General features: G+C 40.6%; 1 protein-coding gene across 1 annotated transcript; it reads left to right on the forward strand.

Moving 5' to 3' along the window:
• Nucleotides 1-16935: 16935 nt before the first annotated feature.
• On the forward strand, nt 16936-37413 carry RGMB (repulsive guidance molecule BMP co-receptor b). The gene is made up of 3 exons (XM_061188016.1): nt 16936-17489; nt 22572-23080; nt 36567-37413. The coding sequence occupies exons 1-3, from the start codon at nt 17342-17344 to the stop codon at nt 37233-37235; spliced, it is 1326 nt and encodes a 441-aa protein (XP_061043999.1). The 5' UTR covers nt 16936-17341; the 3' UTR covers nt 37236-37413.
• Nucleotides 37414-72089: the final 34676 nt, after the last annotated feature.

Here is a 72089-nt window from a genome sequence, read left to right on the forward strand (position 1 = left end):
ATCTTTGCTATTGTTTTCTTTGTTTCTATTTCATTTATTTCTGCTCTGATCTTTATGATTTCTTTCCTTCTGCTAACTTTGGGTTTTGTTTGTTCTTCTTTCTCTAGTTACTTTAGGTGTAAGTTTAGATTGTTCATTTGAGATTTTTCTTGTTTCTTGAGGTAGGCTTGTATAGCTATAAACTTCCCTCTTAGAACTGCTTTTGCTGCATCCCATAGGTTTTGGATCATCATGTTTTCATTGTCATTTGTCTCTAGGTATTTTTGGATTTCCTCTTTGATTTCTTCAGTGATCTCTTGGTTATTTAGTAACGTAGTGTTTAGCCTCCATGTGTTTGTGTTTTTTACGTTTTTTACCCTGTAATTCATTTCTAATCTCATAGTGTTGTGGTCAGGAAAGATGCTTGATATGATTTCAATTTTCTTAAATTTACTGAGGCTTGATTTGTGACCCAAGATGTGATCTATCCTGGAGAATATTCTGTGCGCACTTGAGAAGAAAGTGTAATCTGCTGTTTTTGGATGGAATGTCCTATAAATATCAATTAAATTATCTGGTCTATTGTGTCATTTAAAGCTTCTGTTTCCTTATTTATTTTCATTTTGGATGATCTGTCCATTGGTGCAAGTGAGGTGTTAAAGTCCCCCACTATTACTGTGTTACTGTCGATTTCCTCTTTTATAGCTGTTAGCAGTTGCCTTATGTATTGAGGTGCTCCTATGTTGAGTGCATATATATTTATAATTGTTATATCTTCTTCTTGGATTGATCCCTTGATCATTATGTAGTGTCCTTCCTTGTCTCTTGTAACATTCTTTATTTTAAAGTCTATTTTATCTGATATGAGTATAGCTACTCCAGCTTTCTTTTGATTTCCATTTGCATGGAATATCTTTTTCCATCCCCTCACTTTCAGTCTGAATGTGTCCCTAGGTCTGAAGTGAGTCTCTTGTAGACAGCATATATATGGGTCTTGTTTTTGTATCCATTCAGCAAGCCTGTGTCTTTTGGTTGGAGCATTTAATCCATTCACGTTTAAGGTAATTATCAATATGTATGTTCCTATGACCATTTTCTTAATTGTTTTGGGTTTGTTTTTGTAGGTCCTTTTCTTCTCTTGTGTTTCCGACTTAGAGAAGTTCCTTTAGCATTTGTTGTAGAGCTGGTTTGGTGGTGCTGAGTTCTCTTAGCTTTTGCTTGTCTGTTAAGATTTTGATTTCTCCATCGAATCTGAATGAGATCCTTGCCGGGTAGAGTAATCTTGGTTGTAGCGTCTTCCCTTTCATCACTTTAAGTATATCATGCCACTCCTTTCTGGCTTGTAAAGTTTCTGCTGAGAAATCAGCTGTTAACCTTATGGGAGTTCCCTTGTATGTTATTTGTCATTTTTCCCTTGCTGCTTCCAATAATTTTTCTTTGTCTTTAATTTTTGCCAATTTGATTACTATGTTTCTCGGCGTGTTTCTCCTTGGGTTTATCCTGTAGGGGACTTGCTGCTCTTCCTGGACTTGGGTGGCTATTCACTTTCCCATGTTAGGGAAGTTTTCGACTATAATCTCCTCAAATATTTTCTCTGGTCCTTTCCCTCTCTCTTCTCCTTCTGGGACCCCTATAATGCAAATGTTATTGCATTTAATGTTGTCCCAGAGGTCTCTTAGGCTGTCTTCATATCTTTTCATTCTTTTTTCTTTATTCTGTTCCACAGCAGTGAATTCCACCATTCTGTCTTCCAGGTCACTTATCCATTCTTCTGCCTCAGTTATTCTGCTATTGATTCCTTCTAGTGTAGTTTTCATTTCAGTTATTGTATTATTCATCTCTGTTTGTTCTTTAATTCTTCTAGGTCTTTGTTAAACATTTCTTGCATCTTCTCAATCTTTACGTCCATTCTTTTTCTGAGGTCCTGGATTATCTTCACTATCATTATTCTGAATTCCTTTTCTGGAAGGTTGCCTATCTCCACTTCATTTAGTTGTTTTTCTGGGGTTTTATCTTGTTCCTTCATCTGGTACATAGCCCTCTGCCTTTTCATCTTGTCTATCTTTCTGTGAATGTGGTTTTTGTTCCACAGGCTGCAGGATTGTAGTTCTTCTTGCTTCTGCTGTCTGCCCTCTCTTGAGTTATTTTTAAGAAAATAAAAGAGAAAGATTGAGTTGTAATGTCCGAGACTTTTTTTTTTTAATTGAGATATAGTTGATTTACAATGTTGTGTTAGTTTCTACCGTACAGCAAAGTGATTCAGCTTTACCTATGTATACATTCTCTTTTACATTTTTTAAAATTATTTATTTATTTATTTATTTATGGCTGTGTTGGGTCTTCGTTTCTGTGCGAGGGCTTTCTCTGGTTGCAGCAAGTGGGGGCCACTCTTCATTGTGGTGTGCGGGCCTCTCACTATCACAGCCTCTCTTGTTGTGGAGCACAGGCTCCAGACGCGCAGGCTTATTAATTGTGGCTCATGGGCCTAGTTGCTCCGCGGCATGTGGGATCTTCCCCGACCAGGGCTCGAACCTGTGTCCCCTGCATTGGCAGGCAGATTCTCAACCACTGCGCCACCAGGGAAGCCCCTCTTTTTTCTTTGCCATTATGGTTTATCACAGGATGTTGAATATAGTTCCCTGTGCTATACAGTAGGACCTTGTTGTTTATCCATTCTATATATAACAGTTTGCATCTGCTAATCCCAAACTCCCAATCCATCCCTCTCCCACCCCACCTGCCCCTTTGCAACCAGAAGTCTGTTCTCTTTGTCTGTGAATCTGTTTCTGTTTTGAAGATAGGTTCATTTGTGTCATATTTTAGATTCCACATATAAGTGATATCATGGTATTTGTCTTTCTCTTTCTGACTTACTTCACTTAGTATGATAATCTCTAAATCAATCCATGTTGCTGCAAATAGCATTATTTCATTCTTTTTTATTGCTGAGTAGTATTCCATTGTATATATATACCACATCTTCTTTATCCATTCCTCTGTCGATGGACATTTAGGTTGCTTCCATGTCTTGGCTATTGTAAATAGTGCTGTTATGAACATAGGGGTGCATGTACCTTTTTGACTTATAGTTTTGTCCAGATTGGGATTGCTGGATCATATGGCAGCTCTATAAGAGACTTTAGAGTCATAGACGTGGGTTTGAATCCTACCTCTTCAACTTCCTCCTTTTTCCTGGGGCGGGGGGTGGGGGGAGGGGAGGGTTGGTAGCATGACTTAGTAAGTTACCTCACCTTCTAAATTTCCTATCTGTACCATGCAGAAAATAATGGTATCAGATTGTAGGATTGTTATGAGAATTCAGTGAGATAATAGTGAAGTTTATATTGGTTTCTGAGCTAACTTCCTATGTTAATTAATAGAATTTAGTTACAATTATTGCCTTTCTAAAGCCAAAAACAGGTAATACAAAAGAGATCCCAACTATGGATTGCTTTAAAATCAAGTCATTCTTTCCCCAAAATAAAGGGGATAGTCTAAATCAGATTCCCAAACCTGCAAACAAAGCTTGTTTATAATATTTTATTACATTTCACAAGTGCCTTTTGTCCTTGGACCAAACTATAGTTTGTTCTCACTCTTTTTATCTTTTGTTCCTTAAATTTAACTTCTAAGATTTCTAGACTCAACATGTTCTTTCCTACCTAAAACTTCTCTATCCTCACTCTTTTCTCATTCCATATACATATAATTTACAATCTACTTTTTTCTAGTCTTTTCCCCAAAAGGCCTACATTTCCTACCACTTCTCTGACTGCTTTGATCAAACTGGCTGTCCTGAATTTCATATGAAACATGAGGCACTCTAGGTGTTGGCAGGACATGTGAGAAAAATCCAGACCATTAACCTCTAACACTATAATCAAATGAACCATTTTATGTATTTTATTGTATATAGATATCAAAAAGGTTTTCATGTATCTTTAGGCAAATTTACTAAAGAGAGGTATGTTTTTTCTAATTTACTGGACCTACAGGGGAAAGAACATATGATACACATAGATAGGTGTGAATATGAAATCAGTCATGGCAAGTACCCTACAGTCTTTCGTGATCCATGGATCCCATCACTGAGATGTGGAATATCTGAAGTGTCAGATAAAGGAAAATTTGGTTCCAATTTCATTAAAATAATTTTAGTAATATGAAGGCTGTTGAAAACAAAAATACTTATACAAGAAAAAAATAATTCAGAGACTTCATCTGTTTACTGAAATGAAATAAAATTGATTATTCAAATTACATGTTTTTACATGCAGTGTGAGAATTCAGGGCTGGATACAGCAAACATCTTGATGTCAGGCAAGGAAATATTGAAGAGATTTTCACCAGGAAATCTAACAGAAATCTTAAACCTAATAAGTCCAAAACTAAACTCTTGCTTTTCCTCACAGACAATATTTAACTTTACCTGAGCCCTCTGCTCCCACTCTTTTGTGTTCGAAGAAATGGCTAACCATGAAGCACCACCCTGCCCTCAAATATGTCAAGATAACTCACCTCCACTCTTCCTCAAATGAATCAGATGAGAAAGAGCCCTCTCCATCCTTCCTCATGACTCCCATAAGACGACCTGATGACTCCATTTTGTACCTGCCTCTCCCTCAAGGCCCCTTCCTTTTTTTTGAGATGGTCCTCGTTAATGAACTTCCTCCTTATTGCAACAGAGTGAATAAAATCATCTCCTTAACTGGTGCATTTTGTCTTTCCAACCTGTTCCAACTCAGCTCAGTTGATGGCAATCCATCTTGACGGTGCCTCAGGCCAAAAGCCTTAGAGGGATCCTTGACTACTCTCTAATATCTCCATCTGATCTATCAAGAAAGCCTTTTGATTCAAACATCCAAATATATCCAGAATCAAACCACTTCTAAGCAATTCCTTTGCTACCACTATTGGTCTGACCTGCTATCGTCTCTTACACAGATTATTGAAATAACCATCCCAATGGACTCCCAGATTCCGCCTTTGCCTGGTCATAGTAAATTCTCAGCAAAACTACAGGAGTGAACTCCTAAAATTCAAATCAAGTCGTTCCTCTGCTCAGAATTCTCCTAGGGTTCCCAAATTCAGTTAGACTCCTTACAACGGCCTTGAAGTTCTCTGTGATCTGGGGCCCCATAATGTATATAAACTCATAACTCTCCCTTGCTCACTCCATTCTGACAAAACTGGCCTCTCTTCTCGTTCTCAAAAATGCCAGGCATGCTCCTGCCTTAGATTCTTTGCACTGGCTGTTGCCTCTGCCTTGAACTCCCTTCAGATAGCTGCGTGGGTCACTCAATCAACTCCTCCAAGTCTTTGCTCAAATGTCACTTTCTCAGCCAAGCCCACCTTAACCACCCTTTTAAAAATTGTACATACAAACCAGCATCCACATCTCACTATCATGTTCTATTTTTCCCAGAGCATGTTACTCCTTTTAATATACTCTACAACGTCCTCATGTTTATGTTTATTTTCTGTCTCTCCTTCTAGGTGGGAGGATTTTTATGATTCATTCATTGATATATTTCTCAGTTCTTAACTCTTTTTTCTTTCACTGATATATCTCTAGTGCCTAGAAGAGTACGGGCTCATAGTAGGTAGTTCAATAAACGTTTATGGAAACATTGATTGGCTCAATAACTAACTGACTGAATGAATGAACAGTGGATAAAACAGTACTAGCTCTCTGTTAAAAGTAATAATGGGTGCAGTAATGAAGTTACAAATGCATTGATAACTCGGATTATTTTCCATTGTGATTATATCAGACTTTTTCCACATGATAACCTCTAGTGTTCCTTCCAGGCTCTGGATGTGGTAGGAGACCACTAATATTATTGTGTACCTGGCACCATGGACACCACTCATGCATTTCCATAGTCGCACAGCCCTTACTAAGGAAATGGCACAAGCTACACTGTGAAACAGGCACGATTATGTCCATAAGATAATTCTGCTTGTGAATTCCCTAGAAACGTATAGGCATCCCATTGAAAGAGTGTGCATCAAAACCTGTACTCCCGTGATCAAGCCATAGGCTACTGGACATTTAATCAAGTGAAGAATGTTCATTCAAGTCTTGACAAGAGCTATATAGAGTGGCAGAATATGAGTTGAGAAAATCTTTGGCTCTCTGCACTACTGAGGAGAGATTCTTGATTGGGCTAGAAGAGGACCACATGTTTAATTTTAAATTTCTAAAAGTAATTCTTAATGTTTTTTTCCCAATTAGTTCACCTTTTAATTCTCCTATTAATTACACTCATTTTATTTGTCAGTGGTGCAAAAACTTTATGATGAATCTCTGTGCATTCTAACGCCAGGACTGTCCATAAATAACATAGAACAATGAAGTCTAATGGAAAAAAACTGTACTTTAGAATCAGAAAAACTTGGTTCAAATCCTGTACCAACCACTTATTATGTATCTTTGGGCAGGTTTTTCAATCTTTCAATCTAAATTTCCTCATCTACAAAATGAGAACAACAATCTGTGTTTCAGAGAGAGGTTATGAGGGTGCACTTAGAGCCCACCAACTCCCACCTACGTCGGAGTTAGACACAAGGTGTCACTCCTAATAGTAATTAAATAAGTGCTTCTTCTGTTTCTTACCTTCCTGAGGTTTGGGAACAACCAGGAAGTCTCCCTCATTCAAGCGCCAAAGAACTCTGCCTTAGATTGCTAAAAATTCTCCCGGGTAAAATACTTTTTGGCATAGTTTTCTCCATTCCTTGAACACTGCAAGATTGTTCCTACCTTGAGACCCTGACCTCTGCCTAGAACCCTTTCCCCCATATTATTACAGGCCTTTCCATGATATCTCAGGAAGCCCTTTCCATTAATGGTGACTCCTTCTCACCCTTGTTGCTAACATGCACCCTATTCCTTAAACTCTACAGCATTATTAAAGTTATTTTGTTTATTGACTTGTTTACCTGTTTATTTTCCCACCATCTGAATGTACACTCTTCAGAGCCTTGTCTGAATTATTTTCATCAGTATCCCCAGGATTTAGAGGATTGCCAGGCTCACTGGTGGGTGCTCAAAAATCATTTGCTTAATCGAATGATTAAAAGAAAGGAATTATATTTGTGCATGATCCTTTCTGTAACAAGGAGTAAGTATCCTGGATGCTGATTGTTTACCGGGGGGTTTGGGGGGTGTGTATCCCCCATCTCCCTTGTGGCACCCCTACCAGGGGGCAGGGGAAAGGGAAACTTCATCTATTTCACATAGATCCCTGCAGCAGTCATGCATTCCTCACATTCTTAGTTGATGGACAGTCCCAGCTGGGACAGCTGAAGAGCACATTAACAACTCAACAGCAAGAGTCTGACCTCTGAGAATCCTTTCCTACTCTTCTTGTGAAATAAGCCCCACTCCTGAATTCAGCCAGATTTATTTCACTCAAACTTCTGATGAACATGCACTGTTTTCATCCCTGGGTTCATTCTCAGGCTCCAATCTAACCTTACTTCTGGCACAAACACTGCCTGAGTCTCTTTGTGTGGCTTAGACAACTTGAAAGGATGGCATGATGAAATATGAGAAAAAAAGAAGAAAAAGGAAAATACTTATTATTTTTGTATTTGTGATTATTTGAACACTGATTTCTTTGGTCCCATTATTTTTTCAATTTATTAAGTTGAATTAAAATATATCTCCTTGAAATTTTCTCTGATATCAGTAGGTATAAACATAACATTCATATATTAGAACACACTTAGTTTTTTTATTATTTAAACTCTTAATTGGTAATATTGGCTATTAGAATTGAGGTTATCCAATTTCCCAAATGTCATAGATTTCATGACATTTTAAGGATTTTGGCATATTCCATTCTGTCACATTTTTATAATGTTCTTGCCACTCTGTATACAGGTGAGTGTGGGAATAGAGACTTCATCTCTAAAAGAAGTTATGAATTACCATGGTAGGTCTAAATTGGTTCACAGAAGAGTAACTTCACTATTTTTTACCTCTCTAAAAGGGTTCTTTTCCCGCTTCTTGCAGTTTATCTTTTATAGAGCAAATGTAATGTAAAAGAAAGTGAATATTTGGGGGATATATATTTTGCCTCTTAAGATTTATATTACAATAAACAAATGGGACCTAATTAAACCTAAAAACTTTTGCACAGCAAAGGAAACCATCAACAAAACGAAAAGACAACCTATTGAATGGGAGAAAATATTTGCAAATGATATGGCTGATAAGCGGTTAATATGCAACATATATAAACAGCTCATACAACTCAACATCAAAAAACAAAACAAAACAAAACAAACAACCTGATTAAAAATGGGCAGAACCGAATAGACATTTTTCCAAAGAGGAAACGCAGATGGTCAATGGGCACATGAAAAGATACTCAACGTCGCTAATCATCAGAGAAATGCAAATCAAAACCACAAAGAGATATCACTTCACACCTGACAGAATGGCTATCATCAAAAAGAACACAAATAACAAATGTTGGCAAGGGTGTGGAGAAAAGGGAATCCTCGTACACTGTTGGTGGGAATGTAAGTTAGTGCAGCCACTGTGGAAAACAGTATGGCGGTTTCTCAAAAAACTAAAAATAGAACTACCATATGACCCAACAATTCCACTGCTGGGTACAGATCCAAAACAAAAACAAAAACACTACTTCAAAAAGATACATGCACCCCAATGTTCATAGTGGCATTATTTACAATAGCCAAGATATGGAAGCAACGTAAGTGTCCATCAATAAACGAATGGATAAAGAAGAGGTGGTATATACATACAGTGGAATACTACTCAGCCATAAACAAGAACACAATTTTGCTATTTGCAGCAACATAGATGGACTTGGAGGGCATTATGCTAAGTGAAATAAGTCAAAGAAAGACAAATGTTATATAGAACAAAAAAGAAGCAGACTCACAGATATAGAGAACAAACTGGTGGTTACCAGTGGGGACGGGAGGAGTGGCAATATGGGGTCGGGGAGTGGGATGTACAAATTATTGGGTATAAGATAGGCTCAAGGATATATTGCACATTACAAAAAATATAGCCAAGATTTTGTAATAACTGTAAGTGGAAAATAACCTTTAAAATTGTATAAAAATTTTTTTAAATGTTAAAGACATATTACAAGATCTAGAAAATTTGTGTGTGTGTGTGTGTGTGTGTCTATAATGACTACAATTGAAAAAAATCTACAAATACAGTTGGAAAAAGGTCAGTCCCTGCTGTTCCATGTTCTACTATCTTACACTGTGCTGGATGGCTAAACAATTCATGACAAGAGCTTTTCTAATAGCAAGCCCACAAAAAATTGTAGCTTTTTTCCTAGAACTTCAAGGAGATTATTGTCTACTTTCTTTTTATCACATATGTTTTCATGAATATTAACTTTATTAATTTAATACACATTCATTTATCTACTTTATTGTATATGTATGTAGGAATACTTTAGAATTGCAGGGTTTCTCTAAAAAATCAGGCTTGCATTGCTGATAGAATGTAATAGTTTTCATCTTCTGAAGGATTTTTAAAAAAATTTTCTTTGTTCATTAGCTATGTGTCCAGGGGTTTCATTTTAAAATTTACAATTTACCAGAATTCTTTACTTCAACTATCACGTGAGCTGATGGTTCAAGACAGCTCTCTTACGTCTTTGTATAGAGGGAAAAAAGCAAAGCAAATTCTCACCCTTTTACAGATAGAAGTAGGTCTTAGATCCTTTATGTTTTCACTCAATTTAAACACTGATCCTGTAAAATAAAAAAGATCTTGATGAACTTCAATACCATTTAACAAAATTAATCACATGTAGAAAGTATAACAGCATTTTCTCCCAGCATTATTTTATATATGTTCTATTCCTTACCAATCTTATTATTGGTGCTACTAACATTTAAAATAGTGTAATTTATTAGCAATAATAATAATTCTCAAACATTATGAGTAAATAAAGGATATTAAATTGAGCATTAATCTGAAACTAGGGAAGAATTACAACACATGCAAGAAAAAGGAAAACAAGAAATACTGAAAAATTGATTCATTTGGTTCTTGATCATTGAGATGACTCTTCCAGTTTGCAAAAGGAAAAACTTAGAAATATCAAAAGTAAGCAAACTATGACCTTGACAACTGGAGAGTTGAATGTATACATTAACTGAACATTTTAAAAGCTGAAGTTCTATCACATAGAGGTGGAAATTCAGAGGATGGTGCAAATACACATTGAATCATTAGAAGGTTTCTTTACAGTCAGTAGAGAAATGCTAAGTCAAACACTGAAGGTGACTTTTTTGTCCCTTTTCTATTCCCGTCTTTGGTTTATTTTGGTTGGTATGAGAAAAAAAAGAAAGATTAAAATGAAATAAGAGAAAAAAGTTATGGAGCATTGAGCAAGATAAAGAATTTTGGGAGGAAAAAATAAGCCATGTTCTTTTACTAGTGGAACATACAGTGTCTAATAAGAAATATAACTGTTTTTAGCATATATGAATGGGACAGTTATGTGGGTGGGTGTGATTGATACAAATGAAAGCAACAGAATTAAACAAGCTGAAAATGTTTCTCCACCACTATTGTTTAAACAATAACTTATATTCCCCAATAAAAGTGTACTTAAGAATTCTCTTTAATATATAACTTTTTAAAGTGTGCATTGCTATGAAAGCTAAGCAATTCTAAAATTCTTTTGCTAAAACTGAAGAAGCAAGAGATTTGTAATTTGAAAATTAGTACTTCATTATGAAATTTCACCTTTTTTTTGGTCTTGGTTTCAGAAAAGATTCCACACAAAACAGTCAAGGTTGTCCAGAGGGAGAACTAAGGCTAAAGATTCCAAACTGAATAGTGAATTGAAAATTCTGGAAAGTATCATAAGGCTAAGGAAAAATTTAGTGTATTGATTTGATGAATGCATTTACATGAAGACTGACAATATTTGATGAATGCATATACATGATGACTGACAATACAGATTCCACTGACCAATATTTATGGGAAGGGGTGGGGGGGGAAAGGGGATTCTGGCAGCTTCTGCCTACTATTTATGTGCTGTCCAAAGCCAGCTTTAGCAGGGGAGTGGTGAAGGACTGGGGCTGCATTAAAAAACGTCCTCTGGGCTGGCTCTCTGGTCTTGCTTTGAACTCTTGTTCATCATTATTTTATGTGGCAGCTTGTATTTGTGTTGGTGGAAGGAAAAAGAAAAACACAGGAGACTTGCCTTTACGTTCTAAATCAAAGCTCTGCTCTGCTGATTGCTGGAGTGGCTTTTCAAAGGCAAGCAAGTGAGGACATTAAAATTCCTTGTTTCTGTGAACCAGGAGCTGAGGGTTATTATTTTTTTAATTCTCAATAGCAAAAAGAGCATTTTTCAGTGTATCTTACGTTTACCATGACACATCCCCAGTATTTTTTTTTTTCAATTTGATTGGCATTTGGAGAAGATAAAGCAAGGTGGATAAACGCTTCTAAGGGGAAAAGGGAACCTACAGAGAGGGTGCGAGGAGACGTCTCTCGTCATAGGATTTCAGAACCAGAAGGAACCCGGCCATTGCCCCTAACACACCCATTTTGATAGTGACCCAAGGTCCAAAGACATCAGTTGCCTAAGACTCCTATTCAGAAAGTTATTCCTGGACCCTCCTCACTGGATTCCCACTCCTCCCTCTTTACCCTGCCCTATGCTGCCTCTAGCGTTAGACCGAGAAACTATAAAGAGTGGGGACAGCAGAAGGTGAAGAAAAGCTAGAGAGGGTCGGAGAAACTCCTAAGGAGGCAAAAAGTGAAATACCTAGGTCAAGACGCTTGAATATTTATTTGCCTGGACAAAGAGAAGCAGCCCGCTCGCCCCAGGCCTTGCTGGCACAGAACAGTAGCTACTGCTGAATACCTGTGATGCTCATTTTCAACTTTGGAAGATCAGCTAGTCCCTTCCCTCTCGCCCTGAATACCTTCTACTCTTACCCAAGTGATTCTTTCCTTAAACATTGCGTGGGCTTGTTCTTAATAACACACTTCCTCACCTGTCTTAGATGTCTCTCTCAACCCTCTCTCCCCTCGTAATTCCCAAATCGTTATCCTGGGCTTTCTTAAGCTGCAAACTCAAGCCACATTTAGATGGACAGGAAAGGTCGCTGGATTCCTTATTTCGGCGAAAATCCAGAGGACCACTACTGCCTCCCTCCCCCAGTTTAGACATACTAGGAAGACACTCAAAGATCATTTATGCAAAGGAAGGAATGCATTTTGTGGCCGCTGGTGGACAGCTAGAGAAAGCGGTAGAAGGGGGCACAAGGGACCGCATCTCTGCCTGTGCCGAAGCGCAGGAGCAGGAACAACCTGCACACGTTCACTGCCGCCCTGCCCCGGCGAAGGCTGGCACACTCACCAAGCGGGAATGGGCTGGTGCCGCGGGTGGGCAAAAGCAATGCGGCCGGTCTGGAGGGCGGCGCGGAGGGTGGCGCTGGCAGCGTGAAAGGCTCTTTGTGCAGGCCTTAGGGGTGGAGGTGTACGTGCGAGAGGCGCCAGCGGAGCGGGAGCCGGGGGCTGGGGTTCTGGGACACCGCTACCTGCCACTCCGCAGCCACGCTGGAGAGATCCGGGGTGTGCCGGCAGGGGGAGATGTGGAGGGGTGGGGTGGAGGCCCCTAGGTTTGGTCTTTGATTCCGGAGGGAAGAGAGAGCAGCTTGGAGAAAGCAAGACGGAATCGAGGGATTTGCCTCCCGCCCCCTCGCCGAGGTAGCGGAGACATCGCGGCAGCCGGAAGGGCGCAGCCGCTCGCCGGGCGCTCACGCAGCAGTCGGGGAACAGGGAGAGCAGCCCCCGAGGCGGAGCCTCCCTCCTGCCTCGGGTTACCGCCGCCCCGACCTGGGGAAGAGAAGCGGACGCCGCGCTGGCCCCCTCAGCGCCCCGGCCGCGTGGCTTGCGGCTTATTTTCCCAGCTGGCAAGCGTCGCGCTGCAGACAAGGGAATGCCTGTGGTGAGTTGTTTATTTTGTTGAAGTTTGCGGTGGGCCAGAGGGACGTGGGGGGCGAGCGGCAGGCAGCGGCCGGGACTATTTTGTTTAGGTCTCCGTCCACCTGTGTGGTATAAATCTGCCAGCCTCGGGGCGGCGGGAACCAGGGTGAGAAAACCCCAGCCCTCCAAAAGGCCCCTTCTTGCCCCTTGTAGACCTAGAACCACCTTTGATTCTCCACTCTTGGAATCGGCTGGATCCTAGCTAACACTACCCCCACGCCCCTGATCAGTGCTTCCCGCCCCCGCTGCGAACAGGGCTGGCGTTCCAAAGGGGAGTCAGCGCCCACTCCCCGGGGACAGCTTGCTATTGAAGTTCCTGCCCGGTACCCTCCCCCGTTCCTTGAGGATAGGGGAGCTGAGGACTTGATACGAGGGGCTCTTGTGAAATTAGTGGGAACTTGTTTGGGCTGCTTCTGGCATGAAGTCGGTTCAGGGGTGTCGGGTCAGCCCATTAGTACAAACTGGGATTTGGGTTGGCCAGAGTTTCCCAGCCTGGAGGCTGGGGGGAAGTAAGCGGTTGGCTCCCGGCGGAGCTCAGAGGAACCCCCGGGGCTGATGGCAGTCGCGGCAGCGGCTGCGTTTGCCTGGAAGAAAAGCCTAAATACATTAGCGAGCTGGTAAAGCTTTTAAGGCCTTCTCGGGAATGAGTGGCTAGGTAATGAGAGGTTAATTTTGTTTGGAAGGGAAGGCTGCGCTGGTTTCCTGAGATAAATGGACAGGAAGCGCATTACCTCCGCGCGCTGGCAAGCGACTCCCAAATGCTTTTTGCACCTGCCGCTTTGAGCGGTGCGAGCCGCGGCTGAGCCCGAAGGGATCGCGGGGGCCGGTTGTGTACGCTCGGGTGATGAGCCCCACGCACGCCCCGGGCCCTCTCCTTCCGGGGGCGCAGCGCTTACCCCTGGCTCTGGGACTCTTCTCTCACACCCAGGTCCTGCGTGTTCCGGAGCTCAGGGATCCCCTGATCCCGCCAAGCCCCCTCCAGGAGCGGAAGGGTTAAGAATGATGTAAGTACAATACACAAGCTACTTGCCGCTGGGCTGTCTGACTCCGGGCTCCTTCACCCCTGCCTTGCGTAGGGTGGACTGGGGAGCAGCAGGGGAGCCTTTACTCTAAAATGGGTTGCACAAATCGCAACCCCGGGTCTGATTCCTGGCTCCTCTGCCTACGGTGATCTGTTAGAGACCTCGTGTTAGATTTCTGGAAATGGAGATTCTGTATATTAACAGGGGAACAGTTAAGACATCATGTAAAGGTTCAGGAAAAGAAACCACATCTTGTTTAGAATCCATTAATGTTGCTGGCATGTGTTTTAATTCTACCCATTTTGCACGGATGCTTTGCTGTGTCCCCTAATTATACTGTTCCAGTCTCATCTTTTTTTCCTGAAAACAAAGAAGCAGGAGGAAAGAGTACAAGTGGCAAGAAACAGGGTGGATTTGTGAGTTGTGCAAGCTGTCACTTCACGATTTTTTTCCTGATTAAAATATAAAAACTTTTATAAGTCATCGATTTTATGTTTGTGTTCTAGCTCCCTCCCCAGATTTTTCTTTGTAGAGTCTTAAAATCCTCCTTAACTTGCAGCATACTAGCTGCGGGAGTGGATGCGCTGTAAGTGACCATTCACTACGCTCTTGCTTCCCAAGCTGATTCGGGATTTTGCTCACAGTCCGAATTTACCCCGCCAATGTGTCAACTAGACTAATGTCTTGAAAATAGGAACCACTTTGCGGTTTAATTGTGAAAATCAACATTTTCCTCTAGCAGGCTGAACACTTATGCAGCAATAAAAAGTGAATTGTTAGGCGTATAAATATTAAGCTTGTCAAATTTTACAACATAGGAGCAGTAAAGTGCCTTAGAAGAAATGAAGTTTTTCCTCTAAAGAACAACAGCTCCATTTCAGGACACCAGGATTTGCAGTGACTCGAGGGTGCCCTCTGTTGATAAAATCTAGAGCATCCGTGTACTTAAGGAGCAAGATGTAGGAGGGAGAAGAGGAAAGGGGGGGAAATCATAGAAAATCAGGAGTGAAAAGACTCAAACTAAACTGAATTTGATCCTTAACTCTTGGTTATATGTTTTAAAGTATGGTCAATAAAGTAGGATGCTTCTTTCATAGGGGTCGAATTAAATCTTGGGTTAAGGAAGAAGAAACATCTTACTGTTAGTCTTTGCTAGCAAAATACTTTGAAAGATAGTGTTCACATCTGATTACTATTTAAAAGACACTTACCAGTATTTCATTAACTTGATTTCATTTGTAATATGTAGTAATTGTAAGAGAGTAAATTTTTGATTTAACAGTATTTACAACACAGTATCATCTAAAAATCATATCAGATAACTCCCCCCAAAAAGTCATTTCTCCAGGCAACTCTGAAGCTACTATTAAGCATATTATAGATACACACAAGGTTTGGATTATATCTTGGGCAGTGAAAGGTGTGTTTACCACTTGAGTCATCATGGTACGTAATAAGTAAGTAATGAAAAGTTGCAGTAAAAATAGATAGGCATCCTTCATTAGGGACCTAGTGGTTTGTATAATTCAGAATGCGTCTAATGAGTAAGCTGGAGCGTTGGAAGGTTTGCCCTCAATTATCCTGGTCCATTGATTAGCACTTTTTAACATGTGGAATATTAACGTGTCCGTGGTTGATACGAAATTCCTAATTAGAGATTCTAAGTAATGTAGCAGGTAAGGTTGCAGACTGCGACTTGGATATCAGTGAATTTAAAATGGCAGCCCTTTGCCGTTTGGGGAAGGGCAAAGACAAGGGCAGTACGAAGTGGCTCCCGGCCTTTGAGGCCATTCTTGAGATTAGATACCACTTCACACCTACTCATAACAAATTAGAACCTATCATCAACCTCACAACATGCTTTCCTGTATCTCCACTGGCAACCTCTTTTCTGGCAGACAATTGGTTTTCCCTCATTTTTGGATCCATTCAATCGCAAAAGTAGAAACCGACCTGCCATTGAGTTAATTTGCCAATAATAGACGATGGAAATTTGTGGAAATGCCACTGAGCAACAAGAAATCATGGCATAATTACTCTACACTGCATTAAAAACTCACTATCCTCATTAATCTAATTACACCGTAGCCGAACACGTTGAAGTTCGCCCGCTCTCAGACCCCTCCCCGCAGCTTTCAGGAAGGGAAATGTCAAAGGAACAAGAACACCGGAGCCTCGCACGGCTGCCAGCGAACTCCGCCGGGAGCTGGCGGGTACCCTCCCAGCCCATCCGATTTGTTCCGGACCGTGGGTCACATTCGGATTTCCAACGCGACTGGGTGCTAGCTTTACCAGAAGTCCGCAACAGGCTCGGAACGCGGTTCCGCAGATGTGATTGGCTGCGAAGGGACCTGCCGCAAGGCTCAGGGTAAAAGCGCCCGCTTCCTCCAAGGAGCCGGAACCGTAGCTGGAGCTGGAAGGACAGAGTGGGGGTGATGAAAAAAATTTTTTTAATAAAAGTCATGGAGGGAGGTTGAACCTGATCACATTAATTCAAGGAGAGGTCAAAGGCCGGTGCCTTTGTAACGACGCCAGGACAAAGTTGCTGTCGCCTGTTTCTGTTGGGCGCGAGGAAACAGTAAATCGCAGAAGGGGGTGAAGGGGAGAGCAGAGGAGGGAGCCGGAGGGAGGCTGGGCCCGGGCGCGAAGGATAGGACTCGCAGCGGGCGGACGCGGAACTCGAATTACACTGGGCAGGCAGAAAGAGGGAGGAGGCACGGAGGGGCGGGCGCTTTGGGCCCTACGAGTGGCGGGCTGGGCCCAGAGCGCCCGCCTCTCAGCCAATGGAGCTAGAGGGAGGGGGCGAGGCCGGGGTGGGGACGACTCGGATTGGCGGGTGTAGGGCGGGCGGGGCGGCAGTGAGGGGCTGAGATTGATTGAGCGCTGGGCTGACGCGCAAAGATATCTTGGCCGGCGGCGGGCGCTGGCAGGAGCTGGGTGCTCCTCCTGTTCGTCCGCACCCGCGCTCCACGCCCGGTGAGCCCACGCTGGCCGCGGCCAGGGCGCCCGCGCGCTGCAGGCCGGGCCTCGCACTCGCTCACGGTCTTTGTGTCTTCTCTCCCGCCCCTTCTCCCTCCGCCCGCCGCCGTCTCCGGCCGCCACGATGCCACTGCGCCCTGTTGCCGCCGCCGCCAACTCGCTCCGCCCGCGGCGCACTGCTCGCTGCGGCGGTGGCGGCGGCTCGTGTCCGACGCGGGCCTGAAGGAGGAAGAAGAGGAAGCGAGGCGCGTCCTCCAGCCCATGCCGCAGCCACGGCCCGGGACCCGCCACGGCGCCCGCGCCGCCGCCCTCGCCGGAGCCCACGAGACCTGCATGGACGGGCATGGGCTTGAGAGCAGCATCTTCCTGCGCCGCCGCCGCCGCCCTCGCCGCTGCCGCCGGGGCTGAGCAGCGCCCCCGCCCCCGGCTCTGCCCGCCGCCCCTGGGGCTGCTGCTTCTGTTGCTGCTCAGCCTCGGGCTGCTTCACGCAGGTATGAGGCGCGCGCGCGAGGGGAGCCAGCTCTAGGGCCGGGTGCTTTGTTCCCCGACACCCCCGGTCCCGTAGGCGCTTGCCGGGGCGGAAGGCGGCGTGGCGCGACGGGAAAGGCCTCAGCAGCCCCTGCCATGCACCTTAGCTGGGCTCGCGGGGCGGCGGCAGGAACACACCCGCCGACCGAGCGGAGCGCCCGGGGCGCAGAGGAGGGGCCTCTTCCCCTCCCTCCCGCCTTCCCCGCCTTCTGCTCGGACCGTTGATAAATCTCCCCTCCAACAGCCACTTATCAAAGATGTAGCGGGCGGGGGCTGCGCACCCGAGACAAATGTTCCGGATGCTTTATTGCTCTCTGCATTGGTGTTTACTGAAAGTCAGGCTGGGATCAGGTTTCCGCCGCCGCCGCCGCCTCCTCGGTGGGGTGACTAGGAGCCTTGTGCTGCTTCTCTGGAGTTGGGGGTGGCGACGAGGCGAAGAAATCGCACCAGATGGAAAGATTTTCACCAGAGCTGGAAAACCTGGGGGTTAACCTCGAAGTAACTTAAACTTTTTTAAACTGGGACTTCTTTCATATTTGCGAAAGCTGCTTTTAATTCAGCTTTCAGCCTCTTTGGAAAAACTCGTGCTTTGTGGCTAGCCGCGTGTTTTCGGGTTCCAGGAGAGGTTGACAGATGTCTTGCCTTCTGGAGGTTTGGCGCGTCCCCTGTGGAAGCAGCGGTGAGAAATCTGTTCTCAGCGAAGGAAGCCTTCTTCGTTCTGCTTAGCGAAGATGAGCCTATTAGCATGTTTTAACCTACTTTTCTTTTTAAAATCGTTTCATTAACACGATGTTATATGTGAGTTACATTTCAATAAAGCTGGGGAAAAAATCTAGGACCTTCTTTACAAATAAGTACCACTTCTAGGAGCAGGTCTAGACAAAGAATTTTTTTAATACCAAATTGAAAGGTAATTTATCTTTTAGTTTGAGAACACCTAGAGCATTAGGTAGGTTTTCCTTCGAGATCTTTTTTTCCTGTATTTGTAGGACAGCAGTCACAACGCTCTGATCTGGAGAATACTGAACTTTAATGCCACCCATACGGAGTAATTTTTATTTATTTACTAAGTCATAGCAGCGGTGTTAAAAATCCAGGAGGTCTTTTAAGTAATGGGGAAAAAATGTGGCATTTGAGGAGGTGACTTAATTTACTTTGCGTAACTTTGCATTGTGATATAACAGCTGCATTTTAACACTGTCACTTGTGGAAACAGACCGAGGTCTTAATAGAGAGTGTAAATAGCAAGTTTTACAATGATTAAGGTTTTAAATTAGTGACTTTAGAACCTTAGAAAATAAAGTCAGTTTGCTTATGGTTACGTGGAAAATTTTTTATGACGTGTCAAAAAATCTACTCAGGAGGGTTTTGTGTGAAAAAAATAAGTGTCCACAATGTCAAAGTGTAGGTTTCTTGAAATGGAAATTGAAGTGGTAGGCAGGACTGGGTCCCTCTTGACTACTTGGATATCGTTTCCTTTAGTTGCCATTGGGTCCTATAACAGGATTGGAATGTGGTCCTTGAAGATTTCTTCGCTGGCCCATGAAAGGCCTAAGAAGTTGGTTTAAAGGTTTAGAAAATTAAGGTGCCTTAGTTCAAGAGCTTGGAATGTGAAACTCCTCTCAGTATCCTAATGTGCTCACGCTGAAGTCACCATTAGATTCTACCCAGAGTTGCTGTGGTGAGTGATATCTGTGGACAGCTTGTTGGAATGGAGCAGTTAACCTGGTTATAGAAAAGAGGGCTCCTTTTTGAGAGATTTCTTTGAAGAGCAGTGCTATTGAAATGCAGGGGTTGTTTCTCCTCAGAGCAGGGATCCTAGCCGAGTGCTCTTTGCAGATGGGCTACCATATGTTTTGTGCCTGGATCCATATAATTTGCCTCTGCACCCCATATGGCTCTGCATTTCACTTAATTCACTTCAGCATATCTGATTTCTTTTATTATAAACTGGTGATTGGGCTGCAGATTCACACGTGCAGTCCGGACGTTGAGGAAACTGTCTTGAATGGTGAGGTCTTTATGTCTGGATCATTAATGAAAGCTATAGACCCACAAATCCCTTAGTAAGTTTCATTTACCGGAATGAAAATACTGTCACATCATAGATGATCTGATTTGAAAAATAGATCTGTAGCTGCAGATTTTGAATTCTGCCCTTGGGAAATGAAAAGAATACTTTTATTCACTTTTTTTTTCCTTAAGCAAACCTCTGCGCTTCCTGAATGGAGATCCAATATGGGAGTTCCTTGCTTACTCATACACTTCATGGCCTTCTTGGCTGCATCCTTGAAATTGTTTCTGCTATGCATTGTCTTGGTATTTTGACAGGAGGCTTACTTTACCGCCTATAACAGGCAAAGTGTGCATTGTCATTATAAATTCATGAAGCCTGGATGTTTCTGGGTGTATGCTGCAAATTAGTCATTATACAGGAGCCTGTGATGGGGCTGAAACTGCTGACCCAAATGCACTTTCTCTCTAGTTAGCCCTCCTCCCTCCCATCATCTCTATTCAAAAAGTCTGTTAGAAACCTCATCCAAAACAAAGGAACCCAAGGAGTGCTGTTTTATGTGAGATTTCTCAAAGGAATCAGCACCCACCTGCTATGAAAAAGGGAGGGGGGAGGAAGGAAAGGAACAAAAAAGGAGCTGGGAATCTAAATTCTGCTTTTCTCTTCCTTTCTGAACAATTGCATCTGCATTTCCATGCTGGTCTTACTTCTGATATTTTATGACTATTTGAAATAATTATTAGTAAGTGTATGCTTGGCTAGATTTTATAGGCCATAAAAAAGAATAGGCACTGCAAGTTTAGCAGAAAGTTCTTGTGCTGTCATTTATATGTTGTCCAAGAACTGTTCATTACTGAGTGATCTTGGCCCATATTTTATTTTCTTGCTTACTGCTTACTGTGAAGCTGATTTTAAAAGAAATGATACTGTAGTTATGTCTTTTTTTAAGCTATCAAGTACTGTCTTGAGAATCAGGCATTTAGTAGAGATGTGACATGTGGAGGAATGAAAACAGGATTTGAGGAAAGGCACCATGCTCTGGGCTTCATACTAGCTGTTTACAGTCCAACCAGGACAAGGCCTTTAGTGTCCCTTTGTCTTGATTTTCCCATCTGTAAAATGGCTTTAATGCCATTTTGGGGGTTGTTGGTTGGTTGTATTTTTTGTTCACATTTTTGCTTTTTTGAGTAGAAATAGTTGAAAAATGATTTGATCTACTTTATAGAGAAGAATTCTATAAATATCAACTTTGGAATATCAATGAGCAAACATAAAAGGGACCAAACACATAAATATGTATTTGATTTTTTTAAGTGCGATTTAGTGATAGCTGTAAATTCATAGCTCCAAAATATTAAAATATTTTAATCTTCTCTTTTACTCGTGTTAAGTCAAATATCCAGTCTTGACTATATTTTTCCCTTTTTGGTTTTTGAAATTTAAGAATGGTTGGGGAAGTGCCTTAAGAGGTTGTCATTTCCTACCCTTTGTTTCCCCAGCTGATGCCATGAGCAGACATTACAGGCTATTTTATTCAGATTTAAAAGCAGTTTACTACTGAAAAGATTAAAATATCTTTCTAAGATGATTATTAGGGTTATCAGATAAAGTACTAAATCTTGATATTATCCTGAAGTTTTGTTATGCCTAAATCTTGCATAATTATACATTTAATAATACTCTACTGACTGATTTCCCCCCCACAATAGATACTTTATGCCTAGAAAAGATCACAGAGTTTACTGTAGAACAACCTACTCATTTCTCATATGAGGAACCTAAGACTTGACATTGAGGTTCCTCCATGGTTGAGAGACCTATAAAGAATGTGCAAGTAATACAAGTACACGTTACAGTTCATTTGTATAAAATTTGAGGTGGATGATAAAGAAAATTATTTTTCTTTTCAGTAATTCTGGTGTTCCCATTTTAAGGAATATAGTGTTAAACTGATTGGTGCACACCACTGACCTAGTATTGGCAGTTCATTGTGTTTTTTGTGCTTTGAGAGATTTTACAAATTTTTATATGAGAAGCTAGGGGCAGACCATAATTTGAAAACTGACTTTTAAATAGTAGGGCAGTAATCACATGATTTTTCATTACTTCATTTTAGCTTGACTTAAATCATTAAGTTTATGTGAATTGTTGATTTAGGGAAAAAGTAGTTTATATATACTCTAAGAATTCTGTCTCTGGTTCTGTTTCTGGGAAAAAACATAGTTGGTGGGATCACCTGTCAGTGTTATGTACTTTTTGATGCAGTGTACTTTTACTGGTGAACTGTTTAGGAGCTGGAATCCTAGTGTGATTGATGTTATGGGATAAGTGAATACCTAGCTTGGTCAAATCAATCACTTCATTTTTTTAAGGGAACATTTACACTTTGTATTGATAGAAACCAGGAGATTAAGTGTTAATGTATATGCAATTTGTTGATAAACATTCCTCAAGAAATGCAGAATAACTTAGTACCTGGATTTTTTCCTGATATTCTTTTCCTATAGCCATAGTAGAATTGCGTAAAGGTATTTTAACTAATCATGCTGTAATTTAGGAGTTTCCCCTCCCTGAGGTGTGCAGGCTTTACTCGTGGTTTTGTGCATAGACAGTGATTTCCAAAGCAAATTACTTATGCAGTTTTCAAAATCAAAACGAAGTTCATATCTTTGACTTGGTCTTAAAGCAAAGACGTCTTTCTCAAAATCTATAAACAATAGCAAAGTTGATAAAATATTTCATTTATCATTCCCTTGTAATTTTACCCTAAGAACACTGGGCTAGACTCCTGTTTACTCACAATGGCCCATGCTTTAGTTTCAAGTTAACTAGCTGCATGCAGTGTTTCTCCCAGTGGCTTACTTTGTGAGAGGCCAAGAAGCACAATACAACCCTATTTCTGAAGGCCTGCTTAAAATAGGAGTATATGAAATAGAACAAACAGTTCCCAGAGGAGAATGTTATTTTCTCATGTAGCTCAGGAAGTTGTGAAGCATTTAAAAAATGTTTGTTCTTATCTTCTTTCTCATAGGTGACTGCCAACAGCCAGCCCAATGTCGAATCCAGAAATGTACCACGGACTTTGTGTCCCTGACTTCACACCTGAACTCTGCCATTGATGGCTTTGACTCTGAGTTTTGCAAGGCTCTGCGTGCCTATGCCGGCTGTACCCAGCGAACTTCAAAAGCCTGCCGTGGTAACCTAGTATACCATTCTGCTGTGTTGGGTATCAGTGACCTCATGAGCCAGAGGAACTGTTCTAAGGACGGACCCACATCCTCCACAAACCCTGAAGTGACCCATGACCCTTGTAACTATCATAGCCACACGGGAGCCAGAGAACACAGGGGAGGGGACCAGAACCCTCCCAATTACCTTTTTTGTGGCTTGTTCGGAGATCCTCACCTTAGAACTTTCAAGGATCACTTCCAGACATGCAAAGTGGAAGGGGCCTGGCCACTCATAGATAATAATTATCTTTCAGTTCAAGTGACGAATGTGCCCGTGGTCCCTGGATCCAGTGCTACTGCTACAGATAAGGCAAGTGTACTTTTTTCTTCTTTCCTATAACTTTCAGATGTTTGATTCTTAAGACAACTTTTGAAGTGTGATACAAAAGACCTAGTTTAAAAGGAGCTTCTCTTGGTCATCTTGGCACGCAGGGTGGATGAAGGATTAAATGAAAATTACTTGGTAAAAGAATCTCTCAGTGGAATTCTAGGGCTTATGTAAAATGTGGGTCTAAATTTAAATAGGCAGTGATATGAAAAATAAAAAGTAAACATTGAAGTTGGGTTCTCTAGGGAAAAGGCAGGCCTGTTTAATGAAAAAAAAAGTTCTTTTTTTTTCAGTGGTGTCATTTTTAAGTGCAGATGTGTGTGGCTCTTGAAGAAATCCATGTTCAGATTTATCAGATGACTGAAATGGGTGTTCTGAATAAAGAACACTGTGAAGCCAGAGGCAGTAACCCATCAGGAAATTTTATTGGGAACTTGGAAGCTATAGTAAAATGTAATGGCTATAAGCCAGCTTCTCAGTGGCAAGCCCACAGTGGTGTTTTAGTTCCTAACCTAGTGGTGACCAAGGAAGTTAAGAATTGGATATTGCAGAGCAGTGATATATAACCCCATGTAATCTCAGGATAAAAATGTAAGTCAGCCTGAGGGGAAAACTGACATAGTTAAGTTAAGCTTACCCTGTCTAGCTGCCAGTGTCTGTAGTTGTTGTTTGTTTGTTTGTTTGTTTTAAAGAAACTAATACTGAATAGAGATGCTCTAAGCCAATTTTAAGGCACCAGTGTCTTAGTGCAAGTAGGTGGAGAGGAGCTATGAATGGCTTTCCAGTTGCCAGTCTGAGCTAATTCAGGTGTTAATAAATAAAGCCGTCAAAAAGGGTTGTCCATGAAAATAGTGTCCCAAGTAAGCAGCTCCTTCACTGTCTGCTCCAACCACAAAATCACACATACAGGTTTTCTCATCTTGCTTGATTTCCTTTGTTTATCTTTTCATCAATTGGTTTAGACTAAAATATAATTGACAGGGAACAAGCTTTTATAATACTTACGACTGTTCTTTTGATTCCAGGACACCTCCCTTGCCTCCAAACATATGTGGCATAGTTATTAAGTGAATTTAAATTATTTTACTTGACATTTTGTGGAGGGAATTTTACAGCACCTCCAGAGGTGTATGGAGACACCCCGGGGGTGTCACAAATCTAAGATTAGAAGTCATTGCTCTGAACAAAGAAGACTATTACATTAGTCTAGACATCTTAGGGGAACTTAAAACTATTTACACTTCAACTCCCAATAAAGCCCAAGCTTGCCTTTCCAAACCTTATATCTCGAACTTTTCTTCCTCTGTGTTTTACAAGTATGCAAATAATTTTTCCTATCTGTATATTAAAATATGTATTTGCTGTATGTTATTATATGAAGTTAATGTAATTATGAAGTCATAAGACAAGCCATGGGCAAAAAATCCATCATTATTGCAGTCATAGGATATAAAACATGGGAATAGTCTTTGGAAAGACATAACACTGAAAATTCAAGAAGACAGTTCCATTAAGAATGTAGAAAATCATCAAAATCATTGTGTAAATAATTGAGGGCTTGGAGTGGTATCCTTCAAACAATACTTTTGAGATTAATAAGTGCTGTGTGCATGGGAAAATACAGTTGACCCTTGAACAACATAGGTTTGAACTGCACCAGTCAACTTACGTGGATTTTTTTCCAGTAGTAAATACTACAGTACTACACGATCCATGGTTGGTTGAATCCTTGGGTGCAGAACTCTCGATACGGAGGGCCAGCTATAAAGTTACATGTGAATTTTCAACTGCACAGGGGTCTTTGCCCCTAATCCTCCTGTTGTTCAGGGGTCAGCTATATTGTTTCTTTTCACAAGCCCAAAGTTTTGTTTTCCAAGCCTTCCATCCAGTCACATGTCACTTCTATTTGGTGTTCAACCTTTCAAAATTTTATACTTTTTACTGATCATGTTGAAAATATTTGGGGACAACTGGTTACCTTATGAGTATTAACATTATATAAATGGAACAGTCGACACTGAAGTACTTTAGATCATTCTGTTTCAGTTGTGGTTGAATCTCTCATAGTTTTTAGCAAATAAATAAATACAATTTGTTTTCTCCCTCACTTTGGTAAGGATCAAAGATTTTACCCATTCCAGAAAGGAGAGGGGAAAAATTATCTTCTAACATAAATTCAAGCAGACAGTGAGAATGTTTGGTCTTTAATTGCACTATTGGAAAGTATTTCCCCACATCTGGTGACCATGCTGTTCAGCAACAAATTACTCTATGACCTCTAGTAGTTGTTTTTTTCCTTCTTCTTTTTGTAACTCTCTCCAAAGCCCCCAAAAGCATCTGGAAGGTTACTGTTGAGGGCCTGTCTCCATGTTGGTATGGCTTCTGCTGGTGAAACCAAACAAAGGCCTAAAATTTTGCACTGCAATTTCCTTTTACCAACCCAGGGCCAAAATAAAACCTTTTAAAAATTCTAAGCAATGAAAAAATGATGGCAATAAAAATAAAAACAATGAGACAAAAAAGTACATAAGAAATAAGTTCCAAAAAAGATCTAATTTTTTTTCCTTGATGTCTACTGTAATACTGTTTTCAAAAAACCTTTAAGAAGAATTTTTTATATGAGTCCAGCTTTACTGAGACCTTAAACACATACATAGACCAGCTATTGGATAACCCAGCACTGCACATTGCAGATACTGTGTCATCCTGTGGTCAAGCATTTTTAATGACCTATGTGCTCAGTGTCACTAGATTTAAAGACTGACCAATGATGTCATATCATAGAGGCTGGCTGGTTGTGATGCCGAAATTATAGTATTTAAGCAAACATTCATTTCACCACCTTCAGCACTAAACTGAAGCACTAGACTCAGGTCTAGTGAAGTGTTCAGGGAAGTCCCTAAGGCAACTCAGTCCTGGTAACCTGGCTTCTTAAGCAAGTCATCTTCAAGGCTGTCTTTGTGAGCTCTACCTGCCCCTAAACACCCACGTTTCAAACCGCATCACGAAAAGACAAAGCTTGGGGGGGAAAAAATCTAAACTACAGAGTCACCCGTATACTCAAGGGGTCATTTATTAGCTAAGACTTTTCCTTATCCACATGGCAAGCAGTGAGTGTAGGGCAGCAAGACCTGCAGTCCTTGACAGTTTGGCCTCATCTTCCCTTGTCTACTTTCTCTCCCCCTTCCCTGGGAAACGTAGGTCATGCTGTGTGCAGGTATGCCTTCTCAGGGCCGCTGGGTTTATGTCGTACCCTCCACCAGCCTGTTAGGGATCCCTTCCCAGGAGTCTGCATGGTTGGCCACCTTGCCAGCTAGATGTGTTCCTAAAGGGGAGACCAGGGCTATTTTTTCGTCTCTCCCCGCCCTGGGGCTGCCGGGGTTCCTGGCACACCTGCACACCTCTGCTGAGATCCATGTCAGCTCTGGGCCACCTTCTACACCTTTGGCTGTAAGGGGCAGCTTCTGGCCTGCAGGCACTCTGCGGGAGAGAGATGAGAGAGGGGGCAGTCTTAGAACTGGCAGCGCTGGCTACGTGGGAAGAAAAGCATTTTCTGTTTTGGGCTGGGGGTGGGGAGGGGACACAATGCCAGTATCTCTCCTGGGCCTCACACAGGTAAATAACCAGGTCATCTGTGGGGATGCTGGGCTTCTGTACCTTCTCTTCCACATTCTCTTTGCCAGCCTCTCAGTCTCAACTCCTTTTTACTTCATTCTGTGTAACTATGTATCCCTGTTTATGTGGATTTAATAAGGAATTGTATATGCCATGATTACAGAAGGTGATTTTGGTATAAATTATTTTATGAAAGGATTCTGCACTTTACAAATGTATTCCTAGTAACATGTATTAAAAGCACCAATCTCTCAGGTGCATTTAAAATGATTCCTTTTCCAAAAAATTTCAAGGATGAATTTATTACACACCTAAACAATGGCAATATTTTTAAAAATTATTCTGTGCAAATAATTGGTATACCTTTGCTTTGTTTTTCCTTTTGTTTTAACGTAATCATGTCGTTTCTCATCACTCTAGCTTTTGTATGCTGTTCTTCAAACTCAGTGAAACAAAACTGCAAGTAGGAGGGGAGATTGAGTTGACAGCAGGTCCTTTTATAGATCTTCAGATTTTTCTGTACTTCATCCTTTAGTGAGAGAAGGTGGTTTACCTTCAGGCAGTTTGACTTTGGGGAAGAGGTGTGTTCTTTGTGCTTGACCAAGCCAGGTGGCTGTTGGCCAGGTGAATGGGTACTCTGAGGTGCCTTGTAAATTCTTGCTGCTGCCATGGGCCACCAGCTCCCAGTGACCCCATGGGCAGTAGCTTTCAGTGCCTATCCAAAGCATGGTAAGAGACCCTGTCTTGAAAGTCCATAATTATCCCTAAGTCTCGAACTCTAGTTACTTTCTGGGAAATTTCCTGAAAACTTCCACTGGTTGATGATACTAGAGATACAGGAAGACTTAGTCCCTTTGACCCATTCTTGCTTACTATCTTCATCAAACTGTATAACCCAAGGTGTTCCCTGATGATAAAATACTCTTCACTTGTAGGGTCCTAGAGCATGATTGGATCCTGTGCTCCTTTCTGATGCCCCTTAGCATGAACTGTTGTTCGACAACCAAATGGGCATGTAAACCAATGTTCTGGGTCATTCTCTGTTGGTTACAAAATCAGAGCCAGACGCGCCTGCATTGCAAAGGCTTTCCACTGTCTTTTTCAGGCATATCTTTGGATCAAGGTTTGGAAATCTGTCCTCTCTTGACTCTAGGCCTAGTACATTTTTTTGTAGCCAAGTTTTTGTAACCAGTTTTTAGTATCTTTATGGAGACAATGTGAGCTACACAGTGGTGATCGTTCTTATTTTTGTGGACTAAGGAAGATGCCTCATCCTTCCATCTGCCGGTTTGTGTTTTGAATACATGGACACTGTGCTTACATGCAACATTGTTACAGAAGGGACACGTGGCAGTTTCTTTGAGAATATAGAGCCCTTTCCTTCCAGAGAGCACAAGCTGTCTTGCAGATACATTGTAACTAATCCTTAAAATCTGAGATTGCTCTTTGTTTTGTTATGATGATCTGTTATGCAGCTAATTCTTGCCATCTTTTTAGGATTTGCATCTTGTCGTGGTCCTCCTTGTTTTGCAGAAATGCTAAAAAAAAAAAAAAAAAAAAAAGGTTGTAACACCATTTGAGGCATATTGCAGAACAGATGGGAAAGAAGTTTGCAGTTGTAGCTCCCAGCTCGTATACTATATTCATTTCTCTGATAAAATGTATAATGTGGTGCTGCATTTGAAACACCAAGCATTAAAGGGCCTATTGTGTATGGGAGATGCAGAGGTGAATGTCGTCTCTGCCTCAGTCTAAGCACATAACTAAACTTTGCAGCAGTCAGCGGAGAATTGTGGGGTTTGTGTTGGGGGGAAAAAAAAGCCATTTTCAGGGTTTCTTTTTAGAACATTGCTGGCCCACATTATAAGCTGGTTCCAAGTGCTGCGAGTTGTCTCGGGTGTCAGGAAGGACCAGGAGGTTGGGCCAGAGAGATGGGCTGCTGTACCCAGGGCCTGACTGTCCCTGCTGGTCACCATCACAGGTCAGTGTTCTTACTCCTAGGATTTGTCACAGTCTCCCTTTTCACCTCCCACTGTTCAGGTGGCCCCTCACCTGCACCCAGGTCTCCTCACTCCTGTATACCCTAGCAGGCTCTAGAACCCTGGCTGCCACTGTTGAAAGGTTGTTGATCTTTGATTTAATACCAGAAAGCTTTCTAGGGAATTTGACCATCAGTGTCACCAGTTCTTAGTTAAATTCATTTTTTTCAGGGTTCCATCTCATCTTTAAGACACATGAAAACATGTCTTAGATAACCTTATCCTCCCTGAATTTATTTATTGTAGAGATAATATTGAAACATTAAAGAATAGTTTTTAGAAAAGCAGAAATCAGATATAATTCCAGGTAGTAGTATTCCTATTTGTCCTTTTCTGGTTTCCTGCATAGCTCTCGTTTGTATTGGATTGTAAGGTCTCAAGCCCAGAAACTATTCAACTTTGCTTCATAGAACTATATGAAACTTCAACAGATTGCCTGGAGGTAAAAGTATATGTCGGCAAAGGCATCAGGAAAAGAAGGAGGAATTATTAGCTCCATGATGTATCTGTAAGTGTGAAAGATCATTTTGTAAGGTGAAAATGGGCCTGCCTTGGTTATTCTTTATGCTGTACTTTCCAAACAAGATACACCTTTATATAGTTCATACAGATTCATGTACTCTGGGTAATGAGTCTTTTATCATCTTTCTATTCTCTGGAATAGAATGAAGAAACACGGAAGATGTTAGTGGAAACTGTCTAAAAATGTATAAAATTTGTGTCTGTGTATCTTGTCAGTTTTATATTTTGAATCTCTCTGTGCCACTCCCTCTGTCCCAGATGTGGTTTGGAAGGACAAAAAGGACCTTCGTAATCCCCCATTTATAAGTGAAATTAACCCAACGCCTGCCTGAGCCAGCCAGGATTCCATGCGAGTGCTGTGGGCCTCTACTCCTTTAAAACAAATCCACACTCCTCCATAGTTTAAACCAGAGGCAGGAGGCCAAGTCTGATGCACAGCTGAGAGTTAGAACTTGTTTTTCTGTCACATTTCCAAATGTTTCTCTCTGCCCTGTTAAATTTTCTTTTGAGTTAACATTTTGAGAGGAAGGGGCAAGAAGGAAACATTGGATGGTTGGTACTTTTTTTGTTGGCTTCAATTAATGCTAACCAAACAGTTTCTGCCTGTGCGGAATGTGGGATAGTTACCTACAGTGTTGAACAATGAAAAATGCTACCTTACCCATTTTGTCTTTATTTGTTTTGACTGTAGTAGAACTTGCTCTTCCACTGTTTTGAATTTTGTGTTCTCATGGGTGGGGTAACTTCAGGACTTCTTAAACTGCTCAGCTTGTCAGTAAGTAATAACTAACAAGAATAGCAGCACCCATCTAAGATGCAGAATTTAGCTGGAGAGCCTTGTGAAAACATGATGCTGTTGGGTCTAGAAAGAACTTCAGGTGAAATTGGGTCTGTGGAGAGAGGAGCTCTGTATGTCCCAGTTAGCTGGTTATTTTAAGAGTTGGAGCCCAAAGTACCTTTGCTACTGCTGGTGGGGTTCTTTCAGTGTTGGAACTTAGTATGCACACTGTGGATAGAATTGATGTGACAGCATTTAAATACTAACTTCCCATCTACTCTGCATGTGCTCCTGAAAAGGGGGTCAGGGTTTAATCTTTCCGTCTAAAGGTGTGTGTGAGTACACACGTAAGCACACATGTGCATTTATGTGGTGTCCATGCTTTCCCCTCTCCCTGCCTCAGGAAAATGAAGACAGAAGGATATTGTTTTGTAACTTTCCAGTTAACTGGCTTCTTGGAATATATGGTCACTCCCTCTAACCACCTCGTTCCTGGGCTTTGCTTTTCTTTTTTTTTTTCAAAATTATTTATTTATTTATTTATTTTTGGCTGTGTTGGGTCTTCATTTCTGTGCGAGGGCTTTCTCTAGTTGTGGCGAGCGGGGGCCACTCTTCATTGCGGTGCGCGGGCCTGTCACTGTCGCGGCCTCTCTTGTTGCGGAGCACAGGCTCCAGACGCGCAGGCTCAGTAGTTGTGGCACGTGGGATCTTCCCAGACCAGGGCTCGAACCCGTGTCCCCTGCATTGGCAGGCAGATTCTCAACCACTGCGCCACCAGGGAAGCCCCTGCTTTTTTTTTTAATAGCCCTGGGAACCTGAAATTGAACCTACAAGTGACAGAGTGTGAGTGTATTGTGGAGACCTTCAAGCCCTTTTGCTTTTTAAATCACCAAAACTGAAAAATAATCAGTGAGGCTGTGATTTCCTAATCCCCATTGGTTTGGGAAACAGCTGTGCTGAACCTAGGCCCAGAGCATTTGCCCGAGGTCCTGCTAGAGCCTGGGGATCTGTGGCCCTGTGCCCATCCCCCGCTCCCTCCCCCCCCCCCCCCCCACAATTAAGAGGGAGATCCCTGAAAGCAAGACCTGCTAGGGCAGATTCCTGCCCCTAGAGTTACTGCCTCTGGCCCTGGCTGTCACCTTTCAGAATATTTTTAGCCTCTGGTCTAAAGCACAGTGGCAGCCTTGGCCTGTAATACTGTCCACACATATCTAACTTCGCATCTAGAAGCATAGTGAGTTCCTACATTTGCTGGCCTCCTCAATGCAAAGTCCGAACACAACAAACGAACAAGAAGTTCCCTTTGGAGTTCTCTGAGTGCCAAGACTGTGAGGACCAGAGAGAGGCTTTCCTCCCCAAACTCAGCTCTGGTCTGTACAAGGAAGCTGGCCAGTTTCCCTGTCTCTGAGCCTATTTCTACTTCCAGCCTTCCTTGTTTTAAGTGTACAGAAATTGCTCTTTGGAAGTCGACATTTTTTTTGCCTGTCCCTTTTATGTGTCATTCCTGGGCCTGCTTCCCTTTCTCTCTCACATGCTCTTTCCAGCCACTGAGCTTAATGCTTCTCCCCTGGACCACCCTAGCAGCCTCAACTGTGGGTGTCCTTTCCCTCTGGTTTGGTTTCTTCTTTCTCCATCTGCTGCCAAGAACCCCTCCAGCAGCCAAGGCAGCCCTTGTTCCTGCATGTATTACCTAGGGCAACACTGAAGAATAAATACGTCTGATCCATTCCGTTTCTCTGGAATCCTGTAAATGCTCCTAGAACAGAGCTCTGTGGAAAGAGACTCATGAGCATAGAGAAACCTATTTTCATATCCTTAGAAGGTAGGAGATGTTTATAGTCTCATTCAGGACTTAAAAGTAGTCTAGAGTAAGATTTTTAACCTGCCACCCTCCTCTTAAACACATGTACTACTGTCTTCCTGTTAGTATCTTGTCCTAGTCCAGTGAAATTACTTAAGAAACTATACTCTTGTAGATCTTAAGTTCAGATTTCCTATAGGTAGATAGCTGATATGTAGGCTGAGTCGCAATGGTAAAATTACATTCGGTTCATCGAGTTCACACCTTCCTGGCAGATTTTTTTTCTTAGTTTTTCAGAAAAATTATCAATGACATCAGTTATTAACCAATGCAACATTTTCCCCTTAAGTATGGTACAGATACTCTCCTAGGTTTTGTATGAAACTGTTCAAACAGAAAGTTATTCTAGATGAATATGCTTTTGTTTCCTGCTCCACAAAAGGGAGAGAGATCCAGAGTTCTCCCCAGTCCAGCCGAGATACTTCCTTATGGTGCTTCAGAGCTTCCTAGGCTCAGACTTCTCAACGTTTAGAAAAACTGACCCTCTGAAGTTAAGATTATGTGTTTTAGAGTTGGAGATAGAGCACGTGTATTTATTTCTTTGAAGCATGCACTCTTGTTGGAATGGTTTCTTGTTTTGCTCAGCCTTGAGGACTGAGTGTAGAGGCTGTACTCCACTGATCTGGTAAGAGCAAAGGGGCTATGGGCACAGCATTCTCTTAATTCTCCCATAGTCGCCTGTTTTTTCAACCTATAATTGCACCCAGAGGATCTGAGGAAGTAGACATATCAGCTAATTATATGAAATAAAATTAATTTTAGGTTCCTTAACACAAGCAGAATCTTAATTAGGTACATATCAAAATTGTTTCTCTATGTTCCAGGCTGATTTCTGTGACTTTCAGTTTGGTTTGCGGGCCCATCTTAATCCAAGAGATGGAGTCCCTTGATCTTAAAGCCCAGTTCTGGTATTAGAGAAATCTAGTAAGGTCCTGCACTTGCAGTGCCAGATGGCCTGATTAAACACCAATAAATGTTTCTTCCAAAATACAATAAGCACAAATAGTTAAGTGCACAGCCTGTGGGGAATTCTACTGTTTGAAAACTTCTGTGCAGCACTTTGCAAGGCTGTTGAGCCTGGGGAAGCTCTGTCTGTGCATTGCCAAGGCAATGCCTGGTTCTCTGGGCTGTGTCGTTCTCATTTAATTTTTTTTTATTTTCCTGGTGGAAAGGAGAGGCAGCTGCCTCTAAATGTTGGTATTTCACAGCAAACCTTAAATCCTTATTGCCTTACTCGTGTGGAAAGGTTGATTTGTAGCTGCTGTCTTGCTCTTCCTAAGAGACCCGTTGGGTGGTAAAGATCTCAGGGAATGAAACATTAAAAATGAATGAGGGGACTGGAGTAGTTTGTCTGAGGTGAGGGTTGGGAGGGGCTGGGCAGGGGAGGTTTAACAAAAGGCACTGGTGTTTTAAATGCACAGAAATGCCATCCATCAATAATAAATGGTGTGGCATAGAACAGCTGTGCCAAATTGAGTTATTACAGCATATGGATCAGTTCATAGAGGGGGGAAAGTAAGCAGCATAGCTGGTGTTTTTAAATTATCTGTTTGAGAGCTTTAGAATACAATTTTGAATGTCCTGTTTTTACCCTCTGACAGCTGCTAGTTGGAAATATAAAACGTGTGGAATTACCAAACATTCCAATTAAATTTTGAGTGTTTTTAAAGTAAGAATTATTGAGAGTGAATAAATTTTGGGTTTTTTTTCTGAAGAGGGAGACAGAATCTGAAAATGAATTTCTGGCCCTTCATGGCTGAGAGCCTGCTTTTTTAAGACCTCGAGTTGTAATTAATTGTATGAGGAATGAAATTACATTACAAAACTTAAGTCACGTGAAACTGTTACCTAGTGTTTTCTACTACATTGATTATATCTCTAGGTATCTCTTCAGTACCTCCTTAAACTACAGAGGACCACTCAGGAAACCTCTCTCATGCTTTGAGGTTGCTTCATTACCCTCAGCATCTTGATTCAAGGGCTAATTCTATACATATGCTCCGTGTGAATTATTTCACCTAAAGGAGGAACAACAAGAGAAATACCAGCTTCGTTGTCTCCTAGAGAAAATCACTCCTAGGAAATTGGACAAAAATCCATTAGGTAAACTGGAATATTTTGTAAGTGTAGATAGTATGCAGAGGTCAAGCTTTAAGTTTTACTTGATCTTCTAGAAGTATAGGAGTTACTGTCAGTGTCACAGGCATAGCAGAGGACAATAACGTGAGAGTGTTTGAAATGACTCCTGAGTTGGAATTGGTGGACTTGGTGAGAGCTGGAACTATTCCACTCATCTTAATATGGACCCTTGCTTGCCTTTTTTGGAAACTTGTTTGGAATTGGATCTCTCTGGTGTGTTGTCCCAACAAAACTAATTCCTCTGTGTTTTTCCTAAGGTGCACTAAAAGGTACTTAATTCTTGCAGATAATGCCAAGTTGGTTTAAATTTGAGGTTTGTTAGACTGGAAGGACAAATGGCCTAGCTGTTGTAGAAGAGTTCATTTACTCTTTGAGTGTGGATGTTCTAGTTGAAAATGAGGAGTGTGGCTGTATGAAGTGTCTATTACTCTTATTGTAGCCGTCTGTATTAACTTTCAACTCTTTCAGGTGCAGAATTTACTTGACTAAATCTTTTTCACCTCCAGGGGATCCCAGCTTGCCTTAAAAAAGCACTTGTCAAACTGTCTTTAGAGCCACCAAATAAATCTATTTTATAGTCCCATTAGATATCTAGCTCAAAATCCCACTCGCTCTGGAAGGTCATATGGTTGGATGCACAACAAATTTCCTGAAATCGTCTCTGGTACACCTCCTTCAGGTTGTTAGGAAGGTGTTGAAATGTGAGAAGGCTGGTCATGAAATTAAGTTGTGGCTCAGGGTAATTAGGAAGGGAGAAAACCAAGCATTTTCTTAGTGCATTGTCTGGCTTTTAGTTGCAGCTGCAAACAACGGATATGAATTTAACCAGTTGCTACAGTGCAGCTGGTTCAGATCTGGCTTTATAACTGGCTGAAGTGAAATGAAATGGCTGGAAAATTCCAGTCAGGTAACACTGGTGGTAACATGTGGAATTAAATAGTGTGAGCAAATGCTGGCCGGGCTGGGGAAAAAGCCCTTCAGACATAAACTTGAGGGTGGTGGTGAGGACTTGTAGAGAGCGGGGTGGGGAGGGGGCCGGCATGGCCTTTTTAACAAGGGTCTATTGTTTTGATTAGTCCCCTTGCAGGAGGTGGAAGGTTCCCTCCATCCAGAGTAATCTGTAGAGTGTTTGGCTTGTGTACCTCCCTCCTTGACTGAAGTCACCTGATACTTTTTTTTTTCTTCAAGAAGAAAGAATAATTGGGATTGACACATATATACTACTGATGCTATGTATAAAATAGAAAACTGATGGGAACGTACTGTACAGCACAGGGAACTCTACTTAATGCACTGTGGTGACCTAAATGGGAGGGAAGTCCAAAAGGGGAGGGATAGGTGTGTATGTATGGCTGATTCGTTTTGCTGTGCAGTAGAAGCTAACACAACATTGTAAAGTAACTATACTCCAGTAAAAATTAATTTAAAATAAAATAGTTCTCTGAAAAAAAAAAAGAATAATAAGCTGTTACCTCAGTTATTGACAATAACTCAGATCTCAAAGCATAGTCTTTTTTCCCCTTGGGGACCGTTTTCCCACCTGTGTGACCCAGAAGGCCCTGTCTCTTCCTCGTCATCTTCCTTCCATCCCCTGCGGCAGAGATGTTGAGGATGTTGGAGACAGAGGTGCTCAAAGTTCATTTTTTTAAATAATTGTTCTAATGAAGGAAATAAAATCGGTTCACTAAAGGGAAGCTTTTGTATTATCGGTAGTTTTTTCTCCATGAATTGTCTGCTTAACTTGGAGGGTTGAGAGTTGACTGGGGAACAGATTTCTGAGAAGTCGAAGGGCCGTCGTGCTGTTTGGGGGAAACATTTGCTGTAACTAGGTTTAGGGTATTTAGTCCCTGCCAGTGCTTGGGAGCTGCATTTGCTAAGTGAGTTTGCTGTCACAGCGATTAGCCAGTCATGTGAAACATTTGATTAAGGGACTTAAGAGAAATCTTTCCTGAGGCACATGATTGGTAGCTGTTGCTGGGATGGCCCCCTCCTCAGCTTTCCATTTCCTCCCTCAGTGTTTATAAGTAAGTTTGTAGTGATGAGTCATGGGATATGGTTTTAGGGTCCAAGGGAGAAACTTTTTAGAAATCAAAGTTCTGGTAGGTTTATTGTTAATTAAGCCACTTAGAGCTTCTGCATAACTGAGAACGGAATCTTTTTTTCTCAGAGCTCTACCACAGCTCACCTGTTTTTGGAAGAGACAAGATATAAATTACCAATAAAAATTGCCTGTATCCCAACAACAGCATTGTTATGTCTTAGGAAAATGAAAATTTTTTCCTGAGGCACATTCCCCAGATCTGTGTTAAATTATCATTCCAAATACATAGGACTTTAAAAAGTTCCCCTAACAGCGACACCATTCACTTGCAAGGCAGAAGCAAAGAGGCCTAGTCTGGAGATTCTGTCTCTAGCCATTCAACTCCAGAATGGAGAGCAGCTCTTGCCACACAAGGATGCACCGTCCTGTATCCCTCCCATCGTGTTAAACTTTGTACACGTTCCTTCCCACAGATCACCATCATCTTCAAAGCCCACCGCGAGTGTACAGATCAGAAAGTATACCAAGCTGTGACAGATGACCTGCCAGCTGCCTTTGTGGATGGCAGCACCAGCGGAGGGGACGGCGACACCAAGAGCCTGCGTATCGTGGAGAGGGAGAGCGGCCGCTACGTGGAGATGCACGCTCGCTACATAGGGACCACGGTGTTCGTGCGGCAGCTGGGTCGCTACCTGACCCTCGCCGTCCGCATGCCTGAAGACCTGGCCATGTCCTACGAGGAGAGCCAGGACCTGCAGCTGTGTGTGAACGGCTGCCCCCTGAGCGAGCGCATTGATGACGGGCAGGGCCAGGTGTCTCCCATCCTGGGGCACAGCCTGCCTCACACGTCCTCGGCCCAGGCCTGGCCTGGCTACACACTGGAGACTGCTAACGCTCAATGCCACGAGAAGATGCCAATGAAGGACATCTATTTCCAGTCCTGTGTCTTTGACCTGCTCACCACGGGGGATGCCAACTTCACCGCCGCAGCCCACAGTGCCTTGGAAGACGTGGCGGCACTGCACCCCAGGAAGGAACGCTGGCACATTTTCCCAAGCAGTGGCCGCGGGACTCCCCGTGGAGACAGCCATTTGTCTGTCAGTCTAGGCCTCGCGTGCTCCATCCTTATCGTGTTTTTGTAGGGGTTGTCTTTTGTTTTGTTTCTGTTTTTGTCTATAACAAAATTTTAAAATATATATTGTCATAATATATTGAGTAAAAGAGTATATATGTATATACCATGTATATGACAGGATGTTTGTCCTGGGACACCCACCTGATTGTACATATTGTGTTTGACTGTTTTCACGTCTGTTGGATGTAGTGTTCTTTGATTGTATCGATTTTGTTTTGCAGTTTTGTGAAATGTTTTATAATGTCCCTGCCTGGGGACGTGTTAGAAAGCACTTTATTTTTTATATATTAAATATTTATGTGTGTACCTGGTTAGTATGTATATAGTACACGTGCACAGACACCGTACGCAGCGTTCCCTTTGAAGATGACCGGCGACGTCGTTTGTAGCTCTTCCTGGCTGCGCCCTCCCGTCCTTTCCCACTGCTGCTCATCCCGCGCACGCAGCTTTCACCTGCCGCCTCCTGGCGCAGCTGCCTCGTTCCTTTGAACCAGGTCCTTACCCTCTTCTTCTGCCCTCACGCGATGTGGAAGGACAGTTAACCCCCCTCCAGGTGCTTTTGGCTGTTCAACACTGATTCTAGGACGCCCTCTCCCTCTTTTACAGCTGTCACTTTTTCAGAGGGTGGGGAGAATGTTAGTGCAGTTCTTATTAACTAGGATTGTTATATCTGAGCACTCATAGTATGGTAGGTTGAATGAAAACTGCTGTTTTTATAGGTCAGAAGGGGCTAGTGATGACAATTTCATAGATAAATACCAGGCATCTTGCTAGGCCCCGGCAGCTCTCAGACTTTTGTCATCCCGTGTCCTTGTTTAAACTGCAGCTTTTCCCTCTTTTAACTCTATTCTACATTGAACGAACAAAACGCAAAAACATAAATTCAGTGCTCATGCCTTGCTCTTATCTCTAATTTGTACAAGCCCGCATTCTCAGCCTTCTCTTCCTCGGCTGTTTGGGCTCGGAAACACACTGCCCCCTGTGTTCACACCCAGTAAGCCCTCCTCAGTCTCACTTTAGGATCCCAGGGACTGGGGTTTGTTAGATTCTTTCTTTAATATCAAGGCCCAGATCCCATCACAAAGTTCTCCTCTTCCTTGCCCCCCACACTGAGGTCTTCCTCACAGTCTTTGACACATCTGTGTGCATAATGGAGTGGACTAGGGTGCTCGTGGCAGAAGCGCTTCCTTGGCCTGACTGTATGTAGCTAACTCTGGGTGCTGGTTAGTCCAGACATTTGCACTGGGCAGTATTGCACCCCAGGTGGCCTCTCCATTTAATCAGATAACTCTCCCTCTTAACATCTGTAGGTGACTATTATTTAGTCATTTTACTTTATAGTAATTTCACCAAGCTACCTGAGAAACTCCTTGCCTCTACAATTCCATTGTTGGCACCTCTTGCAAAAGGAGAACACCACCAACAAAAGGCAAGAACAGTAACTAAGAACATGAACTCCAGGATAGGTAGGTTTATATTGTTACATCTAAAATATAAATGTATGGTTCCAAGAATTAGTGGTAATATTTATACTTTACCCTAATCATTTACATAAATGCAAACAAAAGTTAGTGAACTTTAAATTTCACAGCAATTTGGGTCAAGATTGTGCTTAGTTTTAGTTGGCCAGGTAATTTCTTCCTTTTGCCGTGTCCTGTTGATGAGTGGCACTGCCAGAGGCCCAGACTGGCAGGAAAGAGGATGTCATTTCGTGAAGTTCTATTTCTCCGTGAACTGATCTATCCATCACAGGATGGAGATGTGGGTTCATCCAGAGGTGGCAAGCCTCCTCTCGACCATCTTCTGGTATATGAGAGAATAATCTTGGCCAGTCTGGGAAAATCATGAAGGCATCCTGCTTACAGAGAGTTGAAACCCAAACCTGTTATCCTTGTATAAGAGCTGGACCGGGGGCCTACCTACCATCAGCTCTGAACCGTGACTTCTTTTGTTCACTTACAGAATCGTGTGCCAGGTTAGAAGCTATAGTTAGCTAGTAATTTTGTTACGTAATTGAGTAGAATGAAGGAAAAATATTTAGGGTACTTCTAACCACTATTTTTGTGCAAATAGTCTAAAAGTGAAGTAAAAACAGTAGAAGTTTTCTACAGTATCTGGGTTTAGAGTGTATATGATTAACATACCTTTGTCCTTTTCAGGGAAAGCAAAACAACCACCTCTGCTAATAGTTGAGAAAAGAAAATTGGGTTGTTTTGCCATATCATTTACCTGGAAAGGATGCTTAAAAGCATCCTACATCACTATTATTAGTACCAGTGTATTTAGCTGTTCTCCCTTTATAGTCAGTATCTCTGTATGACACTGAGGTCCTCCCCACAGATAACTGTTTCAGAAATACAGGTATTTCTCTAGAGAAGGGCCTGGTTTATTTTCTCCAATTTCTTTCGTAGAATGTCTAAAGAAAATGCTACTTGCACATGTTGGTTTTTGAAATCCTCCTTAACCAGAAGAGTGTCGGGTCATACTAACACATAGGTAGGATGTAGCTGTTCAGACGTCTTCTGGGGGAGCTTAAACTTGTGGGAAAACACTGGTTTTCACAGATGCTCCACGTGGCTGTCTTTAAAATACTCGAAACGTTTTTTTGTCCTTCTCTTTGTTATGCTTGGAAACTCCTACAGTGTGTGGAGTCTTTGCAAAGAAACCTTTAGATGTGGTTCATAGGTATATGAATAAGTATCTGTGTAAAACAGTGAGTGTGCAGTGTGTAAATACTTTAAATTATTATGGTAGAAAAATAAAGTTACATACCATCCTGTGGAATGTTTGTTCTGTGATTATAGTGACACCTGCTGGAAGATCCGAGAAATAGCAGAAGAAAGGGAGTGAGGGTGTGTTTGTGCAAAATCCTTTATGGTTACTGACAGTAAGTCGTACAACTTGTCCACAGACTCATTTTCTAAACTATATCACTACTGTGGTTTTTCCTTTTTAAATTTTAAGCAATTTCAAAGAAGTCAGTATTATCCCAAAGGTCTGTCTTTAGTATTAGTTTTGGGCCCCTGCAGACATGGGACCTGCATTTGGTTCTTTGAAGGCAGCCTGGATGGCAACAACTTAGTCCTGGTGGGGAGGATCTTGGGGGGCAGGATTTTCTGGCTTTGGAAACTTTTGTAAATCCCCACTTCTTGGGTGTTCCAGAAAGAGACATCACAAGATTGTAAGTTAGTCTTTGTTCACGAAATATGCCGAAGGGTAGAAAAGCTTGAAAAAGAATTAAACCCAAACTGAAGGCACAGAAAAGCACTGTTAGTGCTACTAGGTAGAATATTAAATGGAGCGAATTCTGATTGGGGAAAACATACATAATCATTTCTTAAAGAGAAAGTTAATCCTTATACTTAGTGTTTATGTGTGGCAGTTCAGAACAAATAAAAAAGGAAAATTATGTCAACTGAACTGCACACATGAAGTAGGATGAATGTTACAGCCACTGAGTACATAGTGCTTATGTCTGTACTGAATGAACACTGCGAAATAATCTATGTCACAATGAGGTCTGTGCTTAAAAATACAAAATTCTTCACTATATTCATGTCCAGACCTCCAGCTTTTCAGGGATTAGAACTTGAGCAGCTGTCCAAAAATCTTAAAAAGAGGTTGTTATTGTCTTGAACAGCAAATGGTGACTAACAAATATTAAGAATCCTGTTAATTATCTCAATTTTCTCTTTTATTTATTTATTTAATTTTTTATTTTAAAAACATTTTTTTGGTACCCACACCAGTTAGCAGCATCCTGTTGCCTGGTATCACCTGGAATAACACAGTCTTGGATTGCTGCCGCCCTTTCTGGGCAAAGAGACTTTGTCACAGTTTTTCCCCTGTTCCCATAAACAGTTATCTATTTGTATGTGAACCAAGGAACATCTCTCTCCCTCACAGAGAATGTAATCAAGACATTCAAGAAACAGCAAGCAGTTCCCAGTTCTTCGTTATTTCACTACCTAGCTCACCATATTGTTTCTGCTTCCATCTATTTTCTGTGTGTCTTTTAAATGGACAAGTCATATTCACATTATTATTTAGATGGTATTTTCCTTTGAATTTACTTCTCTTCTTTCCCCAAGTATCTCTAGTAGGCACGATGCTTAACGCAGTCCTTTGTGCCCTAAACGTGATGTCTGTGAGGTGTGTGCTTGGAGCGGGGATGTCTGTGTGCCTCCTCTCCCTTGTGAGCAGTGTGTGGATTTACAAAGAGACTGGACATCCAAGCCCAGGAGAATATACTAACAGGTCCTACAGAGGTAGAATGTATGCCATTGGCCTCGTTAAAATGATGTTCAAACCAGTTGAACAAACCAGTCCTGTCAACTAAAATGTACTAAAGTAGGTCCGTCAAACTCTAGCCAGAAGAAAGCAACCAGGCAATGTTTTCTAACTGAGAGTTCTTCACGGGTGACAGTTCTAGGACCCATTTTTAATTTCAATAATGAAAACTCCAACTCCAGAAGAAGGAAAAAAAGTAAACATTCTGCTATCAGATTGGATATAGACCAAACCACACACAAATTAACCAAGTATGAATTGTACCTACCTTAAATGACATTTTAAAAACCAGGATTATCTCAATCAATAATGTAGCACTACCAAGGGAAATGATGCTATTTGATGGCATAGAGGACTTGCTTCCAGAGGCTTCTAACAAGAAGCAGTAAGGTAGGAGTCTCTGAAGGGGAGGATGAGGGGGACGATAAATTCATTTTCTCCCAAGACCTTCTTTGGATCTGCCAAATAACAATGCCGTTTATGCGTTGCTGGCCGTCGCTGCAGTGAGGTCTGTGGGGAGCTATTGATTGGCTCACTCTAAGTACAAGGGAAAGATTCTGCGCCAGAGTCACCGCATGGATCTTCATCTTCCTTCTTGGGAAGGAAAAGGAAAGAGCGGTGAAATAACTTGGGATAGCACAGAGTATAAGGTTCTCAGTATCCTGTCAAGATGGGAATTTTGGTGATGGTTAGAGGCTGGGAAAGAGGTGAAAGTTTATCTAGGGATCTGGGAGGAAACGTGGCAACAGGACAGGAAGAGCTCACAAACCAGAATGACAAATATAGAGTGCATCCTGATAACATTTGCAGCCACAGGGCCATTATCACAGGTTCATTGGTGCGTAAACATGTGTTTTATATACTCTTCCTTAGAGGAGGTGGCATAGCATAGCGGTCAGGATTATGGATGGTGGAGTCCCACAGTTCTGAGTTCAAATCCACACACTCTACTAGGCGTGCAGCCTTAGATTTGACAAGCCATATAGAACTTCACACTTCAAACATTCATTGTGAGAGTTAAATATGTTACCACCTCTAAAGTTCTCAGCACAGCACCTAGTACAGACCTAGCCCTCAACATACGATACATAAAAATGTACCTGAGACGGAGAATTGTTTGTTTATTTTTAGGAACTGGCAAACTCTTGAGCTATTTCTAGAACTAAGTTTGCATGTAGGCCCCTGTGAACATTCCAGAGTTTAGGACTGGGTCAGAGTTCTGCCGATCCCTGAGATTAGACGCATCCACGAGGGTGATGAACTCTGTACCATGGCTCCTAGGGGAATGGGTAAGACCAAAAGCAAGAGCTGTGCATCCCAGATGCCTCCTGTCTACCTCCTCACTGCAGACCCGTCCCCCCGCAAAATCTCAGTGTAGACTCTTTCAGGACTCTACTAAGAGAGTAATCCAGACGTGTGAACAACCACTTGACCTGGATACAAAGCTATCCCTGGATAGAAGCTCAGGGATTCAGGATGGCCTGGGGACTGGAAGAATTCTGAAGAAAAGCTGCTTCCAGTGAAATAATTGCTAGAGATTTCTGGTCATGTGTTATATATCTCAGCAAGTAAGAGTCCCAATGGAGAGAGTATCCAACTTTGGGAAAGGACACTCTGCCATGTTTTCATAGATTGGGTTGTGTGCAGAAGGTTTGCTAGCAAGGCCTTCAGTACTCACACGTAAACTGAACTCTTACCCACAGATCTCTTCTAGTTGTGCAGACTAGGCCAATTTAACACATTCCTCTCTTCTCAGAATTGTTTGTAGGAGAAAATGGAGAGAGGAGAGAGAAGAGACCTAGCGTGGCAGCTAGCAGTCTTCTGCTCTCTGATGTTAGGATTGTTTTCAAATGTTAAGAAGTGAGAGGAGAGGAATCACTCAATAAAAAGGCCACACAGAAAAAAGTTAATGAGAAGAAAAGGTGTTGGAAAAGACTACAAAAATAATAGAAATAAGAAAGCGAAAATGGAAAAAGTGACAAAGAAGTAAAGAGTGAAGGAGGGATGACTGAGGAAAGTTGTAGACAGCAAATAAAAACATGGAATAGAGATACAGAAATGCAGGCAGTGCTTGAAGTATTTATGAAGAAGAGCAGTGACATGGAGGAATCAGATATCCTTGTGCAGTTAGGATTCTCCAGAGAAACAGAGCCAATAGAATACATACATGAAGAGATTTGTTATAGGAACTGGCTTACACGGTTATGGAGGCCAAGAAGTCCCACCATCTGCTGTCTGCAAGCTGGAGACCCAGGAAAGCCTGAGTGTCATTCAGTCTGAGTCCGAAGGCCTAACAACCGGGGGCCACTGGTGTTAAGTCCCAGAGTCTGAAGGCCTGAGAGCCAAGAGCTCCAGCATCTGAGGGCAGGAGAAGCTGGATGTCCCAGCTCAAGAAAAGAGAGAGAATTTGCCTACCTCTACCTTTTTATTCCATTTGGGACCCCCATTGGCTGATGACTGCCCACATTGCTGAGGATGCATCCCTTTACTCAGTTTCCTGAATCAAATGCTGATCTCTTCCAGATACACACCTACAGACACACCTAGAAATAATGTTTTACCAGCTATCTGAGCATCCCTTAGCCCAATCAAATTGGCATATAAAAATTAACCTTCACATCCTTCTGTTATATATTTGCTTTCACATTTTATTATATATCCCTCGGGCATTGGAGGGAGTAAGAAGGAATCAAGAGCCTGATTTCATCAACAAAATCTAATTCAAACTACCAAGCACAAAAGGAGAAAGGAGGGCCTTGTTGTAAGTTATAGAGCATCTTATGGATCTAGGGCAGGAATGGCGCCAGGCTCACAAGGAGGGAAACAGAGTCTGGAAAGCTGTTAGGGTCTCATCTCTGCTTCTGACTCTAAACGCATTTTCTTTTCTCTCACGCTGCAGGCTGATTCCTCTACTTCACAGGAACTCTTGGTAAAACTACAGAGTTGTGGTTCCATCTACCTACAGAGAGTTCATATTCACTGGGGATCTCTTTGGCCCAGCTTAAGCCAGGTAAGCGAGCATACCACAGGATGGCAGCAGGCATCTCCACTACACGACAGACCTCTGTAAAGTTTTGGCACTTGAGAGCTCTTAGGGCATTGATGGTGTGGCCCACTTTATTCAGGCCTCGAGAGGCCCACCATGACTGCCCCATCTACAATGATACCCCCTCCCTCATTCTCCACTCCCAAACCCTGCATGATTTATTTCTTCACTATCTTACAATATACTGTGTTTCATGTTTATGTGTTTATTGTGTCTCCCCTGCTAGGATGTAAACTCCATAAGAGCAGAGATTTTTGTTTTTTGTTTTTTTTTACTATTTACTGTTTTGTCCCTAGAGAAGACTGGCACTCACTATGTATTAATAGAGTATTTGTGGAAGGAAGGAAGGAAGGAAGGGAGGGAGGGAGGGAAGGAGGGAGGGTGGGAGGAAAGGGGGAAGATATGCTGAAATTCAACTTAGTGATCCCTCAAGAGTAGAGCTAGGACTGAAATTAGAAGAAACAAAGAACAGAGGAGTTGAGAATAAGCTGACAGATGTGATTATTATAATCAGGAAGACTTCAAGCTTATGGTAACCACTTTTTCTGATACTTACCTATTAGGAATATCGAGATGGAGGCTGTGTGAAAGGGGAGGAGCTGATTCTAGAACTGGACTAATCCTGCATCCAACAGAGATCTAATAGTTGTTGATCATTTATTATGTCTCAGACACAATGCAGGCACCTTGCAAACTCCATGAGATGTGAGAAGACTGAGGGGAGAGGCTGAGTTGTTAGACTGTGATCACCAAGCAGTGGGGGGTGGAGCTTACATTAGCGTCCAGGCTCACTGGAACCAGAAAGCCCACACTTGCCAGTGAGATGATGCCCGAGCCCAATAATGTTTTACTGTTGCTGTATGGTTTACATTAAATTATAGTACTTGCTTGAAAGGAAATGCTAACAAAGTCTGGTTAAATAGCCTATTAAACAAACCTTCTTTTATGAATAGTAAATACTACAAATTACCATTTTAATTGTTTGCTAATAACACATCTAAAATATTTGAGAATATTGTCATAAGAAAGTAAATAGTACATCTGTAATCTTATCAAACACTTTGCTTAATTATTAATTAAGCAATAATTAATTATTACAAAAAGGAAGTTTATCATCCTTGTTTGAATCAGTGGGGTCAAAAATTAAAGAATGTTTAGTCTGTTTTATGTGTAAATATCTATATAAACACATATGCATGTGTATAACATTGATAAAACTTTACATAAGTTTCACCTGACAAAAAGGTGCCAAAACTTGTCAACTCATCAGAACCACATTCTTTGGCAATCATGGGGTAGGATTATGAATTCAATTTATAAAATAACTTACTGACATTGAAGAGGAGTCTTAATGAGTAGGAAAATTGGACTGAGTGTAGTATAAAAGGGAAGAGTTATTCATTTAACAAACATATACTGAGTATCTACTAAGTTCAAAACACTGTTGAATGCTAGAGATTCAAGTCCGAATAGTCATATTTCCTTACCTAGAGGAACTTACAGTTTAGCAAAAAGGAATATTATGTTCAACCCTCAGTGCTCAACTTTGTTTGTATAATTCCATTTATATGAAATGTCTAGAACAGACAAATTTATAGAGACAGAAAGTAGGTTAGTGGTAGCCTAGGGCTGAGGGAATAGAAGAAAGGTGGGTACAGCTAAAAAATATGGGCTTTCTTTTGGGAGTAGTGAAAATATTACCAAATTGATTGTGGTGATGGTTTCACAATGCTGTGAAGAGAATAAAAACCTTTCAATTGTATACTTTAAATGGGCAAGTTGTATTACGTGTGAATAAGATTGTTAACAAAAAACCTACATAACCCAACATTTATTATCTCATATTTTCTGTGGACCAGGCGTCTAGGCATGGCTTAATTGGGTACTTTGCTTAGGATCTCACAAAGCTGCAGTGAAGGTGTTGGACAGCGCTGTGATCATATCACTCAGTGCTCAACTTTAAATGAAATGTTTTTAAATGGGCTAATACGTATTTCATATAGCAAGTGTAACTTATTTCTATAATATCAATCCACAATTTCAATAAAGTAAAGTACTTTCTCTCATGGTTCTACAGATTGGCTGGTCTCAGCTGGGTGGTTCTTCCCTGGGATCTCCCATGCAGTGGTGGTTAGCAGTCTTCAGGGATGCAGTGATCCGAAAGTCCAGTTGGCCTGGACATCCAAGATGGCCCGCTCAACTGGCTGACAGTCAGAGGTGACTGTTCGCTGGGAGGTAAGCTGGGCTGGACACTAGAATACCTGCATGTGGCTTTCCATGTGACTTTGACTTGGGCTTTTCATACATAGCATGGCGGCTCTAAGAGGGAGCACATGGAGAGTGAGCATGATGCAAAAGCAGTTAAGATAAATCAAACACAGTTAAGGGCTACACCAGGAGCTAGCACAGCGTCACTTCCACTGTATGTCATAAGTCAAAGCAGTCACAGGGCTTATCCAAACTTAGGAACATAGAGAAATAAACTCTATCTCTTGATGAGGGAGTATCAAGACCACATTGTAGAATAATGTGGGATTAGAGTTATCTTTAGATATCTTTGGAAAACATCATCTGCGACAGATAGAAAAGTCATTGTTTTGAACAATGTTTCATTTCAATTTTTTTTAAAAATTTTTATTTGGCCACACCACATGCCATGTGCGATCTTAGTTCCCTGACCAAGGATCGAACCTGTGTCCTCTGCATTGGGAGCACAGAGTCTTAACCACTGGACCACCAGGGAAGTCCCAAATTATGTTAACCTAGCGTTAAAACTTTCAAATGCAGTAAATCATCATCTGTCTGACAAGCAAGGTTGTTCCCATCTACACTTTCCTAAGGGAAAGAAGGAAATGCCACATTTGGGGAAAGAACTTCCCTCCAATGGTGAGACAAGTACTAGTGAGGGTCTAACATGCACACCCACACCCCAAGTAGCACAGAAACAAGTCTTTAATATCCAGGGCAAGATAATACATCCAGACAGTCTTCAGTGATAATAAATCTAAATGCTCATCTATGAATGTCATGTCCTTTCAGCTCTTCATCAATTCAAACAGAAATTAATCTATTGAAATCAACTATATGATACTGTTAAGTGTTTTAGACTGTATAAAAGCTTATAATCCAGAAACCATGTCTTCCTGGAATTTACAACTTATGCCAAAGGGCAGAAAAATATTGTCTCTTCTTCATGATTAGTCTCAGCAGTGGTTGATGTGTCCCTTATTTTTGAGTGTTATTGGTTTTTGGCTTTTTTCCCCCAAATGGCTACCAGAATAAGTTGCACAAAATTCAGAATTAATTTTGCGTAGGCTGCCTTTTAACCTGCATTAATTTAGAAACAGGTTCAAGCATCTCTTGTTTACCCATCAGTAGAGATAAGATTGTGGTAAAAGTCTCAACATTTTTCCATAGTGCTGCATATAAAAGAGAAATATGAACAATTTTCACAATAACTGACGTAAATTAATTTTTTTAAACTGTTAACTCTTCATGTTTGAATATGGTCATTAGATAGGCTTGGAAAACCCCAAAATGTTCTCCCAATTCTTAAAAATTTCTATGTCCCTGCATCTTTCAGTCTTCTTAAAAAGAAAATGTACCTAAGTGGGGACCTAGAAAATCCCAGATGGTTAATACACAGGTTCTGGCATGGCAGGAAGAGAGATAAAGGTATTAGAAAGTTGCAGTTTTTCCTGACAAGATCTTCCTCCTGCCTCACTTTTTGGTACGATGGAGAGCAAAGATTCAGTCCTTTCCTAGTTCCCATCCCCAGCATGAGCCTTGCCACCATTTATCAGTAGGGACAGTCCTGATAGCCCCCAAGCTCTCTGATGAGGTTACAAAGAAAGTAGCAAGAGGCTGGTTCACTGGAGGGCACTTTTAGTCGATTGTGAACGTGTGTTGTGTATGTAGGTCAATGAATTTCTGGAAGTGGGCTCAGATGGCTCAATGAAGGTTACTTCCTTGGGCTACCTTTGACCTCAATTTAAGCAATTTATTTGTAGTTGGGACAATGTCGTTTTAACATGACCTTAAAGTAAATTGAACAAGCCAATCCACAATGCAATGATCGGCCACTATGAAGCCCATTTTTTACAGGAAAGAGATGCATTTAGATCTTTGGGAAGAACTGGATAGGGACCAAGGTGGTGGAAGTGTGGGAAGAAATTTCAGAAACAAAGATAAATGGTTTGTTTTTTAGAGGAATAAATAGGTCAGTGTTCCAAACACTCCATTTCATTAATCAAGTTGGCAACAGTATCAACAAACTCAATTGCTAGCAAGTGATTATCTGATTAAAATGGCAAGAAGAATATGTCCAAATAGGTAGAGAGTGTGGACTAAATTTTATAAGATTTAAAATACCCTTAGTGCATTCTTTTCAACTGTATCAGTAGTACGTGGGGTACCATTTCGTCCGAAAAAAATCTCAAGGATTTGCTTATTCTTTACAGACTATGCATCCTTTGTTCTCTTGAGAATCTTACTCCACTTCTCAAGTTTACTGAACTACACTGATCCACTTAAAAAACTAAACTGACCTCAGTTATCTTTGTTCATGCTGCTAAAATTGAACTCCTTAAGGTTATATTGTGTTATATGGTCCATGCATTTTGTTGTACCATTCCCCAATATTTCTAGGTACCTAAAAATGTTTAGGGTAGACAATAAAATCACTAAATGAAAATTGGATGCAACTTGCCCAAATTTCAGCAAAGAAAGGAATGTTCACTCCACCTATGGAGTATGAAAATGACAAAAAGAGGCATTGACTAACCCCCAAACTCTTGCTCCAAGGGCAGGCCAACAATGTTGCAGATGGGTACAGATGGGTATCTAGGACATTCAAGCTCCAAGCCCTGGGCCTTCAATGCCTCTGTCTCCTTCATTTGGATGATTCAGTGCTACAGGCTGTTTTATCTGGTCCCCATTCACCTGCAGCTCTTGCTTAGCCAATCTATCATGTATAAGAAGGTGACTTTCCCACCAACACTTCTGCAATCTCTTTCTCATGAAATGCTTTGCAAGACACCTCTCCCTTTGACACCTTACTGAGCATAATACTGTATCCTGTGTAGATTAATAATGTATTTGTCCCAAGATCAGTTATCTAGAAAACTCAGCTATCCAGAACACAGCCAAGAGTAAATAGGAAGATAAAAAGTCATCTGAGCCACTAAAGGAAACTTACAGAATATGTACACAAAATCGTGCTCATTTTACTCAGAGAAGAATCTCAAGCCATCACTCAGGGCTTATTTACTTCTATTTTACATGCAATTCGTACATGATAATCAACCAACTTCTTATTCAACATCACAAGAAAACCAGCAAATATGCAGAAGGAAGGAAGAAGGCTGGTAGAAGCAGGCACACTAGCAATAACCAAAATAAACCTGACAACTGCTTTGGATGCAAAAGTGAGAACTTCAAAAGGTACATCAGAATAAAAGATACATCATTCTAAATCAGTGCATGGGAGCATCTCAACATCCCCTGAGGCCATCGCTGATGTTCAGTACAGTGGAACTGAGTCATCAAGAAAAGGTTAAATTATATTTTGAATTCCAATAAGAAGGCAGAATGTGTATTGCCCATTACATAAAGTTTTTCAATAAAAATGGCTGAAATAAAGGATTTCAATTCATTCATTTATTAAATAGACATCGAGTGCTTACTATGTGCCGAGCTTGACTTCCATCCCCTGCCTTTTGTTTTTAAGTTTAGATAACTGAGGCCTGGAAGATAAGCTATCTGCTCATTCCTAACAATTTTCTCAAAATTGTTGAGACTAAGCCAGGCCATAAAGATAGCGCATCACTGCCCCAGTGCCCTCCCTTCTGCAGGTTTGCTGCAGCCTCAGATTGCCGTCAGTGGAATGCTTGATGTGTCTGAATGGGGTGATGAGACACAGCTCAGTAAAACCCATTGCTCTATTAACTGTGAGAAACTTAGTGGAAATAATAGATATTAGGACCTGGGGATGCAGTCTCTCTGTTCTTAATATAAGGAATAAGGCTATCTCTTGTTAAGTTATGGGCTCTTTGAGTCATATAACTGACTGCCTTTGCCTTGGTACCAGAAAGCTCAAGCTAAGACTGTGACCCACTTCTCACTATTGAAGGGATTTCATGGGTGTTATTTTGTGCACTGCGTTTTGTTTCCATACCTTTTGTTTTCCATTTGCCTCATCCTTTTCACTTATTTTGAATGTATATCTTTTTGCTCTATAGTTTGTTTTATTTATTAAAAACTTGTATGGAAGTTGTCATGTGCGAGATGCTGTTCTAAGACCTTTACAAATATGAGCTCATTTATTTCTCATAATTATGCTATGCGATATCCATTTATAGATCATTAAAAACTGACACTGAGAGATTCGTTATCATATGTATCTTTTAATCTACACAAAGTCTTTTTGGAAAATAAGAAAATATATTGCAATCCATAAACAATTAGCTAATAAAATTAACTGGAAAATTTACTTAAACATATCCTTATTTCACAGCAGTGTCAAATATACCAGAGGTGTATGATATAGATAGAGGTGTATGCTTACATTCAAGTGATTTTAAAGTGTTTATTGTATTCCTGAGATCCTTAAGACACACCGTGATCTAATCAGGCAGCTAACAGCTAATCAGAGACGCCTGGGTGGGGAATCGTTGCGGTGATTTGATGCTCCCTGGCGCACTTCCTCCTGGCCTGCTGAGGGTTGTGTTTCCCACCTCTTTATTTAGCAGGCTATAGTACATGCAAGCCCTAGAGAATGGCCTCAGTCGTTCATCTTATCTTACGGTTAATAGTGCTGTTAGCTGCCTGAGAATAAGTAACCCAAGTCTCCAAAAATCCTGAGAACGGAGGAACAGATTTTCCATGATTGTTTCAAGTATTCTTTTGGAGGTTTTTAGTGCAGCAGGCTGTAAATTGTTTCTTGAATTATTGAAAATCACGGACATCTGGGTTGATTAGCTGAGTAAACTTGAATGAGTTCTTTACTCCCAAAGTGCAGTGCTCCTCTCCTCCTGGGTTGATATTACACCCTTGCGTCTGGCTCCGGACAGTTCAGAGGCTGAAAGAGGCATTATCATCTCGGACAAGACTGATCTCATTACCAGGTACAAAATGTCAAAAAAAAAAAAAAATCTTTTTGCCTGTTATCCACTTTAAAATCAGCCCAAAAATGAGAACAGAAAAGAAACAGAAACTCAGTTTTTGATGATACTAAAATAAATCCATATTTCCTAAACCCGGTGTAAGTCAGAAGTGAATAGGGGAACGGTCACTCATCTACCAGAGTGAAGAAACACCCAACGCAGATAAAGGTAAAGGTAGATACCAGTGGGAAGCAAGTCAGTTTGCCCGGCAGCTCTTCTGAAAGGCTCAGGAATGGGAGAAACCAGGTACCAAGAAAGGCCTGGGTGATTCCAAGTTGTTCCTCTGAGCCAGTTTTTGAGTGGAGACCTGGGGTCTTACTGGTTCATATGTAATTACCTGAGTTCATTATCTTCAGATTGTTAAAGTTCTACTTCTCTGAAACACAGTACAGCTGTTAGCATATATTTTATAAATTTGAAATGTAATATTAATCATAATTTTTGCTAAAATCTCATTATGTTTTAATGATTTCTAAACTTTTAGAGGCTGTACATGTGCTATTTGGACTATTTGATCAAGAAACTCTTGCCTGATATTCAACTAAACTGAAATATTATCTCAAAGCTCATGGTGTTTTCAAGTGAATTAAGTATCATCACTTAAATCTGTTAAACTTTCATTCTTCATTGCTATCATTCTAATTCAAAGGAAGTATATCCATAGCTTAAAAATAGTTCTTTAAAGATTAAAAGGAGTGATGAAAATGGTAGTATAAATACTGCAACTAAGAATCAAAGTGGAAATATAGATAGGGAGCAGAACTCCAGGGTGAATATAGAATGTGAATCTTCATAAGCTAGAGCAAGGAAAATTAAACTTGTAATGATTTTGCACAAGCAGCCAATAAAGAAAAGCGTGATTAAGTACGATGATGAATATAAGATAAATGAACTTTATTGGAAAATTGACCCACTGCCACCAGTCCCAGTGCATTATCTGTTAAAACACTTGTCTGTAGTGAGGTATAGCCCTAGGGGATTTCTTGCATAGTGACTAGTCTTGTAAAATCAATCACAGTTTTACAAAACTATGCAAAATAATGCTATTCATTACATAACTGCTGAAATTTTTTCTGAAGGCAGGTAAATGACCAATATCACAGACTGATATTTATTCATATTTATATACCTCCTACTCTTTATTGCTGTGAAGACTTTAAAACGAAAAAAGGTCAATATTGTATGCTTTATTAGAGAGAAAGCAGAATAATTTGGAAGAAAAACATGTCCAAACAGCATGATTACCAGGTATCTATAACTATATAACACCATAACAATTAAAACAGTGTGAAACTATCTCAGAATGAGAAAAATAAGCTAGGAAAACAGAATAGAGGTCAGAAGTTGACCCGAGCTTAAATAGGAACTTGATATATAATGGAATTGATCATTCAAATCAGTGGGAAAAGAATGAAGTATTTAATAAAGTGTGCTTGAACTGTTGCTTATTCACATGCAAAAATTGGCATTGTATCCTTACCTCACTCTAGATGAAAATAAATTCCAGATGATTTAAAGACATAAATGTTAAAAGAAAAACCTTTTTAAATTTGAGAAGAAAATATAGATTGATTGATTGATTCATGACCTTAAATTAAGTAAGAGTTTCTTAAACCATATACTAAAAGCACAAGAAGCAAACTACATGAAAAAAAGATTGATACATCTGCAATATTTAACTTTGACATAAAATTTTAGGACATATTATTTTGTTACATGAACAAAAATATTAAAAAATGAATCATTGTCAACTTGGGAGAGGCACGAAGGGAAAGATTCTGGGAAGGTATCCAGGAGATTTCAATTATATCTATAATTTATCTCTCAACAATATGTATAACAAGCATATACGGCAAAATGCTATGGTCTGACAAAGTTGACTTACTGGTGTGGGTTGTATTGTTTTCTATAACTTCTCTATTTTATGCTTAAAATAGTTTATAGTAAAAAAAAAATTAAAGAATGCTTAAGAGGCATGCTGATAGAATGTGAGGTCCATCATATGTAAAACACAGTTCCAGAAGGGAATGTTAGAGCGAATGGAAGAGTGGTATATTCAAAGAGATAATGGCTGAATATTTTCTAAAATTAATGAAAGACATGAATCAAGATATAAATATACACACACCCTCTCATGAATTCTTATGAATACACACTTTTTTTAAAGAGAAATTGAGTTTGAGCTGAGATCTTTTGGCTACAATTTGTACCAAGAGAATAAAAGTGTCTGGGATGGGACATAACAAATGTATTATGAAACCTGAATACCAACAATTAAATATTCTCATGTGCCTGCCAATGAACAAATGGCTACTGGTAAAATTCCTTATTCAAATGACACTGTTAGTTGTTATATAATATGAATGGCACATAATGTGGATGATCAATTATTTTCTTCTGGGTGCTAGTAGATAGTTTACTTCATTGTTAATCACCAGTGGTCAAAGTACGGTTCAGATTTTGGCATCTATGCGATACTTATAAGGTAGAAGTATTTGATGATTTACTGTTTATTTGCTTTTTACTGAAAACCCAGGCTACGTAGGAACAGACTTTTCATTTTGTTAACTGGTTTCTTTTTGAGCCATGATATGGGCCAGGGGTTAGCAAACTATAGCCCACAGGCCAAGTCTGACTCACCACCTATTAGCCTACCAGCTAGCAGTAGCTTTTATATTTTTAAATGGGAAAAAAATATTTAAGAGTAAATTTCCTGATATGTGAAAATTATGTGAAATTAAAATTTCAGTGTTCATAAATACAGTTTTTTTTTAACACAAGCACTTTCATCTTTATATTGTTTATGCTACTTTGATGCTACATTTAGGCCTGCAAAACCTAAAATATTAACTCTCTGGACATTTACAGAGGGTTTGCTGACCCTCTGATATAGAGTATAAATGTAGTTCAAAACACTCCAGCTGATATGCAGGAAGGAAGAGACGTAAATTGCAAATAATTTATACATTAATGCGAATTTACACACTGCTTTATTTACAGAGAACAGTTATGTAGAATATATGACATTCAATCATGATTTGGCACTAAATGAAGTTGTGAAAATTATTAATATAATTAAATTGTTGTGATGACTATAACTGCTTTTCCTCATGTTATGTGAAGAAATAATAAGTAAATGATTCTGCTTTTACATATCACAGTAAACTGGCTTTTGAAGGGAAAGTTGCTCTCATGAGTTTGTAAAAGAAGAGATGAAATAAGACACTTCATCATGACAATGAAAATGCCAGTGAAGACAGTATTTTTACTTTCATGTTGTGTTATTATTCTAGTGATTAGCCAGAATCTAATAATTCAAGACCAAAATTCCACAAGGCTTAAGGTTGAAAATAAGAATTTGAATGAAAATAATGTTGAAGATAAATTCTCCTAAGAAGACAAAATTTGGGTTCAAATCGCTGCATTGCTGAGTTTGACTGTTTACAAGCACTTGATTTTTTTCATCCTTCAGAGAATGAAATCAATGATATGTTACAGTACAAACCTTGTCTCTACTTAAATGCTAAAACAGAGCATGAAGGAATGTTCCAGAGCTAAATGAAACCTATAAGTTCAACTTTATATGTTGAAGCAATCAACTTTATAGGTTTTTATTGTTGCTGGTGTTGTTTTCAGTGTAATAACTCATCTACACAGTGTCCAGCAAAGTGATGAAAGTTATTTTCAGTGAGAAATCTAACTTCAATGTTATGTACAACACAAACATGGAAAACTGATTATCAAAACATTTCTCCCATTCTTAATGGTACACAAATGTGATTTTCTAATCCAGTTAAAATAGAGATCAAAATAAGAAATACCCCAGATGTGGATCCTCACTGTGCTACCTTCATGAAGACTGCACATACTGTCATTCTTCTCCATGGTTTGAAACAAAGATCATTCATGTTTTAAGTATTGTTCCCCTTTTGTAAGTTGTGATGAATTCTTGTTTTTTGATCTGCCTAAAAATTAGTGGCTAAACTTTGGCTATAAAGTGGCCCACAGCCACTGTTAGTTTACATAAAATGTTCAAAATGTAATATGTATCTTTTTTTTTAAGAAGTAAATGGTGAAAATGCCACAAAGAAAATAGGAAATAAAGTGGGAATTGAAGGACAAGTATGACTTTGCTAATAGATATATTTCAGGACCCAGAAATGTACATGCAAAGGTACAGAAGCGTGAAAAATGAGGTAAGTTTGGGGGTGGTGAGTAGACCAGTGCCTGAGAGTGAAGAATTAGTATATAGGAGATGGAAAACAACTGCAAAGGTGATTCAAAAGGCAATTCTTTGTTTCCTCAGTGATGACTTATAAAACTTCCATTTACTTTTTTTTTTGAGCTCTTTTTTTTTTCCAAAGCTTTTTCAAAGGTGGAAGCATATATGCTCTTAAAGAATTTGCAGATCAGATTGTGAGTTTCTGGCACAATGAATGATTCAAGAAGGAGAAGAGGTTACAATATGGACAAGGATTGGAAAGCAACATGTTTTCCTAAACCATTGGTTTGAAAAAAGAAGAAATGATTTCCAACCTAGATTTTTAAAGCCTTCTCTATTATCAATTAAGTTGTAGATTTGAAAAAAAAAGATATTTTTAGAAATACACTTTCAAAAACCTAATTCCTATTCATCCTTTCTCAGAATGCTACTGGAGAATATGTTCCACCAGAATAAGGGGATAAGCCCAGGAGGAACTAGGGGATCCAGGAACCAGGGGATCCATCGCAGGAAGGAAGCCGACAGAATTCCTAAATGAGGCCATGGTCATGCAGCAGGCTAGAGGCAGCCCCATCCCAAATAGGAAAGGTCAGAAGGCTTTGGAAGAGACTTCTTCAAGAAGATGAAATTGAAACCTAACATGTCTGAACATATTTACTGAAGACATACAATGCAGGGGAAGTTTGGAACTGAGTTGAGTACATAGGAAACTATTAAAAATTCCAAGGAAAATGAAATGTTGTGCAGGCAAGACAGAGTAAGCACAGTGCACTGAGTATGTGGCTCAGGTGCAGATAGTGTTTAACATGACCCTCATAATGTGGAAACTGAACGTGTTTCCTGCTAAAGTTGCATCTACACAGGAAAGATTGGAGCACGGGAAGTCTACGGGGTGCAGATGGAGGTAAAATTGAACTGAATCCTCATCTTTCATAATGGAAAGTTATAATAGTTAATGCCTAAAACTGTAAGACAGAAAAGCAGCAATACCCACATTTTATTTTGGTATATGTCGGTTACAATCATAAGATGGGGCAAGAGAGTTAAAAAGGGAGGTAAACAATGCTGTGGTGAGGTGATTAAGACCCAGGACTGTTCCTTTGCATAAAAGCTTTGTGGAGGTATCTCTATCTTTATATCATGAGTATTTTTAATTTCAATAAAAAGTATATTTCAAACAGTTAAAATGCAGAATAGAAAAGCATATCTATGATGATAGGAACAAGAATTAGAAGAAGGTATAGACTAATAAACACATTGATTTGGAGAAAGAAATTTCTTCATTGGACCTTAAAATAATATGTTTACTTAGATTAAAATCAGATTTGGGGGCATGCATACTTCTCAGTTTTCATCACATGTTCTCGACTCAATTGATTTCAAAGGTCTGGAAGTGGGAGAAGTTCTGTGTTTTTATTTTGTTTTAAGTTAGTTAGGACAATAATCTTCCAACTGATGCACATGAAGACTTTCTAAGGCATATGTGCATGTGATTTCCAGATCCTCTTGTTTCATAGGTAATATTTCTTAGAACTGTTCTGCCTGAAGCCATCCCTGAAGTTGAAGATCATGCTGGTTTTCCTTGCCCACTCCCTCTTCATAATCAGCTTTCTCCCAATTAACACGTGAAATGCATATCCCTCAACCATCCCTAGTCTTACCATGGAACAATGCTCTGATTTGAAAAACCTCTGGAGCATCAAGCCAGGGGACAATTCAAAATATTGCTTAAGCAAGTGAATGACTCTAATGAATGGGTAACAATCATTATGCAAATCAAATAGTTTTCAATTATTTCTTAGCACAAAATAAGAAGATCTAATCCAGTCGTCAACTATTAGATCATTAAAACATTTCTGATGATCAATCACTATGTGACTTTCAGCATGTAACCTGGGAGGGGTTCAAATAACTTTGTGACATTGCCTGAACAAAACTCCTTCCATTTCCATCTACTCATTGATATGATCGAGTTTGTCAGCATAATAAAAATAAAACCGATGCTGAATCCTGTCTTATTCTAAAATAAATATATCCTCCTCCACCTCATTAATATCTACATTTAAAATACAATTTTACTTTTTAGGTTTAATAATTCTATATCAATGTTTATAATACATATATGCTATTGTGATTAATTGTATATTAGTAATAGCTGTAATAATTATGGTCACTTGAAGTTTTTAAAAACTATATTTCGATTTATGTATGTATTTTTGTTGCAGGAAAGTGTGTGAGGGTGATCCAAAAAACCCTACAAGTATATGTGATGTAATGAAAGTGGAATTTATATACAAGTTAAGAAGAAAATAAAAAATACAAATTTTCCAATTGCTTAAGAAAGCTTTTTCCATGTATATTTTTTAGGGGTTAAAAAACAAGAGATTGTTTAATTAATAAAATACAAGGATGAGGCCAGGTAGGGCAGGGGTAGCGGGGAACCACCTGGGGGCCTCCTTCCCCTACATCCACCATTTTATTTTTGAATGGATGGTGATGGGTATCAAATTGCCATGGTATTTAGTTTCCTTTGGATATATGGAAAAGGTGATATAAATTTTATTTCAAAATATAAATATTTCAAAATATACCAGAAATGATATCCTTTATTATAACATACAAAAATTATGTCCTTATTTTGAAATATTTTAGATATGACAAACTTTTTGGGGGGATTCATAATTTTAAAAATTATTTTTAAGAATCTCAGAGCAAAAATTTTGCAGAACACCTGTCTTTTCTGTGGTTCCTTTTAATGGGCGGATTCATACTGCCCTCTGGTGGTTACAGTGGTTGGAACGCATGAAGTACAGATTTGGACCTGTGGCATTTTGGAAACAGAATTCCATTTCCTTTTTGCTGCATTGAAAAAATAGCAGTTAGTTGTAGAGATGACTACATTTCACACATAATCACAGTTTTTATGAAATGTGGATATAGTGACAGGATTTTGAAATTTAGGATTTGACATCCAATGGATCAAAAAATCAGCTTGTCCACCTTTAATAACTGTGATTTGGCATTGACCAAGCAAGCAGATTTTTGCTTTCCAGAGATATCCAGACAGTACTCAAGAGTCCCCAGACATGGGGACTTCCCTGGTGACACAGTGGTTAAGAATCCGCCTGCCAATGCAGGGGACACGGGTTCGAGCCCTGGTCCAGGAAGTTTCCCACATGCCATGGAGCAACTAAGCCTGTGCACCACAACTACTGAGCCTGCGCTCTAGAGCCCGCATGCCACAACTACTGAAGCCCACATGCCTAGAGCCCGTGCTCCGCAACAATAGAAGCCACTGCAAAGAGAAGCCCGCGCACCGCAACAGAGTAGCCCCCACTTGCCGCAACTAGAGAAAGCCCGTGCGCAGCAACGAAAACCCAATGCAGCCAAAAATAAATAAATAAATAAATTTATTAAAAAAAAAAAAAAAGAGTCTCCAGACATGATACAGACACTCCATCAGCTGAATGTAAAATCAGCGCATAGGTTCGGGTTTTTCTCCGTGCAATTGTGGAGGTTTACCTTCGTTTAAGTCTCCCTGTAGCATCCTCTCTCCTTGCCCTTCTGTGCCCCCAGGGACTCCATGCCTTGAGGCTGTCAGTAACTGGGATGAACATAATGGAGAAAGTGTGGCATAGTGGAAAGAGTGGGACATAATGAAGAACTATATCTGAATTTTATTCCCAGCCATCACTAGTTGTGATCTTGGGAGAATTAACTTCTCTTGATCAGTTTCCACAACAGGAAAACGGTTAAACTACCGGACTCGTAGGTGCCATGGAAAACTAAAAACACGTAGGTAAGGTGCTCAATAAGAGCAACCAACTGTACTTATTCCTATTTTATACATTTGAAAGATAAGCAGGTCTGACCATTTGGGGGATAAGAAATATAGTCACAGGGAGTCACTTGTTGGGGTATCTTGGTCTTTTTTTTTTTAAATTAATTTATTTATTTTATTTTTGGCTGTGTTGGGTCTTCGTTTCTGTGCGAGGGTTTTCTCTAGTTGCGGCAAGCGGGGGCCACTCTTCATCGCGGTGGGCGGGCCTCTCACTATCGCGGCCTCTCTTGTTGTGGGGCACAAGCTCCAGACGCGCAGGCTCAGTCGTTGTGGCTCACGGGCCCAGTTGCTCCGCGGCATGTGGGATCTTCCCAGACCAGGGCTCGAGCCCGTGTCCCCTGCATTGGCAGGCAGATTCTCAACCACTGCGCCACCAGGGAAGCCCATCTTGGTCATTTTTATTTATTTAGTTACAGCAGTGCCATTACATGTATCTTGCTTAAATATTTCTTTCCCTTTAAGAGAAATATTTCACCATTTTTCATCTTTATTAAACTTCCTCTCCCTTCTCCATTTCTCAGATGATTGAACTTGGTTTATAGTGAGAAAATAGATACAGCTTCTAAAATCACCAGCCTGTGAGCAATCACACCCACGTGCCACTCACACTCCTTTTACTATGGACCGTAACTCCTTCCCCTGTGCTCTGAAACTCTCTCTTCATAAACTCCCGCCTTTATAAAGGCTTGACCCTTGCAATTATCTCCTCTCCTCTGCATCATGTTTTTTTCTTTCTATTGGGTCATTTCCACAAATGAAAAATATCCTCAAGTATCTCCTTCTCTTTCAAACAACCTCCACCCCTAAAAAGTCTTCCTCGATTCCACATAACCCTGTAGATAGTGACCTATTTCTCTGTTCCCCTTCACCACTGAAATTCTTGAAAATGTCTGTGCGTCACAGTTTCTATTTCCTCACCTCACATGCTTTCTTCAATCTACTTCACTTGCAATAATATCCTTCCACTTGGCTGAGACTTGTCAAGGTCAGAAATTTAATTCTCTGTTACCAAATCCAGTAAAAAAAAAACCTCTCTGTTCTTATCTTAAGTGACTCCTTAACAACTTTTGACAGTTGACCACATGAATGAGAAAAAATATGGTATGCGAAAATGGCATCGTAAGGATGACTGTGGTAAAGAATATAAACTCAGTCAAAGTAACTTAAATAGAAAATAATTCCTTTGGAAAAAATCTAATATTATCTCACACAATAAGAGCAGGAGGTACAGCCAAGCCCCATAAAATAATTCACTGGGCTGCTCTGAATGTGCATGGTCTCTTGTTTTTGCTTCTCTCTGCATGTCTGCTTCGTGCTTATGCTCCTTTAAAGATGACCAATATATACACCTTTCTAGGTCAAGGGATCAACAAAGACCCACAAGAGTCCCTAAGTCCCTCATAATAAATTCCCATGAGAGAAACTTGATTAGTCCTGCATAGAGTGTGCATCTTTTCCCAATTAACCATGGCCAAGGAGTGGCAGGGTCATGGTGATGGTTAATTTTATGCGCCAACTTTGCTAGGCTACAGTACACAGTTGTCTGCTCAAACACCAGTCTAGATGTTGCTGTGAAGGTATTTTTTAGATGTGATTAACATTTAAATCAGTAGCCTTTGAGTAAAGCTGATGACCCTCCCCCCCCACCCCATTATGTGGGTGGGCTCATTCAGTCTGCTGTAGACCTTAAGAGCAAAGACTGAGGTTTTGGGGGGGAAAAAAAAAAAAAAAAGGCTTTTGCCTCCAGACTCTGCAAGATAGAAACCCTGACTCACTTTCCAGGCTGTGGGCTTGCCATAAGAATTTTAGACTCACCATGCCCTGCAGTCACATGAGCCAATGCCTTAAACTAAATCCATCTCTGAGAGAGAGAGAAAAATCTATCGTGTTTCTCTGGAAAACCCTGACTAACACAGTCACAAAGAACAAGCTTGGCCATAGGGGTCTCCCCTATGGCTGGCAAGCAGGTTTAGAGCACAAGATATGGGCAGAAGTGACCCAGATGTATTATATTTAGCATTACCAGAGAATCTCAAACTTATAACCAGTTATGCATGCTCAAGTAGAGACTGGCCAACAATAATATTAAAATATTAGCATGTGTTCATTACTATTTATTGTGTCATCAATTCAAATAAATACAATTAATATTATTAGTTACATAATTTAATTTCAATCTTCTATCATTATTGACATTTTATAGCTAGAATTAAAATAGGAAAGATACTTTGGAACCCTCTGCATTCTTGGAGTAAGAGAAGAGGTGACAGTTTCAAAAGATATCCTATATATAAGAAAAGTTCATTGTAACGGAGCAAAGAGATGAGAAGCCCAAGGAAAAGAGTAGGAAGGAATCTGACCTCACTTTCTGACAGCAACTAGTCACTAGTAAACCTTTACTCTTGCCCCCTTCTTTCCAGGATAGCAAAAGACTATCTTGAATTCCATTCTAAATATAAAATACTTATCCAAATGCTAAAATGACTGAAGAAATATAGATGAGGTGGTGTTTTGTTTTTGTCTGTGTCTCTTACTTTCACATCATTTATAGTTAGAGTAGATCCATAATTTAACTAGAATTCTACTGACTAGAAAATAAGTTACGCAGGAACTGAGGTGTGGAGAAACAGTGTGAGGAAGGAAAATGTGATGCTAAATTAAACAGCTGGGGGTGCTAGAGGACACCCGTGATGACCCTCCCAAGTCAGCTCCCTACAAGGGTTTTTCTGCCCAGTGTTGCTCCCGTCAACAGAACGAGATCCAGTTCAGTTCAGAAGTAAAGGAAAGCTTTCTGCTTTGGTCAAAGAACAAGCACGCTCTCTAGCACACGTGCTCTCCAAAGCCCGTGGGCGGGGCTGCTCTGTAGGGTTCTGGTCCACAGCAGAAGGGGCACAGCTGTGAAGGAGCTGCTTCACTGGGGTCTCCTCAGCGGGGAGGGGCGGAGTTCTCGAGGGCTGGGGGCAGCTGAGATGCTCTGGCTCCTGATGGCAGAGGCCTGTGCCCGCGCTCCGCTGAGCTGAGGTGTCAGGCGCAGCCATTTCGCACTAGGAGCTCCAGGCTGAAGCTCCGGGTAGGAGGCTCTGCACGCGCCATCCTTTGAGCAAGTGAAAGTATATGAAGCACGAAAGAAAAAAAGAAAAAAAAGGTTAGACTTTATTTTATGACCCAGATTCCATGTTTATTTCCTGGGAATTGTCAATGGGCTTTGCTGATGACAAATCCGTCCTCTGTCTTTTGTCCTGCTCTTCATTCCTGAGGGGCGCGGAGGGGCGCCGCTCCGTCTTCTGAAACTGCTTCCTATTGATTTTGGCCGTGGTCGTAACCCTGGGTGGAGGAGCAGAGCTTCTCCCCAGTGCCTTTAGATGTGTTTGATGGTCACCAGGCCTTAGCCCTGACTGTTCGCGTTCCTGAGTGACCACGATTTGGAGTTGTATAGATTCTGTTATTGAACCAAACTTGGTAGACGAGGGTCTACCACTCGCCCTTGTGCAGTAAAGTTAACTGCCCACCTCGGGTTGTGGTGAAGAAAAGCGCAGTGTTTATTGCAAGGCCAAGCAAGTGCTGGTGGCTAATGGTAAAAAGACCTGACCTTCCTGATGGCTTTCAGGTGTCCCTGGTTTTTAAAGACAGGGTGAGGGAGAAGGTTGCACGGTGCACGATCAGTTCATAGATGTTCTTCTGATTGGTTGGTGCTGAGGTAACAGGGTTGTATTTTGGGAATCAACATCATCAACCTGCTGGTTCCAACCGGTCTGGGGTCTACGTGCTTGTGGGCAGCATGCAGTTAACATCTTTCACCTGATCGGGCTTCTAGTATCTGTGAAACGGCTCAAGGATTTGGCTCAGAATGTTATCTACGGCCCTTGAGGAGGAACTAAGGGTCCTTGACTTTGTTTAATGGCTAAACTATTATTATTTTGTCTTGCTTGACTCTTTTCCTTTGTTTCTGTATTTTCTCACTTCTCTGATTGAATTTATTCTTTGGAACTGAGGGAAGGCCTAGGAGGCTAAAGCTTTTCTACAAACAAGAGGCAGGTGGAGGACATGGGGCAGAGGGGGCGTCTGTCCCAGAAAGGCCCCATAGGCTCCTGCTCCATTTCATAAAACTTTTGAAGACGGACACCAGACAATTTAGGATGCATGGCCCAAGTATCAGCAAGAGAATCATGGTCATTAGGGGCCCAGGAAAGGTAAAAACCAAATGATGCCAGGGAGGACCTGTTTTACGTTGCTCCGCATTTGTTTGGCCAAATTCGGCTGACTGGTTTTTGCTAGTCAAGGTGCTATTCCCAGTCGTCTGAAATACCTGACAGTGAAATCAATCTGCCAGTCTTCCCCAGGGTATGCCCCTCTGGCTGAAAGGGCCTTACCTAGGAGCCTCCTCGGGGGGGACGGGGGAAGGTGGTCTGGTATTTGTGTTGTTTATTGTGCATATGGGGCATGTCTCGACTATTCGACTGATTATACTTTTCATGCCAGGAGTTACCATGACCTCCACTAATCAATTATATAGGGCTTCCCTCCTATAGTCAGTTCTTTGATGAGCCTCCCTGATGGCTTGACAAGCTGCAGTTTGGGAGAAGAAGTATTGCTCATGATCATTAACTAGCCACACATGGCTTCCTAGATTTCTGTTGAAGCCCCATTTCTGGGCATTGTCTAATTCTTCCTTTGTGTAGATTGGGGAGTAATTGGATGGATCTGGCCTTCGAGGTATAAAAGGTAGTTGCCAAGTTAGTGGTTCTAGGGCCACCCTTTTTGCAGTTGCGTCCACTTTTTTGTTTCCCTTTCTTGTCTCTGCATCCCCTTTTGGTGACCCCTACAATGAATCACTGCCACCTTTTTTGGAAGCTGTACTGCATCTAGGAGTCTCAATATGTTTAATCCATGTTTCACCTGCTTATTCTATGCAGTAAGCACACCTCCTTTTTTAAAAAAAAATAGCTCTGTGTGCATGTTGGATGGCATATGTCTTCCGGGAATCTGTGTAAACATTTAAGATCTTCCCTCCCCCAAGCTCTACGGATCAGATGAGGACTATCAGCTCAGCCTTTGGGCAGAAGTCCCTGGGGGTAGGCTTCTTGCCTCTATGACTTGAGTCTGGGAGGTCACTGTGTATCCCACCAACCTTTTTCTCTCATAAAATCACTCCTGTCTGTGAACCATTCCTCTTTGGCGTTTAGGAGAGGCTCACTTCCTAACTTCCTAGGTTGGGGTGACTGGAATAGATCATGTCTATAGTTTCTATACAGTCATGCTCCGGGGACCCCGTTTCTGTGGGTAGCAGGCTGGCAGATTTTAGCATGTGACAGGTTTCTATGCTGGCCACTGGGTTGTCTAAAAGCATAGCCTGAACTTGAATCGACCTTCCAGGGGATAGCCCCTCTGTTCCCTTAGAACTTACTAAAGCCTGAACGTGGTGTGGGGTCCGTATAGTGACTGGCTGGCCAAACGTTAACTTTTCAGCCTCCTTTAGCAGGGTTGTAGTAGCTGCTACTGCCCGTAGGCAAGGAGGCCATCCCTTAGCGGTTTGATCTAACTGTTTAGAGGAATAAGCAATCACCTGAGCAAGGGGTCCCAGTTTTTGAGCTGATGCCCAAAGGGCGATTCCCCGTCTCATGAAGGGTTTAGTTAAGGTCAAAGGGTTTAGTTAAATCTGGGAGGGCCAGGGCAGGGGTCTCTAGTAATTGCTTTTTCTTTTTCTTCTTGTTTTTTTCCTCTGACATGTTGCACTTTATCTTTTTTTTTTTTTTTTTTTTTATATTGGAGTATAGTTGATTTACAATGTTGTGTTGGTTTCAGATATACAGCAAATTGATTCAGTTATACATATGTATATATCTATTCTTTTTCAGAGTTTTTTCGTATATACGTTATTACAGAATATTGAGTAGAGTTTTCTGTGTTATACAGTAAATCCTTGTTGATCATCTATTTTATATATTGTGGTGGGTATATGTTAATCCCAAACTCCTAATTTATCCCTCCCCTCTATGTTTCCCCTTTGGTAACTATAAGTTTGTTTTCTATATCTGTGAGTCTGTTTCTGTTTGGTAAATGAGTTCATTTGTATCATTTTTTTAGATTCCACATATAAGTGATGTCATATGATATTTGACTTTCTCTGACTTACTTCACTTAGTATGATAATCTCTAGGTCCATCCATGTTGCTGCCAATGGCATTATTTCATTTTTTATGGCTGAGTAATATTCTGTTGTATATACATACCACATCTTCTTTATACATTCATCTGTCAGTGGGTACTTACATTGCTTCCATGTCTGGGCTATTGTAAATAGTACTGCAATGAACACTGGGGTACAACTATCTTTTCAAATTATGGTTTTCTCCAGATATATGCCCAGGAGTGGGATTGCTGGATCATATGGTAGCTCTCCTTTTAGAGGTTTTTTTCCTTTTCTAATTATTTTTGGCTGTGTTGGGTCTTCATTGCTGCGCGCGGGCTTTCTCCAGTTGCGGTGACCAGGGCTACTCTTTGTTGTGGTACACAGGCTTCTCATTATGGTGGCTTCTCTTGTTGCAGAGCACGGGCTCTAGGCATGCAGGCTTCCGTAGTTGGGGCTTGCGGGCTCAGTAGTTGTGGCACCCAGACTTAGTTGCTCTGCAGCATGAGGGATCCTCCTGGACCAGGGATCAAACCCATATCCCCTGCAGTGGCAGGCAGATTCTTAACCACTGCGCCACCAGGGAAATCCAATATTTTTAGTTTTTAAAGGAATCTCCAAAGTGTTCTCCATAGTGGTTGTACCAATTTACATTCCCACCAACAGTGTAGGAGGGTTCCCTTTTCTCCACACCTTCTCCAGTATTTATTGTTTGTAGACATTTTTGATGATGGTCATTCTGACTGGCGTGAGGGGATACCTCATTGTAGTTTTGATTTGAATTTCTCTAATAATTAGTGATGTTGAGCATATTTCATGTGCTTTTTGGCTATCTGTATGTCTTCTTTGGAGAAACATCTATTTAGATCTTCTGCCTGTTTTATTGGGTTCTTTGTTTCTTTTGATGTTGAGCTACATGAGCTGTTTGTATACTTTGGAGATTAATCCCTTGTCAGTAGCATCCTTTGCAAATATTTTCTCCCATTCTCTGGGTTGCCTTTTCATTTTGTTTATGTTTTCCTTTGCTGTGCAAAAGATTTTAAGTTTAATTAGGTCCCATTTGTTTATTTTTGTTTTTATTTTCATTACTCTAGGTGGATCTAAAAAGATATTGCTGCAATTTATGTCAAAGAGCGTTCTGCCCATGTTTTCCTTTAAGAGTTTTATAGTATCCAGTCTTACATTTAGGTCTTTAATCCATTTTGAGTTTATTTTTGTGTATGGTATTAGAGAATATTCTAATTTCATTCTTTTACATGTAGCTGTCAGTTTTCCCAGCATTACTTATTGAAGAGACTTTTTTTCTCCATTGTACACTCTTGCCTTATTTGTCATAGATTAATTGACCACAGGTGCGTGGGTTTATTTCTGGGCTTTCTATCCTGTTTCATTGATCTATAAGTCTGTCTTTGTGCCAGTATCATACTGTTTTGATTACTGTAGCTATATACTATAGTTTGAAGTCAGGGAGCCTGATTCCTCCAGCTCCGTTTTTCTTTCTCAAGACTGCTTTGGCTATTTGGGGTCTTTTGTGTTACATAAAAATTGCAAAATGTTTTGTTCTAGTTCTGTGAAAAATGTCATTGGTAATTTGATAGTGATTGAATTGAATCTGTAGATTGCCTTGGGTAGTATAGTCATTTTGACAATATTGATTCTTCCAATCCAAGAATATGGTATATCTTTCCATCTGCTTGTGTCATCTTCGATTTCTTTCATCAGCGTCCTATAGCTTCCAGAGTACAGGTCTTTTGTCTCCTTAGGTAGGTTTATTCCAAGGTATTTTATTCTTTTTGATGCAATGGTAAATGGGATTGTTTAATTTCTCTTTCTGATCTTTTGTTGTTAGTGTATTTGAATGCAATAGATTTCTGTGTATTAATTTTTTATCCTGCAACTTTACCAAATTCATTGACTAGCTCCAGTAGTTTTCTGGTGGAATCTTTAGGATTTTCTATGTATAGTATCATGTCATCTGTGAACAGTAACAGTTTTACTTCTTCTTTTCCAATTTATATTTCTTTTATTTCTTTTTCTTGTCTGATTGCCATGTCTAGGACTTCCAAAACTATGTTGAAAAGAAGTGGGGAGAGTGGACATCCTTGTCTTGTTCCTGATTTTAGAGGAAATGGTTTCAGCTTTTCACCATTGAGTATGATGTCAGCTGTGGTTTGTCATATATGGCCTTTGTTACGTTGAGGTAGTTTCCCTCTATGCCCACTTTCTGGAGAGGTTTTATCATAAATGGGTGTTGAATTTTGTCAAAAGCTTTTTCTTCATCTATTGAGATGATCATATGTTTTTTATTCTTCAATTTGTTAATGTGGTGTATCACACTGATTTGCGGATATTGAAAAATCCTTGCATCCCTGGGATAAATCTTACTTGATCATGGTGTATGACCCTTTTAATGTATTGTTGGATTCGGTTTGCTAGTGTTTTGTTGAGGATTTTTGCATTTATTTTCATCAGTGATATTGGCCTGTAGTTTTCTTTTTTTGTGGTATCTTTGTCAGGCACAGGTGTGCTGCTCCCAGCACTCCAGATCAAAGTGCCAGGTTCTTCACACAGTAAGCTGCTGCCATCTTGAAGTGTCCTGTGCAGTGCTTGTGCACACGGCCCACTGAGCTGAAATGCATGTAACCATTTTGCACTAGAAACTCCAGTCTGAAGCACTGAGTGCAAAGCTTCTGCACACAGCACCCTATGAGCAAGTGAAACTAGACTAAGTGCAGATTCTATTTTCATTTCCCCGGAACTGTTAATGGGCTTTGTTGGTGACATAGCTAGATGAAAATATCCCATGGGCTTCTAAAAACAGTACTCTAGAGTTTGGGAGAGGCCACCATTACAATGCTGTGGAAACCATGCTCTGAAACATAGTACTTAAAGATAGGAAAGTCGATGGGATTGCCAAGGGAGAATGTGTCAAGAGAAAAAGAAGAGCTTTGTACATTTTTATGGATTTCAAACAGGGACAGAGGTCTGAGATAAGGGAGATAAGACATGCACTATGTAGCAGGCACTGTTGTTTGCCTCTCAGGCACATTTTTCCTCTTTCATTTTTGCTGTCCAAGTCCCAGTTTATTCCATGTTGCCATACTTCACTCAGGGAATGGTGAGCTACTGCCAGCTCCAGGGGTAAATTCTAAGTGATCTATGCTGATTATGATGCTCCATTCCTCTTGCCATAGATTGATTTAGGCACATACACATACGTATATACACATACACATACATGTATACATATACACAAGTCTGGCCAATGCATTATGAGGGGAAACCTGCTGTGGAGACTGCCAGGAAAGATATATTTGCTACTAATAAAAAACACATGTGAAGAGGAGGTCCCCTTCTCCTGTGGTTGTTGTGCCTCTTTGAACTGCTGCAACCACCTTGTAGCGATGAAGGAAACTAGCTCAAGGATGGCAGAGTAGAAAGTGGAAGGAATCTTGGCTCTTGATCACATCACTGAATTGTTGTTTACCCTAGAGACAAAATATTTCAGAACTATGGGAGGTAACTTCTCCCCAGCGTTTTTAAATCAGTTGCGTAAGATTTTCTGTTATTGTATTTGCAGCCAAAAGTGCAAATTAATATATGAATTACAGTCAGAGCCTTCGAATCAAGGTGAGTAAGGATCAGTAGTGTCAAATGTTTCTGATAATTCAAGAATAAGGAAAAAAAGTCATTGGTCTAGATTCAAACTCAAAACGAAAAAATGAAAATCTAATTTTGTAAACTATACGTGTGCTATATTAAATGAATGCAGGTTAGAAGTACATTTTAATCATACTTGTGTGAATAAATGAAAAATATATCAGTCAGAGTTTAATTAGAAAAGAAGAATGACTAGGAGGTAGATGATGGAGGGATGGATGAATGATGAATAGGTAGGTAGATAGATAAAATAAGGGGATTTGATACAAGGATTTGACCTTATTGATTGTGAGAGCTGGGTAAGTAGTCTCTATAAGGTTGTTGACTTTGCATCTGATGCTGTAGCTTGAAGTCCACATAGCAGACAGTTGGGAAGGGAAAATGGATATAAAGTGAGGAAGAGCAAAAACAATCTCAAACTCACAAGCATGAGCTAGATCTCATGAGAACAGTCTGACAAATGTGTCCGTTCTTGTTGCCTCTCACCTTAATGGAATGTGTCCTGTGGGAACCAAGGCACTTCATCAAGTCAAGGAGACAGAGACACTAACTCCAGGGGTGGCAGACTCCAGGGGTGCAGTCCTGGCCACTTCCTCACCCTAGGTGAGCCAGCAGATAAGCAACAAGATGTCTAACACACATATGGCTGCTTCTTCACCTCTGCTCTCCAAATCCCCCACAGATATATCCCTTGTGGCCCACCCTAACTGGCAACAAACAGGTAAAGGAATTTAGGGGAATGTAATGTAGCCTAGCCAAGGTGACACATTACAAAGTCATCAAAACTTGCCTGTCTCTTATGAAAGAAATAGTCAATAATATCATTATGTTACTTTTTGTAATCTAATAAGATGGCCTTTGGAAAGAACATTTAAATATTAACATGCATCCTTACCAGAGCCTTTTAGTAGCATCTATTTTGCAAAATACTTGCACCTGCTCAGGCATCCTACTATTTCAATTAGAAGTTATAAATAAGAGAGCATTTATCACCACTAAACTTGGTGAATTTGCAGGTAGTAAGAATATATATTGTGAAAGCACTTGCTTTTACAGACATATATTCCTTGCTCTGATGGCAAGAAACTTCTACTAAACTTCCATCCTCTAGTCTTAATTTTGCCCAAATTTATCAAAAGTACTGTTGTCCCCACACAGAAGATTTAACCCCATAATGAAGGTCATGTGGGAACAAAGTAAATGTAAAAAAAGATATTATTTAATATCTGAAAAACCTATTTTGCCAGACATGTTTTTCTATGTTATAGTCGAACTAAAGTCTAAGGCAAATAAATCATAGATATGTTCAGAACTATATAAAAGGCAAAGTCAAGAAGTATGTGTTTACTACTGATTTCACAATTAATTAGCCTGTATCCATTTGGGCAGGTCAGCTGACCTCTTTGTGTCTCTCTTATTTATTAATTGAAACACATGAAGCAAATTCTAAGATTAATCTCTGACTCTGATTCTATATAAATAAAAACCTTTAGATGTATCCATATATTTCATTCCAAAATATTTAGGGAGTATAGAATAAAACAATTTAAAACATAAAAATACTTCTACTAACTCCTCTGACACTGGCATATATGTAGTGTAAGCATATCATTAAAAGAGGTATTAACTATTTTGGTTTATTTGCATAGACCAAAAAACATAAATCCAGCCAGAGAAATTTTGCATCAACTGTATCATACATTTTTCCTTACACATTTTTATTTGTACAAATTAATTAGAAATCTTTAGTCCCAAATAAATAGACAATATGCAAAGAAAATATATATTGCTTAAAGATACATATGTGACCACATCAGCTTTGAGAACAGCAAAGAGGGTAGATTTTCCCTGCTACATAATAACACTTCTGTGATATAATAATAAAGTGGTCAGACAAGTGGATGACGCAAACAAAATAGGAAGCACAAACTTAGACTCATGTCATGTATACGTAGGAACTTGATATATCGCAAAGTTTACACCACGGATCAATGGGAATAGGAAGGACTGTTACCTGATAGTGTTAGAGGAACTGGTTCACAATATGGAGAAAAGTAAACCTATATTCTCACCTAAAACTATGAACAAAGTAGCTTCTAAATGAATTAAAAACTTAAATGTGAAATCAAAACTATAAAAAGTGAATAGAAGATAATGTAGGAAAACATTTTGTGACCAATGTGCAGATAAAGGACTTAAAATCCAAAAGTACAAACCATAAGGCAAGGAAAAGATAATGGACTTGATTAAGAATTTTTATTCAATAAAAAATACCATGAAAAAGTTAATGATAATAAATTGGGAGGTGATATTTACAATATTTTAAACCAATAAGGGACTAATTTTCTGGCATCCCAAAGGAATTAAGAATCAACAAGAGAAAAGAAAAGCAATAGAAAAAAATGGTCAAAATATATGATCAGGCAATTCACAGAAGAAACGTAAATGAATATGAGATATATGAAGATATGTGAAGAGGATGCTCAAATTCACTGCTAATCCAGAGAAATGC

This window comes from Eubalaena glacialis, chromosome 4, assembly GCF_028564815.1.
Source record: "Eubalaena glacialis isolate mEubGla1 chromosome 4, mEubGla1.1.hap2.+ XY, whole genome shotgun sequence".
Classification (NCBI taxonomy): domain Eukaryota; kingdom Metazoa; phylum Chordata; class Mammalia; order Artiodactyla; family Balaenidae; genus Eubalaena; species Eubalaena glacialis.

Coding starts and splice junctions, on each gene's coding strand:
- RGMB (XM_061188016.1), top strand. CDS start 17,342: ATGGGCTTGAGAGCAGCATCTTCCTGCGCCGCCGCCGCCGCCCTCGCC. Junction 17,490..22,571: donor CCTCGGGCTGCTTCACGCAG/GTATGAGGCGCG, acceptor TCTTTCTCATAG/GTGACTGCCAACAGCCAGCC. Junction 23,081..36,566: donor GTGCTACTGCTACAGATAAG/GCAAGTGTACTT, acceptor TCCTTCCCACAG/ATCACCATCATCTTCAAAGC.